Source organism: Cnephaeus nilssonii (assembly GCF_951640355.1).
Source record: "Cnephaeus nilssonii genome assembly, chromosome: X".
Taxonomy (NCBI): domain Eukaryota; kingdom Metazoa; phylum Chordata; class Mammalia; order Chiroptera; family Vespertilionidae; genus Cnephaeus; species Cnephaeus nilssonii.
The window spans coordinates 24,821,761-24,893,849 of record NC_137071.1 but is presented as its reverse complement, the minus strand read 5'-3'; the positions used below and the strand labels follow the sequence as shown (position 1 = coordinate 24,893,849).

The 72,089-nt window shown below is 41.4% G+C and overlaps 1 pseudogene across 1 annotated transcript; it reads right to left on the bottom strand.

Moving 5' to 3' along the window:
- Positions 1-13,205: 13,205 nt before the first annotated feature.
- LOC307096139 (U3 small nucleolar ribonucleoprotein IMP3-like) lies at positions 13,206-23,817 on the bottom strand (annotated as a pseudogene). The gene is made up of 2 exons: positions 23,642-23,817; positions 13,206-13,754 (listed from the first exon to the last, which is right to left on the bottom strand). The product of its transcript is annotated as a U3 small nucleolar ribonucleoprotein IMP3-like (transcript).
- Positions 23,818-72,089: the final 48,272 nt, after the last annotated feature.

Genomic DNA, 72,089 nt, shown 5'->3' with positions numbered 1-72,089 from the left:
AAACGACAAGTGTTGGCGAGGTTGCGGAGAAAAAGGAACAATCATGCACTGCTGGTGATTATGCAGACTGGGGCAGCCACTGTGGAGAACAATATGGAGTTTCCTCAAAAAACTGAAAATCCAACTCCCATTTGACCCAGTAATCCCACTCCTAGGAATATATCCCAAGAAACTAGAAATACCAATCAGAAAGGATATATGCACCCCTATGTTCATAGCAACACAATTTACAATAGCTAAGATTTGGAAACAGCCTAGGTGCCCATCAGCAGATGACTGGATCAGAAAACTATGGTACATGTACACAATGGAATACGATGCTCCCATAAAAAGAAGGACTTTTTACCATTTGCAGCAACCTGGATAGAATTGGAGAACATTATGCTAAGTGAAATAAGCCAGTCCATGAAAGAAAAATACCACATGATCTCACTCATTTATGGATAATAAAGAACATTATAAACTGATGAACAAAAAGGTAGATACAGAGACACTAAAGCATCAAACAGACTGTCAAATTACAGTGGGAAGAATAGGGAGAGGTGGGGGAGATAAGAGATCAACTGAAAGACTTGTATGCATGCAAATAAGCATAACCAATGGATGCAAAACTCTGGGGGGTGAGGGCATGTATGGGAGTGGGGTGGGGGGGCAATGGTAAGATATGTACACATATAATACCTTAATAAAAAACTGGCCTTGTTAAAAATAATAATAATAAATAAAAATAAAATAAAAAGAAATCAACTACAATAAAAACAATGAAAAAAATCAAGCACTTGGAGACTAAATAGCATGCTATTTAAAAATGATTGGGGCTCTAACCAGTTTGGCTCAGTGGATAGAGCATCAGCCTGTGGACTCAAGGGTCCCAGGTTCGATTCTGGTCAAGGGCATGTACCTTGGTTGCGGACACATCCCCAGTGGGGGGTGTGCAGGAGGCAGCTGATCGATGTTTCTGTCTCATCGATGTTTCTAACTCTCTATCCCTCTCCCTTCATCTCTGCAAAAAAAATCAATAAAATATATTTGAGACAATTATTCGGTTACTAAAGAGATCAAAGAAGAAATAAAAAGCATCATGGAAATAAGTAACAATAAAAACACAATAATCCAAAATCTATGGGACACAGTGAAAGGAATCCTGAGAGGAAAGTTCATAGCTCTACAGGACTACTTCAAAAAAACAACAAGAAATATGGTAATTATCTAACCCTGCAACTTAAAGAATTAGAAAAAGAGCAATAAAAAAAGCCCAGAGTGAGCAGAAGGAAGGAATTAATAAAGCCCAGAGCAAAAATAAATGACATAGAGACAAAAAAAATACAAAAGATCAATAAAACCAAGAGCTGGTTCTTTGAAAGGAAAAACAAGATTGATGAACCTCTAGTCAGACTCACCAAGAAACAAAGAGAGAGGACCCAAATAAACAAAATCATAAATGAAAGAGGTGAAGTAACAACCAACCCCACACACATACAAAGGATTGTAAAAAATACTATGAACAACTCTATTCCAACAACTGGACAACTTAGACCAAATGGACATATTCCTAGAAAAATACAATCTTCCAAAACTCAATCAGGAAGAATCATAAAACCTGAATTGGAAGATAACTATGGAGGAAATTGAAGCAGTAAAAAAAAAAAAACGTCTAGCAAACAAAAGCCCTGGGCTGCAGACATCCTTAGTGCTGCCATGGAGGCGGGAGAGGCTCCCACCATCGTTGCTGTGCTCACCAGTTGAGAGCCCAGCTTCTGGCTGAGCAGTGCTCCCGCTGTGGGAGCACACTGACCACGAGGGGGCAGCTCCTGCATTGAGCGTTTGCCCTCTAGTGGTCAGTGCATGTCATAGCAACTGGTCATTCCGCTGTTCAGTCAATTTGCATATTAGCCTTTTATGCCTGCAGGATCGGGCCAAAACCAGTTCTCTGACATCCCCCACGGGGTCCCGAATTGCGAGAGGGTGCAGGCCAGGCTGAGGGACCTCACTGGTACATGATTGGGGCTGGAGAGGGACACGGGAGGTTGGCCAGCCAGGGAGGGACCACGGGAGAGCTCCAGGGCATGTCCAGCCCATCTTGTTCAGTCTCGATTGGCCAGACCCCAGCAGTAAGTTAACCTACCAGTCAGAGCGTCTGCCCCCTGGTGGTCAGTGTACGTCATAGTGACTGGTTGACTGGTCAACTGTCTGTCCCCTGGTGGTCAGTGCACATCATAGCGAGTGGTTGAGCAGCCTTAGCATATCATTAACATATTACGCTTTGATTGGTTGAACAGATGACTGGACAACCAGACACTTAGCATATTAGGCTTTTATTATATAGGATTAAAGATTTCATATGCTTTAATAGCTAGAAAAATATATATATATTGTGGGTAAATTTCATACTATGTTTCAGGGGGTTAAATGACCAATATTCCCTGCTAATTTTCAGTAAATATCACATAAAAAATCAATCACCTGAAAGAATACAGGAATAGAACTTGTTCTTTTTTTTCTGTGATATAAACTCCTTCCAATGGCTATTTATGATCACTGTTCACTCCTTAAGGCAGATCAGTTTACTCCAGGAGACATGACCACAGCCACCCTGCATTCCACCTAATGGTTTGGGGCCTTTCCTATGGTGACCACACTCAGAGCAGGGCCAATTCTCCCTTCCTTTCCCTCAGTGCCCTTCCAGGTTGTGTACAGACATGATGCTCCCTTCCCCACTCCCCCACTCCATGGTAATTCTTTCCCCTTTACTGAAGTGAAAAGCAGGTTTTCTTCTGGAAAAAATCTTGAAAATCCTGTTTTTATGTTTAACTAGTAGCCCATTTGCAGGAAGAATCCTGCAAGTGGCCGCTGCGGCCGCGTGCCCTGCTGCTGCCGCCACCTTTGCGGCCACTGCACCTGCACCCGCTCACTGCTACCGCCCGCCCCGCCCCGCTCCGCCCCGCCCGTTCCGCCCGCTCCGCCCCGCCTCGCCTGGGCTTTCCCTCTGGCAGCCACCTTGCTTTCCGCTTTTCCTCCCTCTTCCTTCGAAGTTGTCTTCAGTCTTCACTCTTCACTCCTCCCTCCCTCAGTGTATTCAAATTAACCGCCATCTTTGTTGGGTAATTTGCATATTTGCCCTGATTGGCTGGTGGGTGTGGCTTTGGCTGGTGAGCATGGCTTGGGCGTAGTGAAGGTGCAGTCAATTTGCATATTACCATTTTATTAGGTAGGATGGTTTTTAAAATAACTCTATTTAGGAAAAAAATGGCTTCCTACACATGTTGTGCATCATACACACACTTAACAGTATCATCCTCTTTCACTTTCCCTTTCTCATAATTTATCTAATGATAGCATCATCTCCTTTGGGAAGCCTCACCTTCTATTCCTGAGGATGAGGCACACAGGGGTTACAAGAATACCTCTTGCAGCTCCATTTGTGCTTCCTCCTGCCAGTCACTGCACCACAAATCAGAATCCCGACTGAGGACAGTCTCCTCGCTTGACTGCCACGCTAGACACACCATCTCAGAGAAACCCATAAAATCAGAACACTCTGGACTACTTGGCCCCTCACTGGTGGCCCCTTCCTTCTAAGTCCAAGTCCCCAGTCATGTGGCTCCTTGCTTTCCCTAGAATGTAAGGACTACACCAAGGAACATTTTCCTCTCTCCTCATGCTAGTTATCTACACATAAGAGTTTATGGGGATCCACACACTAAATTTCCCTTTAAGGATTTGCCTTATGATCCTTTTTATGATCCTTTGTATGTTCGGACCTTTAAGAATAAACATTGGGACTTGTCTTGGTAGTTAGGAACACCATAAAGGAGCAGATAGCCTGTGCTTTCTTGAATGATGGGCTTACTGGAGAGATTTTACACCAATTTGCAAGGCACCAAAGATGTCTTTATTTTGATTTGCTTTTTTTCTTGTTAAATAAAATGAGAACTTGCAAAATATTCATGGTCATTGCACTCCTTAAGAAAGTGTAGTCTGTTGGCAATATTACAATGGATATATGAATAAGAAAAGACAACTTATAATGAAAAATGTGTACTACTTTATTAATGATTACTGTTATCATTCACACTGTCCTGTCATATAATTCTCAATTTTAGTGTTTATGCACATTTTCAGATAAAATTTTAACTCCTCTAAGAAAGAGAAAGCCTTCATCTTGAGTTTTAATTTTATCTAGGATGCCTAACAAATGGTATTTCACATAGTGGGGCTTCCATAGATACATATTATATGTGGATACATGTATATATACTAAATATATTACATATACACTGAGTGGCCAGATTATTATGATCTCTGAATGCATAATAATCTGGCCACTCAGTATATATATATTAGAGGGGCCTGGTGCATGAATTCATGCATGGGTGGGGTCCGGCCAGCCTGGCCAGGGGGAGGGGACATGGGCGGTTGGCCGGCCTGCCTGCTGGTTGAACTCCTGGTCGAGGGGACAATTTGCATATTAGCCTTTTATTATATAGCAGTGATTCTCAACCTTTCTAATTCCATGACCCTTTAATACAATTCCTCATGTTGTGGTGACCTCCAACCATAAAATTATTTTTGTTGCTACTTCATAACTGTAATTTTGCTACTGTTATGAATTGTAATGTAAATATCTGTGTTTTCCGATGGTCTTAGGCGACCCTGATAGCGGTTCTCAACCTGTGGGTCGCGACCCTCAGGTTGAGAACCACTGCTGTAGAGCCTAAGACCATCGGAAAACACAGATATTTACATTATGATTCATTAACAGTAGCAAAATTACAGTTATGAAGTAGCAACAAAAATAATTTTATGGTTGGGGGTCACTACAACATGAGGAACTGTATTAAAGGGTTGTGGCATTAGAAAGGTTGAGAACCACTGTTATATAGGATACACTGAGTGGCCAGATTATTATGCATTCAGCTATCATAATAATCTGGCCACTCAGTTTATAAAACATATACAAGTATCTCATACATATACTATATTTATAATTTTCATACTTGAGCCGCCTTTTTACTCCAGCCCAGAGCCGCCTTTCCACCTTCCCACAGTGCCCAGGGGCCCGGAGCAGCTGGGGCAGTGTGAAATGCACAGGCTATCTGCTCCTTTATGGTGTTCCTAACTACCAAGACACAAGTGTCCTACCCCGCCCCCGGCCGCTCAGCGCCTGCAAATGCAAATTAACCAGACACCTTTTTGGGTTAATTTGCATATTCACTCCTGATTGGCTGGTGGGCATTGGGAAGGTACAGTCAATTTGCATGTTACTCTTTTATTAGTGTAGATATTATACTTTACATCCCTGTGACTATTTTTTAACTGAAAGTTTTTACCTCTTATTCCCCTTCACCTATTTCACCTGCCCCCCTGATTCTCATTTTAACAGACTTAATTACCATATTTTCCGGTGTATAAGACGACTGAGCGTATAGAAGATTTTCCTGGGTTAAAAAGTCATCTTATATGCCGGAAAATATGGTATTTTCTGCTAGGAAGTGAAAGTCAAATAAAAAGATTTATAATCTTAAAGAGACCCACATTACACTTTTAAACATGAATGATGCTATGAATTCCTAAGCTGTGTGCTAACCAAACACGTTGTAAGACGTGTTAATATTCAAATGTTGTGAAAAATACTGGGTGGGAACAAAACCATGGACTCTAGTTTGTAGAAGAGGGAGCCAGAGGCACACTCCTGGGACGGTCAGGTGAAATAAGGACACCAGAGCAGAAGGTGAACTGACATCATTTTGAGAATTCTCCCCGGGACAGGAAACAGATCCTCCCTTTAAAAAGTCTGATGCTGCTAGTGGGGCTCATTTCACTATAACTGGAGAATTCCTCATGATCCCTTCACAGTATGGCAGACACAGCCTCTTAGCAGTTTGAAGTGGCGCTCCTCCGTCTAGACAGGCATGATTTACTTGATGTTGAAAGGTGAAGGGGCAAAACCCAGAAGGCTTCCTCATAAATCCGACAGGCAGGCCTCTCTAACAGAGTTGTTTGCTGGACCTGCCAACTGAAATACGTGGTGAGAAACAAAATCAGCTGTCCAGCAAGAGGCTAGAATGCCCACTTAATAGCAGCCTTTGTCTAGTGAGATCCTGTCTTAATGCAGTGGAAGTAATTCCAGGGGAAAAGATAGAACTGTGGCAACTTGTTTGGATCTAAGACTAGGCTTCAGGTCATGTCCTGAAAGGCTCCATTTGGGATGAGTTTCTTGAAGCCCTGTGTCATGGCCTCTAGGGAATCTGCCTTGGCCTGTGGGGAAGCTGCAGGGGCCTGTGGGGAGCCTGCAGTGGCCTGTGGGGAAGCTGCAGTGGCCTGGGGAATCTGCCTTGGCATGCTGTCTGTGCATTTGCATATTTCCAGTTGTTGTCTTCTCCTCATCCTCAGCTGTAATGACCTCTTTCTTAGCTTACTCTCTAACCAGCATCACATGCAGTGTAATCTGCTTCCTATGGCACATCCTCATCCACCCCATGGGGACTCCTATAGGGAGGATGCTATATTAAGCACACTCAGAGCACCAGAGTTCATTTTCAATCCTTTCAAAGCGGATTCTGGTCGCCTTTCCCTTCCCTCCTCCCTCCTCATTCTAATGGCTTCATCTGTGCAAATATGGTTTACTTATGGCCTAAAACTGCATTCCACAGTACACATTCTGGCTCCTTCTCTATAAAACGTATTATTATCTTTGCCATACTTTCCCCCTTTGGTAAGGGGTAAGAGGATTAGCATAGGGAAACCTTGCAGGACAATAAACCAAATTCTTTTACATGCCTCATTTTCCTAAATGGATTATTAAATGCAAATTGCTAATCACATAATTTTGCTTATGCAAAAGAGAGAGAGTCAAGATATTGCTATCCACTGTTAATTACAGGTGAGAGAGGATTAAGTTGGAAAGAATCTCACTGCACAAAAATGGCAAAGGAAAAATAGCAAGAAGCCTAATATTGTTATTATTCAACAGAGACAACCAGTAAAAAAAAAAAAGAGGAGTTAAAGTTTTTCTTAAAAGGAATTCTAGAGGCAATTTGATAATTTTTTACAATCCAATTAGCTTTTAGTTTGTTTGTTTGTTTTGCAATCAAAAGACATTCTGTACCAAAAGAACATTTTTAAATTAAAAAAACAAAACAAAACATGAAATGGCAAAATCTCCCCAATTTGGAAAAGAAGGAAAGAGGGCCGATAATTTCATAGTAATGAGTTCTTCATGATGAAATCCTTGATTTCTGCCCCATTTTGCTACTTTCTGCATAGTAGTCTCCATTCCCTCATAACATCAAATATTTACATCCAAGCCATCTAAAACAGGCACACTTTTCCAATATGATTTTGAAACTTTATTGGTCATGCTAAATTAATCTTAGCCTACAGTATGGAATGCATGTTCTTGTGCCTCAGAAATGTATTTGTTAGTTTTTAGGTGTTTCAAGGAATAAATTACTTTGCTGCATAATGCAACATAATTCCACGCCTCATTGTGTTCTTTATACTGATTGAACTCGTCTGCTAAGAGAGAAGTTTGGAAAGTTAACAGCTTAAATCTCCAAACCCAGTGAATTTATATTACCTATCAAACAAATATGGTGTGACCTACAGAACTGACTAGGGAAAACTTGGGCCAATTGCTGAAAAGAAATAGCTAACATTTCAATTTCTCTAAGTCTCCATCATTAAGAAATAAAATGATTCCTATTTTCACTTGAGCTAACAGTTTGTTTTATATACATATAGTTATTGATTTCAGAAAGAAAGGAGAGAGAGAGATAGAAACATCAATGATGAGAGAAAATCATTGATCGGCTGCCAACTGCACACCCCACACTGGAGATTGAGCCCACAACCCAGGCATGTGCCCTGACCGGGAATGGAACCATGACCTCCTGGTTCATAGGTCGATGCTTAATCCCTGAGCCATATTGGCTGGACATGACTTAACAGGTTTGTTTTTTTAAAAATATATTTTACTGATCTTTTTACAGAGAGGAAGGGAGAGGGATAGAGAGCCAGAAACATCGATGAGAAACATCGATCAGCTGCCTCCTGCACACCCCCCACGGGGGATGTGCCCGCAACCAAGGCACATGCCCCTGACCAGAATCGAACCTGGGACCCTTCAGTCCACAAGCTGATGCTCCATCCACTGAGCCAAACCGGCTAGGGCTGACTTAACAGTTTTAAAGTGGGATAATATATAAACATTTTCTTACAAACTTTGAAATTATATTGGCACACCTCATGGTTTACTTGATTCATGTCCTATAATGTATAATGTGGCTAGTATCAGGAGCTTCCATTATTCCTCAATAAAATAGTGAACTATAACTAATTATCAATATTTACAAAAATAGGAGTATTATTTCTTTAGAGAATTTATGATGAGCTGAGTTTTGTGTGAAAACAAGCAGAGCAAGCTGAAAGCTACGGTGATGTTATTTTGTAAGCTAATGCAGACAAATCTGCCCCTAATAAAGCCGGGGGGTTACTGCAAAGTGCCTTTGCAGAGAAAAGCTGATTATGATGTAAATGATGTGACTTCAGCTCATAGGGGAAGCATAGAGAATTGGAATCTTTACATCATCTCCACACTTTAGTTTGGATATTCATCTCTACCTTTTTCCTAAATAAATATTGCACCCCATCTATTGCATTGAAACTTTACAATATAAATCTAGTAGTAAAAGATCCACTGGGCTTAATTTTTTTAGAATTGGTGAGTCATTCCATCATTTGTTCCCAAAATAATTATTGAGCATCTACTACATGTGCTACAGGGTTAGGCCTGTGATGAGACCCTCACAGCCTGAGCCAGAACAGAGGTGACAGCTCAGCTGGTTTGAGTTTGCACATTTCTCTATCCACGGCTGATGGCCATCCCAGTCTCCTTTGACTAACAGCTGCCTCTGTACTAGAGGTGTGGTCTGAGGCTGTGGCACAGAATTTTCTCTTTTAAAAGACACCTCATTGGGGGTTACCCTGCCAATGCTGCCAGCATCTCTATCCCCACAAACAAATGACAGAGCAGATCAACCTGGGCAACTTGGGATCCAAGTACCACAGTTTGAGCTTCATTTTCTCAAGTTGGTTTGCACATCAGGAGAAGGTGCTAATATTCTGGGGAAAACCAAAACACCTTTTCACTCCATCTCTTTTCATTCCATCCCCTTTCATTCCAGCCAGCCATGCCTTCCTCCCCCACTGCTCTGCTGCCGGGTGTGATGAGTAGGACACCAAAGAAAGAACATAGAGGCACTGTTTTCTGTCTGTGCTATCTTGAACATATTATGTAGCATTCCATTCTTTTTACAGCTTTAATGAGGCATAATTGGCATAAACTAAAATGCATGTTTTAAAAACATTCAGTTTGATAAGTTTGGGCATATGTGTGTATCTGTAATACCATTATCACAGTCCAAGTCAATAACCTCAAAAATGATTCTTTACATCCATTTGGTATTTAGCATTTTAAACCCCAGATTCATCTGTAAAACCAGTATGAACATAGCAACCTTATAATGTATTCACAGAACCAGCTCAAAATGGTCCTATCTGGTTTCTAACAGGATACTGAGTTGTTTTTCAGAGACAACAGACCAAAATAGACCAAGTCATGCAGCCGAAGCACGTGCAGAGGAAAGATCTTTGATTTTCAGCTCTACACGGAACCAAAATCTTGCCCCTCAACCCTCACAGAACCAAAGGACATAATAGGAACTTAAACACCAGAACCTCTTTCAGAGGCGAAGAGTCCATTGTCCAGGAAGATCTGGTGCTGAGGGCCATTATAAATGGCCAAGCTCCAAGGCCCTTCAATTAAAACTCGCCCCACCAGTGCTTTCCCATACCTGTTCTTCCCTAACCTTTTAAAAACCTACCTCAAATTGGATAGGAAAGGCAGATTCGAGCTTTTTCCCTGTCTCCTCATTGAGCTGCCTCTTGAAATAAACGTTTTCCTTGTTTCATACTCAGTGCTATAGTGATTGGTCTTACTGTGTATTATGCTTCAATGGGGAAAAGGGGGGAACATCTGTAATACTTTCAACAATGAAAATAAATTTTAAAAACTTGGGTTCAATTACAATAATGTAGTAAACATTTCTAAAATACGGGTAAAGATTATACTATGTAGCAGGAGACAAGTCTGTACACTTTGCATTTAGTGAATATTCATGAGCAATCAAGGTCTAACTGATTCTACCATTTTTATGCTTCCCATTTTTACCCCAATAAGTCAAATCTTTTCTCAAGCTTACAACCAGAAATACAAGATTCCTATGTAAGCTCTTCACAACTTTACTGAGTTATCTGTAGAGGAGAGAGAGCTGGGCATTTTGAACTATCCAGGAAATGGATGGTAACTACAGATACAAGCCCTAGTGTTGGCTGACAGCTGAGTAAACAGTTGTGCCTGTGTGTGGAAGGGAGGGGGATGAATGAAGGGCATAAATAGCACTATATAAAGGGAGTTTGACCTTTCCTCAACAGCTGACACCAGGGAATGAGGATTCACAAAATTATGTCAGCAAGGAAGCCACTATCTGATTGAATAAGATAGCAGAGAGGAAAACTTAGCTCCCAGGAGGAAACTGTGCTTACCTGAGTCCACATGGAATTAGTTGGGGTTCAACAATGCAGATGTTCAAAGTAGAATGGCTGAGATGTGGTAGTTCCTTAAGAATAGATTGTTTGCATGTGCCTGTGAAGGAAAAAGGGAAGAAACTGATGGGGAGCAGAATTTGCTACCCAAAATATGCCTCTTTGACATAAGGATAATTTTAAGCTGACTAGTTTTAAGGAACAGCAGACATAGGAGAAGCTCCGAAAACTGAGAAGTTACCTTTTTTGTAAGAGACATTTAATTTATAAGGAAAATCTCCATTTATAAGGGTGTCTTTTTCTCTGTACCTGGAAGAGAAGAATGACTAAATTTCTAAGAACTGTTATACATTGAGAAGGCAAGGACTTAAATATAACAACCATACCCTTGGTTACTGTGCTTTCCTGGTAGCCTCCAATAACTGACTCCCTACTCTAACATCTTTTGTCTTTGCCTGGAGATGGTATTTGAGGTAGTGGCTTAGGCCATTTCAGGAATTAGTAAGTTATCCTAAATCTCTTCCATGTATACAGGAGGTATACATGTTATTAAACTTCCGTTTGTGTTTTTTTTCCTGTTAATCTGTTTGTTTTTATTACAGAGGGTTCTCAGCCCAGAACATAAAATGGAGGAGGAAAAGCTATTGCCTCCCCCACAAAACTATCTTAAGGAATCCTCTTTAGTATTTGAAAAGGAATGGATGGGATTAGATCACATTTTACAGAGTTAGAAGGAAATCCTTGTCTGAATGTGAACCATTCTTTAATTTTAAAACCGCCATTTAGTTAGTTAGGTTGTTTTGAATTGAATCTTGCTCATTTCCTAGCTGTTAAAATGTATGTGTTTAAATAATATTCAAGCACCAGATGATTCAAAGCAATACAAGGTTGTCAAAGTAGAATTTGGGGAAACAGCACAATATGTTAATAAATGATTCACACCCTCAACACCTCAAAACACACGGGCCTATAAAATATTTTAATGTATTGTTTTCTGGCTTTGAATATTACATTTTTAGCACTGCCTATTTTTATTGTGCTCTTTAAGGACAGTATGTATATTGGAGATAAAGCTGTAACTATTTTTTAAAGTTTTGAAAACAGATGATATGGTATTAGATTTAATCATATGAAATTGCCACTTCCCAGGTCAAAATCACAAAATCATTCAAATATAGGTGATGATTATGGTTCATCCTAGTTGGGAATCTCTCTCTCTCTCTCTCTCTCTGTCAGGAGCCAAGAGTCAATGACAAATTAATTCTAACATTATTTTAGTAAGCTAATGAAACAGAACCTCATGGAAACTTGGTCCTCACCATTGGCTTACTTCCTCATGCCTGAGGACAAAGCATTCTTCGCATAGCTGCCCTTCAACCGCCCCATCCTTTATCTTTAGTCAACACCCTTTACGACCTTAGCCAAATTATCTAAGTCCACATGATCCGCTCAGCCCCTATCCCTCCTAGACATCTCCCCTTCTAGAACTTCCTCATACCCCCTCCCCTGCCTGCAGCCCCTGCTGGCAAGCACTGATAGGTCCACAGTTCACTCCCCGCGCCCCACCTCCCACTCCCTGACTTGGATATAAGGCACTGCTGTAAGAATAAAAATTTGAGGCTTGATCAGAAACCCATTTGTCTTGCCTCCATTCTCCGCGTCCCTTGTTTGTCTCTTTCTCTTAGGTTCGTCTCTGGTGTCCGTGTTGTTGCCCCGCGGGTCGGGGCAAAATGGCGCCCGATGTCAGGAGCCAAGAGTCAATGACATCTCTCTCTCTCTCTCTCTCTCACACACACACACACACACACACACACACACACACACACACAGCAATTGGACTATTTATTGGCATTGAAAAAGCATTCCTTTAAACAAGGGATGAGATACTGAGCACTAAAAGTCTCACCCCATTTTATGAAATCTTAAGACCAAATTCTCCATGGTCTTACACAGCTTAATCACCAACAGGAGCAAGAATTTGAGTTAAATGAATTAAACCAAACTGTCTTGCTATGAGATAATAAGAGGAAAGGGGGGTGGGGTGGGTCTGGGTGCAAAGTTCTTGCTTTCACACAACCATGTTAAAGGTATAAGAATCTAACAATTCCCAGTGCAGCACAAAACTCTTCCCCATTGTTTCAAGGCAGTCGTTTATCAATAGTCCAAGTGCTAAGAAAATTTCATGGAAAACAGGGCCATACCCTTTGGCTATGAATGTGGCCTGCAGTTGAGGAGCCAAGTTCTTAAGAACCAAGGACTGGCCCATCCTGTGTGGTTCAGTAGTTGAGCCTTGACCTATGATCCAGCAGGTCATGGTTCTATTCCTGGTCAAGGCACATTTTTCCGGGCTCATCCCCAGAAGGGGGCATGCAGGAGGCAACCAATCAATGATTCTCTTACCATTGATGCTTCTATCTCTCTCTTCCTCTCTGAAATCAATAAAAATTAAAAAAAAAAGAACCAAGGACTGATTGACCACTCTTGGGGGAAAGCGCCTTCACAGAATCTCCAGCATATGGTCTCAGCTTCCCAATCTATAAAATGCAGCAGTGGTCGTGATGGTGGGGGTGGGGGGAAGTTTGAGGAGGATGGAAAGACAGCTAGGTTTCCAGATCAAAATCATCACGCTCCTCATTGTTTGATCTTGGACGAGTCAACCCAGGTGGCCAAGTCCTCCACGCTACGTGTGACAAGGAAGGTGGGGTAGGTGACTAGTGGCACTTGGCCCAGCTCCTGGAAGGCCAGGGCAGCTTGGATGTGCTACTCCATGCGCAGCTTAAGGAGCACAGTGGGCACGCTGCAGTGGCTGAAGGACGAGGCCTTGACTACATCGCAGAGCTCGAGAGAGCAAGCTGCACATAAGCACCAGGCCAAGATCATACAGCTTGTCCAACAGCGTGGCCAAGGTATGCGTGTGAAACAGGTTGCACTTGGGCAGATCTTGCAGGAGCCAGGCCAGCTCATGCACTGGACGGCTCAACTGGTTGTAGCACTTGTAGTCCTTGCGCCGCTGCAACCAATAAGGCCACAACACGTGAAGTTTGTGCAGGTTTTGGTCAGTGAACTGCCAGTTCAGGAAGTCCACCTGCTTCAACAGTTTCTGCTTGTGGAAGTTAAGCTTCCGCACTAGGATGGCAGCTGCCAGCTCCCTAGGACCCAAGGCTCTACTTTAGACTCTCTTAAGAGGATCTCAGGACACAGTCTACTTCTAGAAAAGCACAGTTTGTACATTTTGGTTTTTTTGTAAAGCATCTCTGTTGATTATTATTTTTAAATATATTTTATTGATTTTTTTACAGAGAGGAAGGGAGAGAGATAGAGAGTTAGAAACATCGATGAGAGAGAAACATCGACCAGCTGCCTCCTGCACGCTCCCTACTGGGGATGTGCCTGCAACCAACATACGTGCCCCTGACGGGAATCGAACCTGGGACCCTTCAGTCCACAGGCTGACGCTCTATCCACTGAGCCAAACCAGTTTAGGCTCTGTTGATTATTTTTTTTAAAAGCAAGCCCAGTGGTATTTACACTCATTTACAGCTGTGCAACTGTTCTTATATTAATTTTTTAAGCTATTAAAATAGTATTTGCTAATGTTTGTTTTTTCCATAATTTTTAAAAGGCATTATCATTGTTGTTTACTTCTACTTCTATTGAGTGCCATGTCCTAATTATGTTATAACACTCAAGTTGCCCAGAGAGCTTGTTAAATGCAGATTCCTGGAACAATTACTAAACATACTGGGGGCTGTGCTTTGGTTATTATTATTATTATTATTATTATTACTAGTAGCCCGTTTGCACGAAGATTCGTGCAATAAACCTTCATTCACCTGGCTGCCTGCACCAGTTTTCTGCCGGCACCAGGGACTCAGGCCTTGGCTGTGGCCACCGCCTTCTGCCTTTTTCAGGGTCGGGGCTTGGCCCCGGGCAGTGGCCTTGGGCTCGGCCACACCCAACATCCCTGCTAAGGATCGCAGGAGCCGAACCCCAGTGGTTTCCTGCAATCGGTGCAGGCTCCCCGCTGGTGCCCAAGGCCGGGAAAGCCTCCTCCCCGAGGCTTTCCCGGCCTTGGGCTCGGCCACACCCCAACGTCCCTGCAACGGTTTCCTGGTGGGCGTGGTTGGTGGGCGTGGCTCGGTTGGTGGGCGTGGCTCAGTTGGTGGGCGTGGCTTGGGCATAGCGAAGGTGCGGTCAATTTGCATATTTGTCTATTATAAGGTAAGATTATTATTATTGTAAGAGAACATTTATTTGGTAAATCATAGAGGTAAGACAAAGTAATTCCTAGAAGATATGGACTTAGGAAACCAGTTATAGAGGCAAAGGAAGGACCCTTGGAGTTTGGGAGTAAGGAAGCTAATGGTAATGTGCCTGGGGGGGAAGGGGAAGGGAAGGGAGCTGGGGACCAGAGGAAAGGCTCTGGAGTGCTCCCCAGAGGGAGAGCCTGTTCTTTGGTTATTTTGAGTTGCTAAAACAAAATACCATAGACTGTGTGTCTTAAACAACAGCAGTTTGTTTTTTTCTCACATTTTTGGAGGCTGGGAAATCCAAGATCCAGGTCCTGGAAGATTCAGTGCCGGTTGAGAGCCCACTTCCTAGCTTGTAGACAATGCTTTTTCACTATGTGCTCACATGACCTTTCTTTGGCAAGTATTCTCTCTCTCTTTCTTTCTTCTTATAAGGGCATTAATTACATGATGAAGTTCCCACCTTCATGACCTAATGTAAAACAAATTTCTTCCTAAAGGCCCTCTCTTCAAAAGCCACATATCAATTTGGGTGGACACAAATATTCAGTCTATAACAGGGTGAGATCAAGGAATTGCACTTTAAACAAATTTCCTGAAATTTCAAAAGTTAAAGGCATAATTTTTGAGACCATGTTATATACTTTTTACGTATCTTCCTAATTTAAATCTTATAGCAATTGTACATGGTGCATTTTATAACTGGTATTTTTTAAAGGAGGACTGAAAATTCAGCAAGACTAAAGAATTTGCCAAGGTCTGACAGCTACAAAGTTTAGATTGATTTCAAATACGGGCTTTCCCACCATGTTTCAAAGCTCTCTGTATGCCTATTAGTTTTTATCCTTCTGGAATCATTTGTACATTAGTCTAAGTCAAATAACAGTAGCTTTACTGTATTAAGGCTAGAAAAATATTGGCTGTCTGAAAAGAACAGCTGTGTTCTGAGAAAAATAGATGTGGTTGGTAATTCTAAGTATGAGTCAGAAGTATTATAGTAAGAAGTTATCCAAAGAAAATAAAGAGAGCCATCTGGAAATCTATTCTTCATCACAATACTTTGTCAATAAGGCATTGGCTGATGATAGAAAGACAGTAGCTCTAAGGCATGATAGAAAGAAGTTGGGGAAAAGATCCCAGTAAGTGGAGTAAGGGTGTGGGGGCTAACATCCTCTCTCCAGAGCACCCACTTCTGGGCATGATCAAAGGGGAACAGTTAATTGCAGGAATTTCCTGAGGTGGTCCTGGAAATCACAACAACAAGGCCCCCTCCCAACCAGAGTCAGAATTTGGCTCCACAAAGCTTGGAGACAAACCACACACCCCCCCACACACACACATACACACACAACTTGGAAACACATAAAACCCCAAACACTAACTGACCATGCGTGCAACTCACCTCTTACATTGGCCCACATCCACTCACTTACTTTTTGCTTCTTTCATAGTGGCGCCCACGACCTGGCCTCTTTCTTTTCCACTACCTGAATAAAACTTGCTTTGTTCTCACTTAGATTCTTCCTTGAAATTTTTCCTCAGCGAGTCAAGGACCTGGAGGTCACCTGAAACATGAAAGGTCAGGGACTGTGCTGGGGTAGGGCCAGTCCACAGTGTGGAAGTGGTCTGGTAGCAGTTCCTGTATTTACAAAGACTGAAAAGCCTGAACCTGGGTTTAATGACATATAATTTAGTGGAATCACATTTATAACCAAAGTATGAAACACATATGCTTCTGTAAGTCAGAGGGACATGACAAGATCTTTTGCCATTGAGTCCTTTCCTTCCTCAGACACCAGGGCCCTGCTCACCACATAATCGATGCACCTGGGAAACATCCTGTCATAATCCCCCCCAGTGATGCCAGCTGCTGCTCTGGGAACAGGAAGCCTTCTGCCTCAGCTACTGAGCTGGGAAATCCTTACTGTCCTTCTCTAACTGCACCTCCAGTGAAGACCCATTTCCTCTTTGGGATCTTGAATACCATCATGGGAGAACACTCTTGTTTAAAGCTTGGCTGAAGACAAATTTTCTTATTGATGACACACAGCAGCTACAGGGGAAAACCTGTAGGATCCAGCATGCTGAGAAATAACCAGCACACCAGATAAAATAGATTCAGCATAAATGAAAATTCTTGGGGAAAATATATGTCTGCTGTGAAATAGTCCCATGAGATATCAATAAATTGTATAACAAAAATATCAGTTTATTAGTTTGAAATGGAAAATGTGCTCTAACATTGAACTAAGTTAAGATGTTTCCTGAATATTCTTAACAACCATGAAATATGAATTTAATGTACAGAAGGGGCAGAGAAGGATTGCCAATAAAAAATAGTCATCATAGATAAAAATTTGAATTTCAAAGGTTTAAAGCATCATTATTGCTATATACATTACAATTTACCCAACAGCAGAATATATCTTTTTCTCAAGTACACTTGGTACATTCTCAAGGACAGACAATGCCATAGCCCAAAAGACTATAATTGTAAAAGATTGAAATCATACAAACATTTTTCTGACCACAGTTAAATGGAACAAGAAATCATTAACAGAAAGACAACTGGAAAATTCATAAATATATGAAAATTAAACAGCATACTCTTGAACAACCAATAAGTAAAAAAGAAATAAGATAAATTGCAAAATACCTTGAGATAAATGAAAATGAAAACAAAATATACAAAAGTTTATGAAATGCAGTGAAAGCATTTCTAAGAGGGAAATTTACAGCTACAAACACATAATGGAAGAAGGAGCTCAAATCAACAACTAACCCTAAATCTTTTGAAAGTAGAAAAGGAAAAGAAAACTAAACCCAAAAGTAGCATAAGGGAAGAAATAATTAAGATTAGAGGTGAGATAAATAAAATGGAAAATAGAGAAAATAAAAATATGTATGGCAATTTTCAAAGATCTAGAGCAACTAATTCTGACATTTGTATGGCACCACAAAAGACCCCAAATGTACAAATAAATCTTGAAAAAGAATAACAAAATTGGAGGTATCATATACATCTAATGATTCTGAACTATACTACAAAGCTATAGTAATTTAAATGGTATGGTAATGGCACAAAAACAGGTACATAGATCAATGAAACAAAATAGTAAGCCCAGAAATAAACCAATAGTTATATGCTCCATTAATCTATGACAAAGGAAACAAGAATATACAATGAAAAAATGACAGTGTCTTCAATAAATGGTATTTGGAAAACTGGACAACTACATGCAAAAAGTGAAACTAGACTAACTTACATACACCATGTACAAAAATAAACCCAAATGGGTTAAACCTTAAATGTAAGACCAGAATCCATAAAACTCCTAGGGGGAAAAAACATAGGCAGTGAACCCTTTGACATTGGTCTTAAAAATATTTTTTTGGCTATGTCTCTTCAGGCAAGGACAACAGAAGCAAAAAGAAACAAATGGGATTATGTCCAATTAAAAAGCTTTTGCACAGTGAAGAAAACCATCAACAAAACAAACAGGCAATCCACTAAATGGGAGAGGATATTTGAAAATGATATATCTGATGCATGATTAATATCTAAGACATATAAAGAACTGACAATCCAGTTTTTAAAAAAAAAATGGGCAGAGGACCTGGATAGTATAGCCACTATGGAAAAAAGTGTGGAGAGTCCTCAAAAAATAAAAAGTGGAACTGCCTTATGACTCAGTGATTCCACTTCTGGGTATATATCCAAAGAAACCCAGAACACTAATTCAATAGATTATATACTCCTCTATATTCCTTGCAATGTTATCTACAATAGCCAAGATATGGAAGTAACTCAAGTACCCATTAATAGACGAGTGGATAAAAAAGTTATGGTACATATATGCAAGGGAATTTTATTTGGCCATAAAAAAAGAATGAAATCTTACAATTTGTGACAGCATGGAAGGATCTAGGGGATATTTTGCTAAGTGAAATAAATCAGGCAGATAAAGACAGGCATCATATAATTCTACTTATATGTCTAATCTAAAGAACAAAATAAACAAAATAGAAACAGACTCATAGATACAGATAACAGACTGATGGCTGTCAGAGGAGAGGGTTGGGGGGGGGGCTGGGTGCAAAAGGTGAAGGGATAAAAAAAAAAACAAGATGGCGGTAAAAGGTATACACCTGTACGTGCTGCCTGTCACAACCACACCAAAACTACAACTAAAAGACAAAATGACTATCACCCAGAACCACGGGAAAGCTGGCTGAGTAGAAGTTCTACAACTAGAAGGAAAGAAAAAAAGCTCATTGAGACTGTGTAGGAGGTGCAGAGCCGCAGAAAAGCAGAGGTACAGAGGCGTGCAAATCAGGCTGGTGACTGGGTGCGCTGTTTTTTTCAATTGGAAGGGAGATACAAGCTCCCGACTGCTCTGAACTCCAGTTTCCGGCGAGACTCTGGGGACCCAGACTCCTATGGGGAGAAACTGGACTGTTTGGCATCGGGTCGGAAAGTGAGGGTGGCTTTTTCTCAAAGGTGCTCGCAAGAATCATTGTTTACTGCACTGGGGTGCTGGACTCCAGACGCGGAAACATGGAGACTTGGAAACGCAGAGATGCGGAAACGCGGAGACATGGAGACGCAGAGACGTGGAGACATGGAGACATGGAGACACGGAGACGCAGAGACGGCTGACTGGCAGGTATCACTGGTTGCCACGCCCTAGTGATTCCCTGAGACCTCGCCCCACCCAATTTACAAACCCACCGGAGCTGTGTGCAGTGGCTTTTGCATATGAATGGCCTGCCCTTTCGCAGCTTAACCTAACAAATTGCAGCTGGGTAAGACAGCTCCAAAACTTCCAAACCCCAAACAAAGAGGAGAAATCTGCAGATCTTGCTGTAGTTCCTGCTGGGTGGCCTCAGACAATAGCTGACTTGCACCTCCTTGAAGATCCATGAGTCAGTGTACCTAGTGGTCAGAGTGAGACGACACCAGATTTCAACTCCTCACATACATAAGTGACACACTCAGGAGGCAGACTCAGTGAGCACCAAAGCCCCACTGAAGCAAGTCCTGCCCCATAAGGGTTTCTCCAGCACAGCAATTCTTCCATTATAGACATAGCTGATCCTCCCAGCCAATTGGCCTGGAGGTCAATTCCTCCCAGTGTACCAACAGCAATCAAGGCTTAACTACAACAACACGGTGCACCCAGCCCACAAAGGGGTGCACCAAGAGTGTCCACCTCAGGTTGTTGGGAAGGCTGAGCCACTAGGGCCTATAGGTCACCTATCACACAAAGCGACTCCATCAACACAGGGAAGCAGCCAAAATGTGGAGACAAAGAAACAGGTCACAAATGAAAGAAATGGAGGAAAGCAAACTACTGGATATAGAGTTAAAAACCACAATTATAAGGTTACTCAAGAATCTTCTAGAAACTGCCAAGGAATTTAGTGAGACCTTCAAGGATCTTAATGAGAATGCCAAAAAAATGGAAAAGGACCAGTCAGAAATTAAGCATACACTGTCTGAAATAAAGAATAATATACAGAAATCCAACAGTAGACTAGAGGACCCCAAGAATCAAACCAAAGATTTGAAATATGAGGAAGCAAAAAATACCCAACCAGAAAAACAAAAAGAAAAAAGAATAAAAAAATATGAAGATAGTGTAAGGAGCCTCTGGGACAACTTCAAGCATACCAACATCCGAATTATGGGGGTGCCAGAAGAAGAGAGAGAGCAAAATATTGAAAACATATTAGAAGAATTAATGACAGAAAACTTTCCCTACTTGGTGAAAGAAATAGACTTACAAGTCCAGGAAGCACAGAGAACCCCAAACAAAAGGAATCCAAGGAGGACCACAACAAGACACATCATAATTAAAATGCCAAGGGCAAAAGACGAAGAGAGAATCTTGAAAGCAGCAAGAGAAAAGCAAAGCAGTTAGTTAACTACAAGGGAGTACCCATACAACTGTCAGCTGATTTCTCAACAGAAACTATGCAGGCCAGAAGGGAGTGGCAAGAAATATTCAAAGTGATGAACACAAGAACCTACAACCAAGATTACTCTACCCAGCAAAGCTATCATTTAGAATTGAAGGTCAGCTAAAGAGCTTCACAGACAAGAAAAAGCTAAAGGAGTTCATCACCACCAAAACAGGACTATATGAAATGCTGAAGGGTATTCTTTAAGAAAAGGAAGAAGAAGAAAAAGGTAAAGATAAAAATTATGAACAACAAAGTGACAACAAATACGTATCTATCAACAAGTGAATCTCAAAATCAGTCAATAAAAAATCTGATGAACAGAATAAACTTGTGAATATAATAGAATCAGTGGCATAGAAAGGAAGTGGACTGACAATTCTCGGGGGGAAGGGGGCATGAGGGGTGCAGGAAGTGATTGGACAAAAATCTTACACCTATGGATGAGGACAGTGGCAGGGATAAGGGTATGGGGTGGGGGGGAAATCAGGTGGAGGGGAGCTATTGGGGAAAAAAAGAGGAACATCTGTAATAATCTGAACAATAAAGATTTATGTTAAAAAAGATGAAGGGGTGCCCTGACCAATTTGGCTCAGTGGATAGAGCGTTAGCGTGCAGACTGAGGGGTCCCAGGTTTGATTCCAGTCAAGGGCATGTACCTTGGTTGCAGGCACATCCCCAGTAGGAGGTTTGCACGAGGCAGCTGATTGATGTTTCTCTTTCATCGATGTTTCTAACTTTCTATCCCTCTTCCTTCTTCTCTGTAAAAAGTCAATAAAATATATTTTTTAAAAAAGGTGAAGGGATAAAGAACTACAAATTCTTAGTCACAAAAATAGTGACGGGGATGTATAGTACAGCATAGGGAATATAGTCAATAATATTGGAATAACTATGTATGGTGCCAGGTGGGTACTGGAAGTATCATGTGGGAGGGGAGAGCACTGTATAAAATATTTGATTGTCTAACCATTATGCTATATACCTGAAACTAATACAAAATAATATTAAATGTAAACTGTAATTAAAAAAGAAAATCAATAAAAAATTAAAGAAATTAAAGAAAATACAAATAAATATATCAGGCATGGGGATGTAATGTACAGCATGGTGACTATAGTTACTAATACTGTATTGTGTATTTGAAAGTTGCTAAGAGTAAATCTTAAAATTCTTATCACAAGACAAAAGATTTTATAACTATACTAGAGGCCCGGTGCACAAAATTTGTGCACTGGGGGTGGGTGGCCCTCAGCCCAGCCTGCACCCTCTCCAATCTGGGACCCCTCAGGGGATGTCTGACTGCTGGATGTACAACTGCCTGTGGGATCAGGCCTAAACCAGCAGTCGGACATCCCAATCCAGGACTGCTGGCTCCTAACCATTCGCCTGCCTGCCTGCCTGATTACCCCTAACTGCCTCTGCCTGCCAGCCTGATTACGCCCTAACCACTCCCCTGCCAGCCTGATCGATGCCTAACTGCACCCCTGCTGGCCCGATTGCCACCAACTGCCCTCCCCTGCCGACCTGGTCCCTCCTAACTGCCTTCCCCAGCCAGCCTGGTCACCCCCAACTGCCCTCCCCTGCCAGCCTGGTCACCCCCAACTGCCCTCCCCTGCAGGCCTGGTCCCCCCCAACTGCCCTATCCTGCAGGCCTGGTCATCCCCAACTGCCCTCCCCTGACAGCCTGGTCACTCCCAACTGCCCTCCCCTACAGGCCTGGTTCCCCCCAATTGCTCTCTCCTGCTGGCCTGATTGCCCCCAACTGCCCTCCCCTGCTAGCCTGGACACCTCCAACTGCCCTCCCCTGCTGGCCTGGTCACCCCTAATTGCTCTCCCCTGCTGGCCTGATCGCCCACAACTGCCCTCCCCTGCCGGCCATCTTGTGGTGGCCATCTTGTGACCACATAGGGGTGGCCCTCTTGTGTCCACATGGGGGCGGCCATCCTGGTGAGGTCGTGATGGTCAATTTGCATATTACCTCTTTATTATATAGGATGTTATGGCAGATGTTAACTAGATGTATTGTGGTGATCATTTTGTAATATATAGACACTAGAGGCCCAGTGCATGGCATTCATGCACTGGGGGATGTGGGGAGTCCCTCAGCCTGGCCTGCACCCTCTCGCAGTCCAGGACCCCTCGGGAGATGTCTGCCTGCCAGCTTAGGCCCACACCCCGCAGACATCCCCTGAGGAGTCCTTAGCACTGCCACCAAGGCTGGAGAGGCTCCCACCACCACCACTGTGCTCACCAGCCTGAGCCTGGTTTCTAGATGAGTGAAACTCCCTCTGTGGGAGTGCACTGACCACCAGGGGGCAGCTCCTGCATTGAGCGTCTGCCCCCTGGTGGTCAGTACACATCCTAGTGACCAGTCAATCGATTTGCGTATTAGCCTTTTATTATATAGGAGGATATCCATTTTATAAATGAACCACAGCTTATTTCTGAAGTTGGTTACACTATCCCATGAAAAAGTACTGTACAGCTTTATCATTATCATCTTATTTTTTCTCTAGGGCCTCTGGCCTTTTAATGGGGGGAAGGGGAAGGAAAGGGGCAGGAGGCACAAGGAGCAGGGCAGCCCTGAAACCAGTCCCAGGCCCTGTTCTCCATGCTGGTCACAGTCATAGAAGTAGCAGCAGCATGCCCAGCACCAGGCAGGTGGTGGCCCCTGCCTTCAGGCTGCCTGCAGGGGTGGGGGCCCTGTTACACAGTTCGCCATTGCGGCAGGTGGAGATAAGGCTGTAAGTGATGCCCTGTTAGGTGACAGCCTCCTCATTGCCACAGGAAGTGGTTTCCATGCAGCCTTTGTTGATGACGGGGCTGAGGCCGGGGCCATCCCTTCGCCCATGAAGCATTCCTCGTCATCGCCACAGGTCATGGGGATGCCAGTGCAGTCCGAGGAGTCGGTCAGATCACAGAAGATGCACTCCTTGGCTCCTGTCGTGACCGAGGGCAGAGCCATCACCAGGAACAGTAGCCAGCCGAGGACCATGATGGCCTGGTGGCGGTGGGCTATCCAGAACTGCTGAACAGAGACTTTTGTCCCTGGTTCTCACCTCCCGGGGTCAGCACTTGGAGTGTCCTTGGTTCCCAATGCTCCGTGTCCCTCTCAGGAGCTTGTTTGAGTCTCAGGGTCTCAGAAGCTTCCCCAGGACATAGACAGCCAGTGGCTGCTGCCCCATGACAGTGTTTGTGGAGCATAAGGGGGTGACCTCACAGACTCCTCAGGGTTCCACTGGCCACTCTGGGAGTGAGGTCATGGGTGGGGGAGGTCATGGGTGTCTCAATATGAAGGGTAGGTTGGCCCGCTGACCTGCCAGGGAGCAGAGTCATTGCCACTCCATTGCTCCACCTAACACTTGGCATCCTGGCCACTAAGTCTTAGGCTCTGCTGGGTGCTGGGTACTGTGCCTGCTCAGTGTCCATGGTGAGCCCTTTTCTCAGATGGGGAAACCAAGGCTCAAGAGGAGAAAGTGACATGTCCAAGGCCCTAGAGCTAGGATTAGAGCCCAGGTTTATTGAATTCCAAAGAGGGCATTTATTGAACACCTGCTGTGTGCAAGACCAGTGAAAGATCCTTTAAATAGCAACCACTGTGATGATGAGAGCATCATCAGTGTTTCGGGTTTCATTGGCTATATCCCCAGTAGTGGAATCACTGGGTTGTAAGGCAGTTCCAGTTTTAGTTTTTGAGGTATGTAATCATAATATTGTACACCTGAAACCTCCAATGTTATACATTGATTATACCGCAATAAAAAAATAAGTAAAGATATAGAAAAAGAAATACCATGCCAGCACTAATCGAATAAAAGTAAAAGTAGGCATAATAATTTCAGATAGAGCAGACTTCAGAGGAAAGAAAGTTATAAATAGAGGCACTACCTACTGATAAGCAGGTCAATTATCAAAAAAGGCTTAACAGTTCCTAATATGTATGCACCTAACAACAGAACATTAAAATATAATATGGGAGGGGGGATAATGGAATTACAAAGAAAAATAGATGAATCCAAATTTATAGTTGGAGACTTTAACATCCCTTTATTAGAAATGAACAGTTCAGTAGGCAGCTTTTAGTAAGGATATAGGTGAACTCAAGAACACTATCAATAAAATGAGTATAATTGACATATGTAGATTGACTATTTAGCCAACAACAGCAGAATTCACATCCTTCTCATGCTCACATGGAACATTTACCAAGATAGATCATATCCCGGGCAAAAAGCACACTTTAACAAATTTAAAGGAATTTTAAAATTACCCAATGTCTGGTCTCAGACCACAAAGAATTAAAATGGAAAGCAATAATGGAAAGACAACTGGAAAATTCCTAACACTTGGATATTAACACGTTTCTAAATAACACATGGGTCAAACAAGAAATCTCAATAGAAATAAATAATATTTTGAACTAAATTAAAATGCAAAAAATTTGGGGATATCGAGAAAGCAATGCTTAGAGGGAAATTTATAGCATTGAATTTATGTATCAAAAAAGTATGACATCAAATTAATAATCTGAGTTTCCATTTTAGGACACTAGGAAAGGAATAGCAAATTAAAGCCAAAGTAATCAGAAGAAAAGAAATACTAAAACCTAGAGCAGACGTCAATGATATTTAATAGAAGAAATTAATAGCGAAAATCGATGAAACCTAAATCTGATCATTGAAAAGATCAATAGAATTGATGTTTCTAGACAGAGTGACTAAGAAAAAAAGAGAGAGGACACAAATTATTAATATCAGAGATGAAATAAAGTCCACTCAGAAATCCAGGATACTTCTTTAGCTATAAGGGACATTGAGCCTGGCATTTTCATAGAAACATTCCTGGGTTAATGCTCTTATGTAACTAGTTAGACAGAAATTTAATAAAGGTTACATGACAAAACAAAAAGCCCAACTCTGAATGCTGAATAACCTTATTTTTTAATTCTTTATTGTTTAAAGTATTACATATGTCTCCTTTTTCCTCCATTGACCTCTCCCCGGTCGTCCCCCTCTCCCAGAACATGCACTCACCCCCCCTATTGTCTGTGTCCATGGGTTATGCTCATATGCATGCATACAAGTCCTTTGGTTGATTTAATCTCAGAGAGCATCCCACACAAATTGAAAGCAACAGTAATTTATTATAGTCTCACCACACAAAAAATGTAGGTAGTCCTTGAGCATCAATTATCACAGAGCACAATTACTTTTATTTATCCAGGGTGATTTTTTCCTATTAACAGTGGAACTTGTGGGGTGACTATTCATCCAACAACAGCAGAATTCCATTTATGTAGTGTCTCTTACTATTAGAAGATTGCCTGGTTCATCAGCTCTTCTATGAGGATGGAAGATCTCATAGAAATGTTTAATGTATTGTGGATTTTAGAACCCCAAAGGGCAGCGGAATTAGTTCAGCTTGCAGTGGTATATGCCACCATTTCTATGCAGGGAGACATTTTCAAGATGGATACTTGATTGGTAACAGTATGATTCCTCAAGTTACTATCTCAAGCGAACAGGATTAATAGACCCCTGGCAAAAACTTTTTTTTTTTTTTTTGCACACTAGGCAAACATTATAGTTTAAACAAATGCCATTTGAATGTTTTGGATCTCCTGTTTGTTTTAGAATGGCATGACCTTCTTTGACTTTAGAAATGATCATTTTCTTTTCTACCTCTGCTGTCATTATTCATACCAATCTTGTCTTCCAGCTCAGAAAGACATATAGTATCAGGGGCTGTAAAATCCATTGTAAAATAGAGTAATAAGGCTTAAACATTTTATAAAGTGTTTCCTTTCTCCATCCCCTCCTTGCAGGATCTATCTCTTTTACCAGCCTGTCTTAATTGTGCAACAGCTACCCTTTGGGTAGACAGCCCTGTGAAAGTGAACAATATACAGAGACTGGCATAAAGCAGGGGCCCAATAAATATTTACTGAATGGAATGTTTTTAAAATGGCAACACTCTTAAGCATGTTAGTTTGAATTAAGTGTTGAGTTCAAAATCATAAAGAAAAATCCAGTGAGGATGGGACTTAACACAGAAGACTATGGGTAAACTGGGGCAGGATGCAGAACAGGAAGTATGGGAACACTGAGGACTATGAGTACCTGCTAGAACTAAGTTTCAAAAATGGGGAAACCTCAATAAATATAATTTTAAAACAATAATAAAACCAACAAAACTAAAAAAAGTGGGGTAGAACCTTGGCTTACCTCCTCAAAGATAACTAGTGCCAGAAACAGTGCATGGCAACCTACAAAACATTTAATAAGTATTTTCAGTATAAGGGAATGAAGGCAAAATTCACTCACATCAAAAATTTTCTTGAAATTAGATATTACTTTGCTTTGTTTAATTAACAAGCTTTTACTTTCCAGATCTAGAATTGTTGACCAACAAATGTTTCATATATACCATACCCTCTCTTGTGAACAACTTACTGATAATCCTTAGAAAAAAGGCAGCCAATCAATCCCTAGCATATTGATTCTCTGATGCTTCTAGAGAAGCCAGTATAATACCCTAGAAAAAGTTTAGTATTCAATATATTTAATATCCATTAGAAAAAAAGAGACAAAATATCCTAGATGAAGAATAGATTTTAAAATATATAGGCAATTCATGACAGAATAAATGCAAATGTCTAATCAGTAGATGAAGATATATTCAGATTTACTTATAAAGCATGGCAGAGTAACATAACAATAGAATAGATTTGCATATAACATTGAAAGTATTTTATTGTTCCCTTTTGGTGGGTGATGAATGAGATAGATGATGAACCATCTTATTTGCTGATCATTGGTGCAAACTATCTGAAAGACAATTCAACAATGTAATATCAAAAGACTTATATATGGGCCCTTTGATTAAGAAATTTAAAATCTGGGAATGTAGTCTCAGTAGATAATGAATGTGTACAAACTTTAGTTACATGGTTGTTCATCATAATAACATTTATTAAAGTAAAACAACCATAAACTAAGTATTCAACAATATGTGGTTGGCTAGATAAGAATAAATAAATTTACTTAATGTAAAACCAAACCTGTATTATAGAAAAATAACAAAAAGTATCACATGTGATGTCAAATAGTGTGTGTGTGTGTGTGTGTGTGTGTGTGTGTGTAGTACAATGAATGAAATGACTACAGAGACTGACAATTAGAGAATGCTCCAAAAATTGGAGAATGGTCAAAGGGTTCAGCAAGAAATTAATTCCTTTCTGTTAAGAAAAATAAAGGATAGAAATGGACCAAATAGTCTGTAACTGAAGAAAAAAGAAAGTGAATAGTGAGAGAAGGCAATTAAGATTTTCTTTCTATTGTCTTCTAAGGCCTCAGGTCATCCCTTGAATAGTCAGTTTGTTGGCTGTGTTGTGGAGCACTTTCATGTATTACCTCACTTAATCCTAACAACAATTATAAATTTACATCTATTATCATCTTTATTTTATGAATGAGGAAACAAAGACATTGAAGTTCACACAGCTAATAAAGGTTAGAGCTGAGATATTAGGTTTCAGAATTTTGGAGGAGGTTGAACACAGAATAGAGACATGAAATACTTGTTTGTAAATACGATCTGGGAATGGTGATCCTGAGTCTAGTAAGGTAGATGAGACTGGCCCATGAACTTCAGGTGGTGCTTTGGCTATGAGACACAGATACCCTGTGTCCTCAGCACTAACAATGCAGAGAGGCAGATGTTTTATAAGAGACTAGAGGCCCAGTGCACTAATTCGTGCACAGGTTGGGTATGGCCTGCTGGGGGGAGGGGACACGGGAGGTTGGACAGCCAGCCCTGCCCCTGATTGGGGTGGAGGGGAGATTGGGGATGGGGACAGGCAGGGGAAGGGCTGTGGGCAGTTGGCTTGCCAGCCCCACCCCCTGGTCGAACTCCTGGTCAAGGAGACAATTTGCATATTAGACTTTTATTATATAGGACTAGAGGCCCAGTGCACGGATTCATGCACCGGTGGGGTCCCTTGGCCTGGCATGCAGGGATTGGGCCAAAACTGGCTCTCCAACATCCCCTGAGAGGTTCTGGATTGTAAGAGGGTGCAGGCCAGGCCGAGGGTCCCCACTGGTGCATGATTGGGGCCAAGGAGGGACCATGTGAGGGCTCTAGGGCATGTCTGGCCTGTGTCGCCCAGTCCCGATCAGGGCCAATTGGGGCCAATTGGGGCCATATCTCCCAGTCCCAATCAGCTGGGGAGGTTATCACAGGAGGTTGGCTGGCCAGCGAGGGACTGTTGGAGGGCTCCAGAGTGTGTCTGGCCCATCTCACCCAGTCCCGATTGGCAGGACCCCAGCAGCAAGCTAACCTACCAGTTGGAGCATCTGCCCCATGGTGGTCAGTGTGCATCATAGCTACTGGTCAAACAGTTAAGCAGAGGGACAATTAGCATATTAGGCTTTTATATAGATATAGACTAGAGGCCTGGTGCACAAAATTTGTGCATGGGGAGCGGTATCCCTCAACCCAGTCCACACCTTCTCCAATCTGGGACCCTTCGGGGGATGTCCAACTGTGGGACCGGGCCTAAACGGACAGTCAGATATCCCTCTCACAATCCAGGACTGCTGCTCCTAACCACTTGCCTGCCTGCCTACCTGATTGCCCCTAATCACTCTGCCTGCCAGCCTGATAGCCCCCTAACTGCTCCCCTGCTGGCCTGATTGACATCTAACTGCTCCCCTGCTGGCATGATTGACACCTAACTGCTCCCCTGCCAGCCTGATCACCCCCAACTGCCCTCCCCTGCAGGCCTGGTTGCGCCCAACTTCCCTCCCCTGCTGGCCATCTTGTGACAATGTGGGGTGGCCATCTTGTGATAACGTGGGGGTGGCCATCTTATGACACCGTAGGGGCGGCCACCTTGTGACGACATGGGGGTGGTCATCTTGTGGTGGCCATCTTGTGACAATGTGAGGCAGCCATCTTGTGATGACGTGGGGTGGCCATCTTGTGGCAGCCATCTTGTGATGACATGGGGATGGCAATCTTGTGACGCGAGGGTATGAGGGTCAATTTGCACATTACCTCTTTATTATATAGGATTGGCATTTGGGTAAGACAAAGTCATGGAGAGGGTTTAAGCTTTCATATATCAGTGCTATCTTCATGTTGGTTATATATTATTTTCTGAAAATTAAAAATTTTAAATCTATTTCTAACAGTGCTCACTAAGTAATGGTATCTGTGGGGTGGCAGAGTAGGAACAACATAATGAAAATAAGACAATCTATGGGGAGACACAAATATTCCTAGGAAGAAGCCCCTGTGTATCAAACTATGCATAGTTTATTTAATTAATCCTCAAAAATAAAAACAAAAATATAGACAAAATTAAAAAGGAACACTTATGAAATAAGTATTAGTATCATTGAGAGTTAAAAAGATTTATTTTGTCTCATAAACATTAAGATATTTTCCCGCCAAAACCGGTTTGGCTCAGTGGATAGAGCGTCGGCCTGTGGACTGGAGGGTCCCAGGTTCGATTTCGGTCAAGGGCATGTACCTTGGTTGCTGGCACATCCCCAGTAGGGGGTGTGCAGGAGGCAGCTTATAGATGTTTCTCTCTCATCGATGTTTCTAACTCTCTATCCCTCTCCCTTCCTCTCTGTAAAAAAATCAATAAAATATATTTTTTAAAAAAGAAGATATTTTCCCAATGTCAAAGTGCTAATAGATTGTGGAGACAGAATTTCTCTCTGAAAAATAACATCAGAATGAATGACAGAACCCAAACTTCCATCAACTGATGAATGGATAAACAAAATGTTTCATATTCATATAATGGAATATTATTTGACAATTAAAAGGAATGAAGTACTGACATATACTAAAATATGAATGAACCTTTAAAACACTATGCTAAATGAAAGAAGCCAGTCACACAACATACAACATATTTTATTACTCTGTTAATATGAAATGTCCAGAATAAAGAAATCTATAGACACAGAAAGTATATCCATGGTTTCCAGGGGCCGTGAGAAGGGGGCATGTGGGTAGCTGTTAATGAGTATAGAATTTCTCATTGGGGTAATGAAAATGCTCTGGAATTAGATGTTGGTAATGATTGCGGAACCTTTTAGTATGCTTTGAATATACTAAAAAATACTCAATTGTATACTTTAAAATGATGAATTTGATGGCATATGAATATATCTCAATAATTTTAAAAAATGAATTCCAATAGGTTGGTTTGGGTTGGGTGATTATGAATTTTATATTTTTATCCTTTTCCAAATTTTCTGTAATATGATTAACTAACTTTCAAAGTAAAAAAATAAAAAATTAGACATAGATCCAAAATGAATCAGCAGCACCGATGGCAACCACATCATAACAAATTGCTGGATTTGTTCCCAAATAAAATTCACAAGGAGGGATCATTGCAACACAGGGAATAGGCTTTTGAGCAGCTCCTCTCTGTTACCATGGCAACTCAGAGGTCTTGCCCTCCCTGAGATGCAGTACCAAGTAAAATCTACCAAATCCATCTACCATATGCCTTCAAGCATTCCCTCTGTAAAAGACTCATAGTCAACAGGCCTATTCTCCCTGGGAGGTACGTCCCTTACCCCTCTGATAAAGCTGAGAAAGATGATAAGAGTAAGGTGAGACACACTTTTGATTTAGCAAGCAGGCAATAATAGAGCTGTGGAACTTTAAATGTTATCTTTACCTACCACTGACTATAGGTAGGACCATGGACAATTTATCTGACTTCTCTGCACCTCAGTTTTTTCACCTGTTACCGGTCACACTAGCATGCAAAGTGCTTAGCACTGTTCCAGACCCCCAGTGAGAACTTAATAAATCCATCTGGTCCTATTATGGACTATTTCATTTCTTCCATTCCTCTAACAAATGTGTATTGATTGCCAACTCTATGTCAGGCACTCTTCTAAATATCAGGAATACAGCAGAAAACGAAACAGATAAAAATTATGGTAAGGAGACACACAAATTAAGATTTAAAAATAATACATGTAGACTATTAGGTAGTGATAAGTGCTAAAGAGAAGAAAATAAAAGAGGGAGGGATGAAGTGTAAGTATGGAGAGTTGACTTTTAGTCTGCATGGCCAGTGAAGGCCTCACTGAGAAGGGACTTCTGAGGAAGGACTTGCAAGAACTGACTGAGGAGCCAGGCTGGAAACTGGCCGAGGAGCGTTTCAGGAAAAGCAAACAGCAAAAGCAAAGGCCCTGAGTCAGGAGCTTGCCCAGCATGTTTGAGGATAACAAGGAAGCTGCCTTATTGAGATGAGCCTGAAACGGGCAGATAAGTGGAGAGCTGTGTCAGGGACAGGAATTCAGACCAGAGATGAGAGAGCTGAGACTAGGCTGGTGAGGGTAGAGATGCTGAGCACTGATCAGATTCCCAACATCTTCTTCAAGTAGAGCTGACAGGGTATGTGATGGAACATAATCCAGAGAGACTTAAAGGTCTCTATGCTGGTTTACACCCTGTCAGAAACAGCAAGAGCACTGCTGGAGCACTGTTGCTCTGAGTCCATATATTCTTCTGAACCCTGCTCACTGTGCCAACTGTCAGGACAGGTTCCTTCTTAAACCCTGCCCATTTCACTAACTGTTGGGTCCAAGCCCCTCTGCCAGGGACTGGACCTTCTTGGATGCCAGGTCTTAGATGGAAAAGCCATGAGAAGTTGTGGGTGTATAAGAATGAGTCTTTATTGCAGAAGCCAATGGCCTTATAGCCATCAAATAAAACAGTTCTTTACAACAGTCCTATACAGGTAGCCACACATTGGCTGTTGAACAAAATACATCTTTCTCACAAAGCAGCATCAGTCTCTGTACCCATAGTTATTATCTAAGGAGCTGCATACTGCCCCTAGTCTCACCACCTCATATAGTCGTGGAACCTGAACTCTCTGCCTCAAAACTTCTCCAACTTCTCTAGCTTTTCATAGTAGCTACATCCTTTGAGTCTGCCTCAGCTTCTCTCCAGCTTCCCCAGCCTTTACCTAGTTTCTCCAGCACACTAGCTAGTCAGCACCATATATTATACCACTTAGACAAAAGAGGCCTCTAGCCAACAATGACATCAGTCATTTGGGTTATAGGAGGGCACAGTGTACCATGAGATCGCTGTGGCCTTGCAGCTACTTAAGGTATCACAGCTTTGAACATTCTGATTAAGATTCCTATGTTCAGAGTGGCCTTGGCCATTCCAGTGTACTAACAACAAGGCCTTTCATAGTCTGAGTTGCCTTGACTGTCCGGCAACTCTGGCATGGTTCCCACAGTGAGTTCTCACATACCCACTACAAGGCTGGAAATAATGGCCCACTAGAGGAGGGCGTCAGAAATATTTAACATTCTCAGAGTTGGAAGATCACTTACCACCTGCTAGTTAAACCATCTTGTTAGTCCTTGATTTTCTCATAGCTGCTATCTGGATTTAACTAAACTACACTTCAACAAATCAAGAGGAAAGCACTACTTCTAGGGCAAAGAATTCTATCTTTAAATAGTTCTTATCCTGAGTATAACCTATCTCTCTGTAGCATTAAAAAATAAATGCAGAGGGACCCATAGCTAATCAGTGAACCACTTCACTTCAGAAATGTCTGTAACTATCTCTCCTAGGCAGAGATTACCCTTGTATCCGGACAACTCCAGAAGTGCAGAGTTCACTAATATATTTTTACCTTAATTCTTAAACTAATGCACATAAAAATGAACACAAACGAATGTTAAGTGCTATGCTAAACGCTTTATGTGAATCATTTATTTTAGTTCTCCTAACAACTTTGATGGAAAGTAATTATTATTAACCTCATTTAGCAAAAAGAAGAAATAAGACCCAAACAGGTTATGTAACTTGCCCATTATGCATCAACAAAATGGCAGACCAGGGAGGATCTGATCTTAGGTCTCTATATCTCCAAAGTATGTGCTCTTTTTTAAATAATTACTTTTATTTTTTCAATTTTAACTGACATACAATATTATATTAATTTCTGGTATACAATATAGTAATTAGATATGTATATACCTTATGAAGTGATCACTCCGATAAGTCTAGTAAAAGTATGCACTGTTACACTATATCCACCCTTCTGCATTTTCCCCTCTCCCAGGTCCCAGCTGTCAGTTGCAACTTGCTTCAGAGGTATCTGGCTTTCAATTGCATTCTTGGTCTCAATATTTTGTAGGTCTAGGCTGGTGTGACTGCATCTTATGGCCTGACATAGATTTATAAAATTCATTCTTATAGGTCAATGATGGGGATCTGAGGGAATTTGCAACTACCTCACAAAGAGGATTGTTCAGATGAACTATTGCCTTCTGAAGCCCTTCAAGAGCATTTCTTAAGTCAAAAAGCTTACTCCAATACATAGTTCAACCATAAAGTGCCTCCAAGCAGTCACTAACCTTGCCTTCATGTCTTCTGTTTCAATCTTCAGAGATTGCCTAAGAATGCAAGATTCCTTTCCAAACACTGATCATTGTTATTTCTCACCAAGTTGTTGTGAGAATAAATGAGATACATATAAAACCTGGCCCAGAGTAAATGTTCTATAAATTTTATTTCATAGTTGAGAAAGCAGGTTGAAAGCCACACAGCTGAGATGTAACAGACTGTGCGTGTTGGTGCCATATTCTGAGTTCTTCCTACCACACAAATGCCTCTATTACCTGCTACAGAAGTTGATGTGTTAGGGGAACATTTGCGTGGCAGTAAATATTTTCAAAATGACCACAAGATGCACTCTTTAAAGTTGTTTTACCCCCATTATGCATTTTTTAAGTGATTGTGCAAAAACATGGACAAAAGCTGATGTGTGAACCCAAATCTCTTTGGCTACTAGTGAAATTTTCCCCCTATATCTTTTCCTAGACATGCCCACCCAGTGCTTTACTAAAATTTCTGTCATATGTCCTTAAAAAGAAAGTTCCTAGAGTTCAGAATCTGCCATTTATTTAATGCACACACATCATCTTCTCATACACAAGTACATGCACACACACATGCAACACAAGTACATGCACACACACATGCATGCACGTGCACACACACACACCATCATGTGCTGTCACATTACACAATACTAGCACATAGGGGCTATATAATAACTGTATAACTAGACTTATTAGGGTGATCACTTTGTAAGGTAAGTAAGTGTCTAATCACTATGTTGCATACCTGAAACTAATATAATACTAGTGGCCCATTTTGCAGGAAGATTCCTGCAAGACTTCAGGCGGGCTTCCCTCCCGCCACCGACACTTCTCCCGCTCCCCAACCTCTCCCGCCCCCCAACCTCTCCCGCTGTGGCGGGCATGTACACCTGCCCGCCCCGCGGCGCCCACGGCCACCACTGCTGTAGCCTCCACGGCCCCACGTGCCACTGCCTTTGCTACCACCAGCTGCGCACCCCACCCACCACCCCACCACGCCCGCCGCCACCGCCGCTGCACGCCCCGACCCACCCCGCCTGCTGCCACCGCCCACCGCCCGCTGCTGCCTGCCTCTGCGGCCGCACGCGCCTCCCACGCTTTCCCTCCAGCAGCAGCCTTGCTTTCCACTTTACCTCCCTCTTCCTTCTATGCTGTCTTAGGTCTTCACTCCTCCCTCCCTCAGCATATGCAAATTAACCGCCATCTTGGCTGGGTTAATTTGCATAGTCACCATTATTGGCTGGTGGGCGTGGCTTGGGCATAGCGAAGGTGCGGTCAATTTGCATATTACTCTTTTATTAGGTAGGATTGCATGTCAACTGTAATTGGAAAATAAGTTAATTTTTAATGAATAAATGCAAATATGAGTATTTATAGGTCCATTTCACCTTTCCAACTACCAAGGTTTTTTTATATTTCTAGTCTGTCATTGAACATAGGTGATCTAATACCAATTATTATGTGTACCATAGAAGAAAGAAACCTTTTAAGACTTCACCCAAAGTACTGACATAAATGATGAGGATAGGGCTAAAGATAGTGGCCTATGGAAGTGGTCCCATGGTAGATATCTACTACAGCCATACCACATCATTTATAAGCTGTTAGCCACAATAAACCAACCAGTTAGAAAATCACCTAAATATATAATAATTCAGCTATGGTTTTCCTATTCTTTTTTCCCCTAGAAGGGTAATAGGACATTCTAATGCATTTTTGAAATACAGATGTATTATATCTTCTACATTTGATTGGTTTCCTTTTTTAAAATTAATTTGACTTGTCATAATTTAAGCTTAAGGAATCTATATAAGATCCTTGTGATTAGGGCTCAATTTTAAAAGTACAGTATTTAAAAATCTTATTATCTATCCATAATAATGGCTGGCTTTCTGCTGATACTATTCCAACAGGACTGTAGATGATATCATTTATTCTCTTTCCCAAACTGAAAAGCGGAAATATATGTATACATATCCAAAATTCTGGAAAATGTCCACTTCCTTCTGATTCTTCAGAAAATATGAAAACTTTTCTGATAACCTTATTATATATTACTAGAGGCCCAGTGCACAAAATTCTGCATGCGGGGGGGGGGGAGGGGTGCGGTTCCTCAGTCCAGCCTGCACTCTCTCACAATTCGGGACCCCTCAGGGTATGTCCTACTGCCAGTTTAGGCTCAATGGGACATCCCTCTCGCAATCCTGGACCACTAGCTCCTAACTGCTCTTCTGCCTGCCTGCCTGATCACCCCTAACCGCTCTCCTTCTTGCCTGATTGCCCCTAACCACCTCTGCCTTGGGCCCCCATAGCCACAACTTTGTCTGGAAGGATGTCCAGGATGATGTCTGGAAGACCATTCAGCTGTCTTGTCTAATTAACATATTACACTTTTATTATTATAGACTCCCCATAGAACAAAACATTCTATAACTTTGATTTTTTAAATCAAGCCTTTGGGTGCATTTTGAATCTGACAACTTGGCAAAACACAGGGAGAGGAAAGGACAGGTTGTCCACCAGATTTGACTTGACATCAAAAGTAACTATATCTGGAAAGAGCCATCAAGTACTCTAAAAAACACATTCCTCCTCAACTAGAAACTGCTCTCCTTCAAACAGTTCATCAACTGGTGGTCTGGAATTTCTCTTAAATTCATATGTTTGTTCATAAATGTTCTTTTAAAAATTATTCTACTTGATGGACAAAATCCCTTAAGTAACACAAGATGGGCTGTTTCTTTCTGTGGTCTATTATAATGTCATCTCATCTCATTTATTATTCTACTTACTGCAAATATAATTCAGAAGTGATTTATTCTTATTCACATTTCTTTCACAAGCCTATGCTTATTATAGATTTTAACTGTCCTGATGTTACTCTTATGGTTTTACTCATTTCTATTTGCTCTCTCAGTTATATTTTCTATGAATAATCTTGAGTATATGAGTCTTCTTTTATATAACAACTAGAGGCCCAGTGCATGAAATTCGTGCACGGAGGGGGGATTCCCTAAACTCAGCCTGCACCCTCTCTAATTGGGGACCCCTTGTGGGATGTCTGACTGCCATTTTAGGCCCGATCCCTTTCACAATCTGGGACCACTGGCTCCTAACTGCTCACCTGCCTGCCTTCCTAATTGCTCCTAACTGCTTCTACCTGCCAGCCTGATAATCCCTAACTGCCCTCTCAAAAACCAATGAGATTTGGTTCTCATTGGTCAGTTTCAATGCCAGTCAGTGTCAAAAGTTCCACCTCTTAGGCAGCCATTGGCTCCCCACAGCACCCAGATTTGGTTCTGATTGGTTGGTTCCTATGCCAGTCAGCATCAAAAGCTCTGCCTCCAAGGCAGCCATTGGCTCCCCACAGCACCCACCTTTGGTTCTGATTGGTCAGTTCATATGCCAGTCAGCATCAAAAGGTCCACCTCCTTGGCAGCCATTGGTTCCCCCACAGCACCCACCTTTGGTTCTGATTGATTGGTTCCTATGCCAGTCAGCATCTCCAGGCCTATCTCTGGGCCTGATCAAAGAGGCGGGGCTTAACAGCAGCCCCCAAGGAGGCCGGGAGAGAAAGAAAAGCCTGGTTGCTGGTGAAGATCAGAAAGAAAGAGGGAGAGAAAGAGAGAGGTAAGTACACTGATCAACAGCTTCCACTGAGGCTGCAGATCAGACCCTGACTCACTCTCTGGGTCTCAGCCACCTGAGCAGTCAGTGTTGGGTTGCCAGGCTGCAGCTGGGCAACCCAGCACTGACTTCTGGATGGTCTGCGTTTGGTTGCAGGCTCAGCCCCTTCCCAAGCCCCAGGCTTTAGGCTTGGGAAGCCCTCCTCCCCCGCCCCGCCCCTCCAATTGCAGGCTCAGCCCCTACGATGGTTGGCTGGGGGGAACCCAGGTATGCAAATTAACATCCATCTTTGTTGGGTTAATTTGCATACTCACTCTGATTGGCTGTGGGCGTAGCGGAGGTACGGTCAATTTACATGTTTCTCTATTATTAGGTAAGATAATATTTATTTGTAAAAAATTAACACATATAACTTCCTAAGTGATGTAATTTATGAAAAATTTTAGAAGTCATTTATGATGCACATTAAATCTTTCCTTCTGTAATTTTAGGATAGGCATGGAAATGCATATAATCTTTAGAGAGCCAACATTTTGAGATTAAACACCCATTAAATATTAATAACTGATGAAGTCACTTATCAAATCAGGTTCACTATGAAGAAAAATAGTGAAGAGCATGTTTGTGGAAAGGCAGATTAGTGCAGCCACTGTGGAAAACAGTATGGAGTTTCATCAAATAATTAAAAATGGAACTGCCTTATGACACTTCTGGGAATATATCTGAAGAAACCAGAAACATTGTTACAAACAGATATATGCACCTCTATGTTCATTGCAGTGTAATTTACAATAGACAAGATTTGGAAGCAGCCTAAATGCCCATCTGTAGATGAGTGGATAAAAAAAGCTGTGGTATATTTACAGTGGAATACTACTTCACCATAAAAAAAGAAGGAAATTTTATCTTTTATGACAGCATGGATGGACCTAGAAAGTATTATGCTAAGTGAAATAACCCAGTCAAAGAAAGACAAGTACCATATAATTTCACTTATATGTGGAATCCAATGAACAAAATAAGCTAACAAACAAAATAGAAATAGACTCATAGATACCGAGAACAAACTGGCAGATGTTGCGGGGTTTGGGGGTTGAGTAAAAAAAGTGAAGGGATTAAGCAAAAATAACACAACCACTCATAGACACAGATAATAGTATAGTGATTGCCAGAAGGAATTGGGTGTAGGGGCAGGTAGAAGAGGGTAAAGGGTGGATAAATGATGATAGAAGGAGACTTGACTTTGGATGGTGAAGACACAATACAATATACAGATGATTATTATAGAATTATACACCTGAAACCTATATAATTTTACTAACTAATATTAACCCAATAAATTCAATAAAAATGAAAAAAAAAGACAGAAAAATAGGGGAAAACCCAACACTACCTAAAATGGTAGGACACCCACGAAATTGTGTTCTTTATACATGTAAACATCTTTTCTTCTGACATAATATTCCATTTATAAAGCCAGCCACATGTCTAACCCTAAGACCTCATAGCTCCCTCATTGCAGCAGCATCAGTCACACTGGCCCCAGCCATGTTCACATCTTAGGTCTTCCAGCACTAGTCTTCCCCTACACCTCTCTAGTTTGTTTGCTTGTTTGTTTGTTTATTTGTTTGTTTTAGTCTAACTTTTGACTTATATTAAGATCCTTAAACTTCTATCTTTCAATCAGGAACTCTCCCATTTACCACATAGCCAATAATCTACTTCAGACCTTTCTTATTTGAAAACAAAAGGAGTTATAAAGGAAAAGTGAGCCCTAGCCGGGTTTGCTCAGTGGATAGAGCATCGGCCAAGGACTGAAGGGGTTCAATTCTGGTCAAGGGCACATACCTGGGTTGCAGGCTCAATTCCCAGCCCTGGTCAGAGCATGTGCTGGAGGCAACCAATTGATGTGTCTCTCTCACATTAATGTTTCTCTCTCTCTCTCTGGCTCTCCCCCTCCTTTCCACTTTCTCTAAAAATCAATGGGAAAAAATATCCTCAGGTAAAGATTAGAAATACATACATACATACATAAAGGAAAAGTGAGAATGATTGTGCTTTGATTTTGTCTGGCTTCAGGGGATTCTCCTGTTGCCTTTATATGTCATAAGTGGCTTGAAATATAAGTGCTGGGATCTCTCTTCCATCATTACAACCTCTCAGTTAAGTAAAAGACCAATTTTCTCTTTCCATAAAATATATTTCTGAGAGGTTTTAATGGTAGTATCCATAACAAGGAATTTGGATGTGGACCAAAACAAGGCTAAGGAGGTTTTAGGTGAAGTGATGGCTACTGTGAAAGAGAGTCCTCCTCAGATACTTGTTTAGACCCAGATGCCAGGAAATGCAAGGTGCCTTGAAATTAATGGTTTGGCAGTGGGTGCTGATTACTCAATCTCAACATGGTTCTTGTACAATTTCTTAATGCCCAAATATCCTAATCATCTGCTGCGCTATCATTCACTGCTAATAGACAGTCCATTCAAGGGTCTACCTGTTCCTCCAAAGCTCTACTGAACTCTCCTTTCTCTTGACTTTTATTCCATTATTTCATCACCATTTCTGAACGCTGGTCTCTAAAACATATTGGCCAAGAGACATATGAAAAAATGCTTAAAGTAACTAATCATCAAAGAGCTGAAAATTAAAACAATAAGGTATCACCTCACACCTGCCAGAATGGCTACCATCAACAAATCAACAAATGACAAGTGCTGGTGAGGATGTGGAGAAAAGGGAACCTAGTATACTGCCGGTGGGAATGCAGACTGGTGCAGCCATTATGGAGAACAGTATGGAGTTTCCTCAAAAAATTAAATATGGAACTGCCATTTGACCAACCCAGTGATCCCACTTCTAGGAATATATCGTAAGAAACCTGAAACACCAATCAGAAAGAATGAATGTACCCTTATATTACTTAGTACTGCAATTTTTTTAAAATTTCTTTATTGATTAAGGTGTTACATATGTGTCCTTATTCCCCCATTACTCCCCCATCCCCCCCACTCATGCCCTCACCCTCCTGGTATCTGTGTCCATTGGTTAAGCTTATATGCATGCATACAAGTCCTTTGGTTGATCTCTCCCTCTTACCCCCACTCTTCCCTACCTTCCCTCTGAGGTTTGATGGTCTGATCGATGTTCCTCTGTCTCTGGAACTGTTCTTATTCATCAGTTTATATTGTTCATTATATTCCATAAATGAGTGAGATCATGTGATATTTATCTTTCTCTGACTGGCTTATTTCACTTAGCATAATGCTCTCCAGTTCCATCCATGCTGTTGCAAATGGTAAGAACTCCTTCTTTTTTACTGCAGCATAGTATTCCATTGTTTAGATGTACCACAGTTTTTTAATCCACTCATCTGCTGATGGGCACTTAGGCTGTTTATAGCTAAGATCTAGAAACAGCCCAAGTGCCCATCAATAGGTGAGGGGGAATAAAAAAAAGCTGTGCTACATTTATACCATGGAATACTATGCAGCTATAAAAAAGAAGGTTATCTTACTCTATGAGACAGCATGGAGAGACCTGGAGAGTATTATGCTAAGAAAAATAATCCACTCACAGAAAGACAAGTATCACATGATCTCACTCATATGTGGAATCTAATGGGCAAAATAAATGGATGAACAAAATAGATATGGCGACATGAAAGCATGGAACACACTGATGAATCACAGAGGGAAGGGGGAGGGAGAAGAGATTAACCAAAGGACTTATATGCATATACACATAACCCATGGACACAGACAATAGTGCAGGGAAAGGCAGAGGTGTGGGAGCAAGATGGAGAGGGTCAATGAGGGGATAAAAGGGTACATCTGTAATACTTTCAACAATAAACATAAATTTATGAAACATCTTTCCAGTCCACATAGGTCATAATGAAAATATATTCTCAGAATTTTTCAATTATCTCAAAAAATTTACTGAAGCTGTCTTAATTTAAGAAAACACAAATTCTGTATTCCAAATGAATCATGGTTGCTTTACAAAATGGCACACCAGTGGTGCTCAGAACAGACTGTGTAACAGTTTCTGTGAGAACAATGACCTCTTTTCTTTTTAGACAACTGATTCTCAGTCTGTCTGCTCATAGAAAGCACCTGGGGATGTTTAAAAACACTGATTTCTGAGTCTCTTCTCCAGACATATTTAATTTATTTGGAATGAGCCCAGGATTTTGGAATTTCTAAAGCAAGTATGTCAAACTCAAAGGCTAACTCGGGCTAAATAAACAAGGTTTAAGTTTACATGGGCCGCAAAAAAAACAAAGCTTCAATTTTCATAGAAACGTAGATTTATTTCGATAGAGACATGCTGAATACAAAGGGCTGACATAAATGAGTCATCGTTAACATAAAATAATAGAACATTTTAATAAACATTAATATTTTTTCTTGAACATTAACTTACCAGACACTGAATAACTGCACAAATTAATAAGCATAACGCAAATAAACCTATTTTTCTTGTTCTCCGAAAGCAAAATATTTCCTGTTGTGCACACCAAATGAGTCAGTACAAGATTAATGACCTGGCAATCGGCTGCTAAAATATTCACTGATAGTATTAGTGGAGAGAAATGGTGCACCTGCGTGTAAGGTGCATAAGGGAAATGAATGTAACACGATTGTAGTAATCAGACATTAGCAAATGTTGTAGTTCGTTACTAATAATCCTATATACCGTACTTTCCGGCGTATAAGACGACTTTTTAACCCAGGAAAATCTTCTCAAAAGTCTGGGGTCTTATACGCCGGAAAATACGGTAGGTTAGAAAAATCTCTGACAATTTATATCAGATTGCTTAAAACCCAAATACCGTATTTTCCGGCGTATAAGACCCCCGACTTTTGAGATTTTCCTGGGTTAAAAAGTCATCTTATCTGCCAGAAAATACAGTAATAAAGGCTAATCCGCAAATCAACCAAATGGTGGAATGACCAGTCGCTACGATGTGCACTGACCACCAGGGGGCAGACACTCAATGCAGGAGTTGCCCCCTGGTGGTCAATGCACTTCCACAGGGGAGTGCTGCTTAGCCAGAAGCGGGGCTCACTGCTGGCGAGCACAGTGGTGGTGGCAGGAGCCTCTCCCACCTCCGTGGCAATCAGACATCTCCCAAAGGCTCCTGAACTGCAAGAGGGCACAGGCCTGGCTGAGGGCCCCCCCGAGTGCATGAATTTCATGCACCAGGCCTCTAGTTATGTATAAGTATATTGTAAAAATTAAGTTACAAAATTCTTATTAAAACGTGTATTACATACCATTATATTGGCTGGGCTGCAAAAATATTCGTTGTGGGCCACATGCAGCCCACAGGCCACGAGTTTGACATGCTTGCTCTAGTCCATTTTTAACCTAACTCCCTTGAATCATAGAGGGAAAGTACTGTCTCTTAACCTTAGTAGCCTGAATTTTAAGACAAATTTTACCCTATGATACAGCTGCTATTGTTTGATTTCATCATTCCAAACAGAAATTTTTCAATGCCTCTTTGATTTCTTACAATAGATATTCAGAGAAATGCTTGAGGGCATCAGATTTGTCTGAAGAAAATAAAATAGGAGATACATAGCTGCTTCAGCTTTTTTTCCCACTGTGGAACAGAAAGAAGTCAAAATATAGGTATGTCTATTACTTTTATTATGGTGATGATTTCATGGGTATACAGTAAGTCTTCACTTGATGTTGTCTATAGGTTCTTGGAAATGGCAACTTTAAGCAAAATGTAAAATGAAACCAATCTCAGCACAGGCTAATTGATACAAACAATAGTAAGTTTCTATGGCATATTTCTGATAACAGAAACATCACCAAATTCTAAATAAAGACCTAAAACACTTCTAATATTAAACATTTATATAAATGTGAGTTATGCATACAGTTAAGAAAGATTAATAAGAACATGTAAGAAAATACTTTTCTAATTTCTTTATTCCAGTTCAGGGTTGTAAGTGGCCAGAGTTTATCCCAGCAGCTAAGGCTATAGTATTTAGTTAGACATAGATTTGTTTTCTTTTTGGAGAGTAGGAAAAATGGTGGCTGAATAGAGACGTGTTCTAAGACTGGTCCTGGGGCGGAGAGTAAGAACAGCTGTGATTCGCACGGGGAGTGTCTGTTGGCAAGCTAAGGGACAGCTAAACTCCAGGAGAAGGTGGAGGAGTGCTAGGCAGGGTTCCCCTGATCTTGCAGCACCCACAGCGGCTGGGTCCCCTCCCGGAGCAGCGGGCTCAGAGGAGGAAAACTCGCCATCTTTCAAGGAAAGGAGGGTTTTATTGGAGGCCTGACTTTCCGCAACAACGGTGAACACTGAACACCTGTGAGCACTGGAACACCGGCCCCCAATCTGCGCAAACACATGGATTCAAAGGAACTCTTCACTGCACCAAGAAAAGGTCAGATTTCGCGGGGATAAGGTAAGGTTTCTTGTCCTGGCCGCGGGAGAGGGAAACGCGGAACGGCGGAAACTGCAGGACCAGGGAAGTCTGTGCCTAAAAAAATCCGCGGCTGTTGGAGCTGCCGAGATCTGTGAATGTGGAAGAGGGTCCTCTGAGCTGCTAACAGAAGGGTTCTCTAAAAAGCAACCCATTTTGGTCTGACGAGGAGGGTCAGACTGAGAGTTTTTCGAAGGAGTGCAGGCTGTTTAGTCTTGTGCGGAGATCCACTGTCCGCACACTTGGGTTTGTTCTGATTCTGATTACTAAGCCCAATACATAGGAAAACCCAGTTGGGGAATACCCTGAGAGACTGCAGGGGGAAGTTGTTTCTCCGGAACCTGGGAGCAGAGCTGGGAGTGACCATCTGAGAGGCAGCTCTGAGGCGCACACTTCCACAAACCGGTAGTGAGTGCCATAGGGGAAAAAAAAAAGCTAGAGAGGACCGGAAGTCAATCCAGAAACACTGCCACCCAGGGCCTGAAACACAAACTGTCTCTGGTTTAATCAAAAATAATTACGAGAAATTAAGACACCGCCCGCTTAAAAATCAGGACTGGCTTACAATACTGAGGCGAAGGGAACTCCAATACAGCCCGGACCGGGAAACAGGCGTACCAAACAGAACAATAGAGGAAGTGAATGACCGCCACTACTGCACATTTCATTCTTCTTATTTTTTATTTTAATTTTTTTATCTTAATTTTTTATATTTTAATGTTTTATTTTTTATTTTCATTTTTTGCATCTTTTACTTAAGAAACTAAATTTTTTTCCTAACTCGATTTTCACCTTTTTAATTATTACATTTTTATTTTCAATCAGCATTATATTACTATTATTTTACTTTTTTTTTTAAGTGTCATTTAATTTTCTCTTTGTTTTATTTTGGGATTAGTGTCCTACATTCTATTTGCATCTTTCCTTTAACATCGTTTAACCCTATCTCAACGCTAACTTTATGCCATCACTCTCTTCCTAACCTTTTCCCTTTTGGTCTCCTGTTTATTTTAACCCTTTCTGGCTTTAGATTTTCCCTACTCTTTCATTTACCCTCTGCTAAAATTTCACCCTACTCATATATCTAATTTCCAACCCCCTGCTCCAAGTCCATACACACCTCTCTCTACACTACCTTAACTAAAAAAAAAAAAAATTGTTTTTCTCTCTGGCCTTTTGTTGTTGTTTGCTTAAATGTTGATTAGATTGAATTTGTATGCTTTTTTATGAGATTGTTTTGCTTATTCTTTTTTTGTTTGTTTGCTTCTTTTGCTTGCTTTGTTGTTGTTTGTTTTTTACTTCTGTTTTCCCTTGCCTCACTTGATATTAGTTGGTGTTGTAGTTTGTATTAATCTCCAGGTTCGTGTAGCTGGCATTTGCTGGGATTAGTGGTTGTTCTATTGGAGTTTACTCCCCACATTTATAGTTTGTTCCCCTTTTCTCTCTTAGTATAGTTCTTGTCTCTCTTGATTTTTTTTTCTTCTCTTTTCCCAAGTTCATTTTCACACTTCCTTTTTGTTCTTTCTTTTTACTCTTCCCATTCCTTTCCTATCCCCTAATTTGTCTTTCTCTGGGGGACACCTTTATTGGAGGTTATTAATATTGTGAATACAATTCTGTACAGTGTCTTGTGGGTTGTACCTGGTTGTGTTGTATTTTGTACCTTTAATTCAACGCAGGAGAGAGAGAACTATATAACCAGACATCCAGAGAAGAGAGACCATGGGGAGATTAAAAAAACAGTCCCCATAGGAAAGAAAAGCAGGCATCACCAGAAAAGGAAGTAAACAAATACGAGGCAAGCAACCTATCAGAGAAAGAATTCAGAGAAATGGTCATAAGGTGGCTGAAAAGAATGGAAGACAAATTCGACAATATGAGTAAGAACCAAGAGGAAATGAAGAAGAACCAAGAAGAAATGAAAAATGACATCGCTGCTGTAAAGAACTCAATAGAAAGCATCAAGAGTAGCTAGAAGAAGCAGAGGATCGCATAAGAGAGCTAGAAGACAAGATGGAAAAAAATACCCAAATACAACACTTTCTAGAAAAAAAAATTAGGAAGCATGAGGAGAGCTTAAGGGAACTTTGGGACAACATGAAACAAAACAATATCCTAATAATAGGGGTACCAGAAGGAATGGAAACTGAGCAAGGAATAGAAAACCTGTTTGAATAAATAATAACAGAAAACTTCCCTGATATAGGGAAGAAAAAACCCACACAAATCCAAGAAGCTCACAGAGTCCCAAGCAAAATGAACCCCAAAAGACCGACGTCAAGGCACATTATAATTAAATTGGCAAACACCAACAGCAAAATAAGAATCTTAAAAGCGGCCAGAGAGAGACAAAAAGTTACATACAAAGGAACCCCCATCAGACTAAGAACTGATTTCTCAACAGAAACTCATCAGGCCAGAAGGGAATGGAATGAAATATACAAAGTCATGCAAAGGAAGGGTCTGAATCCAAGAATACTGTACCCAGCAAGGCTATCAATCAAAATTGAAGGTGAAATCAGAAGCTTCACAGACAAAAAAAAGACTAAGGAAGTTTATCACCACCAAACCAGCAATGCAAGAAATGCTAAAGGATCTGCTGTAAAAAAAAAAAAAAAAGAAATAGGAAGCAAAGAAGGAACACAGGGATATAGAATAAAAATGGTGACAAACAAGTACCTATCAATAATAACTTTAAATGTAAATGGATTGAATGCCCCAATCAAAAGACACAGGGTAACTGATTGGATAAGAAAACAAAACCCATATATCTGCTGTCTACAGGAAACCCACCTCAGAAAAAAAGACGCATACAGACTGAGAATGAAGGGATGGAAAAAGGTTTTCCAGGCGAATGGAAATGAAAAAAAAAAGCTGGGGTAGCAATACTTATATCCGACAAATTATATCTCAAAGTGAAGGACATAACAAGAGATAATGAAGGCCACTTCATAATACTAAAGGGAGCAATCCAACAAGAAGAAATAACTCTTGTAAACATATACGCACCCAATACAGGAGCACCCAAATGCATAAAAAAACTCCTGGAAGATATCAAAGGAGAGATTGACAGCAATACAATCATAGTAGGAGACTTTAATACCCCAGTATCACCATTGGACAAATCCTCTAAACAAAAAATCAGCAAAGAAACATCACTCCTAAATGACTCACTAGACCAGATGGAATTAATCGACATCTTCAGAACATTTCACCCCAAAGCCACAGAATATGCATTCTTCTCAAGTGCACATGGGTCATTTTCAAAGATAGACCATATGTTAGGACATAGGCAAAGTCTCTCCAAATTTAAGAAGATAGAAATCATATCAAGTATCTTCTCAGATCATAGTGGCATAAAACTGGAAATCAAATACAATAAAAACAATCCAAAGAAATCAAACACATGGAGACTAAACAGCATGCTATTAAACAATGACTGGGTTACCAAAGACATCAAGGAAGAAATAAAAAACATCATGGCAACAAATGACAATGAAAACACAACAATCCAAAATCTATGGGACACAGCAAAAGCAGTCCTGAGAGGGAAGTTCATAGCTCTACAAGCCTACTGCAAAAAAAACAAGAAACAATGGTAATAAATTACCTAACCAAACAACTCAAAGAGTTAGAGAGAGAGCAACAAGAAAATCCCAGTGTAAGCAGAAGGAAGGAAATAATAAAGATCAGAGTGGAGATAATTGACATAGAGACCAAAGAAACAATACAAAAGATCAACAAAACCAAGAGTTGGTTCTTTGAAAGGATAAACAAGATTGATGAACCTCTAGCCAGGCTCACCAAGAAGCAAAGAGAGAGGACCCAAATAAACAAAATTAGAAATGAAAGTGGTGAAATAACAACAGACCCCACCGAAATACAAAGTATTTTTACATAATACTATGAACAACTCTATTCCAACAAACTGGACAACCTGGAGGAAATGGACATATTCCTAGAAAAATATAACCTTCCAAAACTCAATCAGGAAGAATATAAACAGCTCAACAGGCCAATAACAATGGAAGAAATTGAAGCAGTCATCAAAAAGCTTCCGGCAAACAAAAGCCCGGGGCCAGACAGCTTCACAGGAGAGTTTTACCAAACATTCAAGGAAGAACTAAAACCTATCCTCCTCAGACTATTCCAAAAAATTCAAGAGGAAGGAACACTTCCAGGCTCCCTCTATGAAGCCAGCATCACCCTAATACCAAAACCAGATAAAGACAACACAATGAAAGAGAATTATAGACCAATATCCCTCATGAACATAGTTTCAGTTTTATATCCCACATATGAGTGAAATCATATGGTTCTTAGCTTTTTCTGACTATTTTAATCATAAATGGATGTTGTATGTTATCAAATGCTTTTTCTGCATCTATTAGTAAGATCACATGATTTTTATCTTACACTAGAGGCCCGGTGTGCCCCGGCCAGCGGGGTCTTCTAACGGGGGTACCGAGGAGGCGCACCTAAGAGAATGAGAGACAGACAAGGGACACAAAGAATGGAGGCAAGACAAACGGGTTTCTGATCAAGCCTCGAAATTTTATTCTTACAGTGTTCCTTATATGTGGTTTCTAGAAGGGGAGATGCCTAGGAGGGGTGGGGGCTGAACGGGTCATGTGGACTTAGATAATCGGCTAAAGTCGTAAAGGGTGCTGACTATAGATAAAGGGTGTGGTGGTTGAAGGGCGGCTACAGAAGGAATGCTTTGTCCTCAGGGAAGAGGAAGTGGGCCTAGTTTCCGTGAGTTTCTGTTTCAGTAACTAACTGAAGTAAGGTCAGAGTTAATCCTTTGACCAACTCTTGGCTCCTGACACCAGTGCACAAAATTTGTGCATAGGGGGGTCCCCTCAGCTCAGCCTGCACACTCTCCAATCTGGGACATCCCTCTCACAATCCTGGACTGCTGGATTCTAATCACTCACCTGCCTGCCTGCCTGGTCGCCCCTAACTGCCCCCTCCCACTGGCCTGTTCACCCCCAACTGCTCCCCCTGCTGGCCTAATTGCCCCCAACAGCATCCCCCCTGCTGGCCTGGCCACCCCCAACTGCTCCCCCTGTTAGCCTAATTGCCCCCAACTGCCCCCCTGCCAGCCTGGTTGACCCCAACAGCACCCCCCCCCCGCCAGCCTGGTTGCCTCCAACAGCCCCCCTGCCAGCCTGGTCACCCCAACAGCCCCCCTTGCTGGCCTGGTTTCCCGCAAATGCACTCCTGCCAGCCTGGTCGCCCCACACAGCCTGCTGTTCAGTCATTTGGTAGTCCCTTGGGCCAGCCCTGGGTGGCTGGGCAGCCAACATCCGAGGCTTGCCTGCACCTCGGGCCAGCCCTGGGTGGTTGGGGGGCTGAGGGGACTGGGCACCACCACCTTGTGGCTGTGGACACCACCATCTTTGAGAGTGTGGCCATCAATTAGCATATTCCTTCCTTATTGGCTGTGGGCGCCGCCATCTTTGTGAGGGTGTGATGGTCAATTAGCAGATTCCCTCTTTATTAGATAGGATTGATTGATTTGCATATATTGAACCATCCTTGTGTCCCTGGAATGAACCCTACTTGATTGTGATGTATTATTATTTAATGTACTGTTTTATTTGATTTGCTAGTATTTTGCTTAGGATTTTTGCATATCTGTTCATCAGAGATATTTGTCTGTAGTTTAGTGTGTGTGTGTGTGTGTGTGTGTGTGTGTGTGTGTGTGTGTGTGTGTTATAAGAGCCAGGTGTTGGTAGCAGGGTTATATAGGCCTCATTAAATGTGTTAGGAAGTATTTCCACTTCTTCAATTTTTTTTGGAGGAGTTTGAAAGGACAGGTTTAAAGTCTTTGAATGGTTGGTAGAATTCTCTGATGAAGCCATCTGGCCCTGGACTTCTATTTTTTGGGGAGGTTTTTGATGGTTGTTTCAATTTCCTCACTGCAGATTGGGCTATTTAGATTTTCCAATTCTTCACGATTTTGGCTAGGAAAGTTAGATATTTATAGGAACTTATCCATTTCTTTTAGGTTATTGAATTTGGTGGCATATTGTCTTTCATAATAGTCCTGTATTATCCTTTTACTAGAGGCCTGGTGCATGACATTTGTGCACTTGGAGGAGGGGTGGTACCTCAGCCCGGCCTACACCCTCTCACAGTCCAGAAAACCTCAGGGGATGTCTGCCTGCCAGCCAGGAGCAGGTCTATGCCAACCGTTGGACATCCTTAGTTCTGCCGCAAAGGCGGGAGAGGCTCCCGCGACCACCACTGCCCTCGCCAACTGTGAGCCCAGTTTCTGGCTGAGCAGCACTCCCCCTGTGGGAGCGCATTGACCACTGCATTGAGCAGCTGCCCCTGGTGGTCAGTGCATGTCGTTCCACTGTTCGGTCAATTTGCATATTAGCCTTTTATTATATAGGATATCTGTGATCTCTGTGATGACTTATCCTCTTTCAATTATTATTTTGTTTATATAGGTTGTTTCCCTTTTTTCCTTAGTTAGCCTAGCCAGGATTTGTCAATTTTCATAATCTTTTCAAAGAACCCGCTCTTCCTGCTATTAATATTTTGTATAGTCTTTTTGTTCTCTATTTCACTAAATTCTGCTCTAGTTTTTATTATTTCCTTTCTTCTGCTGACATTGGGTTGCTATTGTTCTTCTTCTAGTTCTTTAAGATGTGAATTTAGGGTGTTTAGATAGGATTTCTCTTGTTTCTTGAGATAGGCATGTAATTAAATAAACTTACCTCTCATTACTACTTTTGCTGCATCCCAGAAGTTTTGATATGTTGTATTGTCACTCTCATCTCTCTCTCTCTCTCTCTCTCTCTCTCTCTATATATATATATATATATATATATATATATATATGTATATGTATGAATTTGTATATATATATATGTATTTGTGTATATATATATATATATATATCCTATCTAATAAAAGAGTGATATGCAAATTAACCATCACTCCACTACGCCCACCAGCCATGCCAACCAGCCAATCAGAGTGAGTATGCAAATTAACCCCAACCAAGATGGCTGCGGCCACAGAGAGCAGGAGGGAGGCTTGGGTTTCCCTGGCAATGGAGGAAGCCAAGCTTTCCACACACCCTGGCGGGCCCAGGCCTCCACTCAAGGGTACAAAGTTTCAATTATAGAAGGTAAATAAATTCCAACAGAAATGGCGGCAGCCACGGAGCTAGAAGATCAGGAGGCTAGGGTTGCCCCGGGCAATAGAGGAAGCCAAGCTTCTGCAGCCCTGGCCGGCCTGGGCCTCCAGTCCAGGCTACAAAGTTTCAATTATAGAAGGTAAATAAATTCAAACAGTAATGGCTGCCTCCACGGAGCGAGCAGGAGGCTTGGCTCTGCTCCAGGCTACAAAGTTTCAATTGTAGAAGATAAATAAATTCCCGATACCAGGGCCTCTGCTTGGGTTGCCAGGGGGCGTGGCTGGCCTGCAAACCACCACAGGCCCCTTGCCCAGGCCGCCCCACGCCCCAGGGGAACCCCCACCCTGATCTGGGACACCCTTCAGGGCAAACAAGCTGGCCCCCACCCATGCACCAGGCCTCTATCCTATCTAATAAAAGAGTAATATGCAGATTGACCATCACTCCAACACACAAGATGGTAGCTCCCATGTGGTCAAAGATCCTGCCCCCATGTGGACACAAGATGGCCACCACAAGATGGCCAGCAGGAGAGGGCAGTTGGAAGGGACCAGGCCTGCAAGGGAGGGCAGTTGTGGGTGATCAGGCAAGCAGGGGAGGGCAGTTGGGGGGCACCAGGCCTGCAAGGGAGGGCAGTTGGGGGCGATCAACCCTGCAGGAGAGGGTAGTTAGGGGTGACCAGGCCGGCAGAGGAGGGAAGTTGGGGGCAACAGGCTGGCAGGGGAGCAGTTAGACATCAATCAGGCTGGCATGGAGTGGTTAGGGGGTGATCAGGCTGGCAGGCAGAAATGGTTAGGGGCAATCAGGAAGGCGAACAGTTGGGAGCCAGCAGTCCTGGATTGTGAGAGGGATCCCAGATTTGAGAGGGTGCAGGCTGGGCTGAGGGACACCCACCCCGTGCACGAATTTCATGCATCAGGCCTGTAGTATATATATATATATATATATACACACACATACACACACACACACACACACACACACACACACATACACTGCTGAGTGGCCAGATTATTATGCTTTCAGAGATCATAATAATCTGGCCACTCAGTGTATATACTAGAGGCCTGGTGCATGAAATTCATTCACTAGGGGGGTATCCCTCAGCCCAATCTGCACCCTCTCCAATCTGGGACCCCTCGGGGGATGTGCGACTAGGATTGGGCCTAAACTGGCAGTCGAACATCCCTCTCACATTCAGGGACTGCTGGCTCATAGGTTGATGTTCAACCACTGAGCCACACCGGCCAGGGTCTCTATATATTTTTTATCTTATCTTTTATTTCTTCTTTGACCAAGTCATTTCTTAGTAGTATGTTGTATAATCTCCACATATCTGTGGAGATTTTGTAGTTGATTTTTAATTTTAAGACATCTTGTTCAGAGAATACGCTTGGTATAGTTTCTATGTTCTTAAATTTGTTGATGCTAGTTTTGTGACCCAACACATGGTCTATCCTTGAGAATGTTCCATGGGCCCTAGAAAAGAATATATAACTTGATGTTTGGGGGTGAAAGGTTCTGTAAGTGTCAAAAATGTCCATTTGCTCTAGTATCTCATTTAAGGCCAATATTTCTTTATTGGTTTTGTCTTTGGTTTATGTATCTAGAGCCATCAATGTAATATTAAATTACCCAACTATGATTGTGTTTTGATATATTTCTCCCTTTAATTGTTGAATTGTTGTTGTATATATTTTGGTGCTCCATGTTTGGGGGTATATATATTGAGAAATGATATGTCTTCTTGATATAGTGTTTCCTTTATCATTATAAAGTGTCCATCTTTGTCTCTTTCTATTTTGTACATATAATATGCCTACACCTGTTTTTCTGTGGATGTTATTTGCTTGAGGAATCATTTTCCACCCTTTTTACTTTGAGTCTACCTTTGTCTTTGCAGTTATATGTTACTCATGTAGGCAATATACGTATGTTTTGGTTTTGTTTTTGATCCAGTCTGCTACTCTGTGCCACTTTATTGGTAAATTCAGACTGTTTCCATTTAGGGTAATTATTGATGTATAAGGATCTCCAAAAGCCATTTTAACTTTTGTTTTCTGTTATCTTTGTGCCTCCATTAGGTTTTTTTCTTTGTGTGTCTGTCTGTTGGTCCATATTTCTTTCCTTTATTTCCTCTTTTTTGAGCTATGTGTCCGGGTATGCGGATTTTTGTGTGTGGTTACTATTAGGTTTATAAAAAATGAAGTTTTATACATACCATAGTTTATTTTATTTTGAGTGCATCTGATCTTCATCTTCCATTGTCATTTCAGACCTTTTTCCCCCTCCCCTTTTATGTTCTTGTGACAAATTATCCCTGTTTATGCTATAAGTTCTTGGGTGATCTTTCTTTTTTTTTTTCCCCCTTTGAGTAGTATTGTTCTTACCTCAGGGTGAAATATTTTGTTTTATCTCTGAAGTCATTAGCTTTATATATAATGTATATTTATTTATTTTAACTTTTCCTTGAAAAATATTTTAGTTCTTTTTTTTTCTACCTAGTTTGTTTTGGAATCTGGGCTTCCTATTAGATTCTTCCCTTGAATATGTGGTGATGTATGCTCGTAATTAAGAATGGGAAATTAAAACAGCTGAAAGCTCTGTAGGTGGTGGGTCTTACAAATAGTGAGCCTGCGCTCTGGGTGATAGGGCTGTGTCTGCCTTGGAGTGCTTCCTTTCTGAGAGGCTTCTCGGATCCCCAGAGAAGACTCAGCGGTCTTCTGCCTGAAGAGCATGTGCCTGATGCCACGTGGGGAGTCCAATGGGGGGAGAGGCTGGAGGTCTCAATAGTCAGCGTGTGCGATTTCACTCACTAACCCCTTTCTCGCTGGATCGTGCTGCCTTCACCTGTGCCTGGGGTGCTGCGGCTGAGACCGTGCTTCCCTCTGTCCCAGCCTTTCCTGTAGGGGGGATCCGATCCTGCTAATCACCAGCCTCTTGTGGATCTGATAAGACTGTACTTGTCGGCTTTTCCGGCCTACTAGGGCAGATACTGCTTATATCAACTTTTTAGCTTCCACATTTTTGTGGCTGTTCTGGGTGATCTTTCTTGAAGTAAGGTGACCTTCTGTTCTTTGTTTGAGGTAGAATAACTCCCTTGAGTATTTCCTGCAATGGAGATTTTCTGGTGATAAAATTCCTCAGCTTCTGTATGTCTGGGAACATCTTTATTTCTCCTTCATATTTAAAGAATCATTTTGCTGGATATATTATTGGTGGCTGGTAATTTCTCTCTTTCAGACATTTGAATATTTGGTTCCATTCTCTTCTAGCTGGTAGAGTTTCTGCTGAGAAGTTGGATAACATTCTGATGGTTTTCCTTTGTAGGTCACTGTCTTCTTTTCCCTGGCTGCTTTTAGAATTTTTTTCTTTGTCATTAATTTTGTAGTTTCAATACAAAGTAGCTTGGAGCAGGCATCTTTGGAATGAGGTAATTACTTGTTCTGTTTGCTTCTTGGATTTGAGGATCTAGTTCTTTCCATATGTTTTGGATTTTCTCCTCCGCTATTATTTTGAATAGACTCTCCGTTCCATGCTCCCTCACTTTCTTCTCCGCAATGCCTATAGTTCTAATTTTGCTTTTTCTGATGGAGTCAGATAGTTCTTTTAGAGCTCTGTCATTTTTCTTTATGCTCAGGTCTCTCTCTTCTTCCCTTTGTGTCATTACTAGATTCCTATATTCAAATAACTAATTCTTTGTTCCATCTGGTTGGTTATGTTTTCTATGCTCCGTAGTTTACTCCTAATCTCCTTAATTGCATACTTCATTTCCAGGATTTCTGATTGGTTATTTTTTCAAAGTTTCAATCTTTTTGGTAAAGTACTTGTTTTGTTTTCTGAGTGTACTGAGTTGCCTGTCTGTATTTTTTCGCATCTCATTGAGTATTCTCAAAACTGCAATCTTGAAATCTCTGTCATTTATATTACATATTTCCATGTGTTACAGTTTCTGTTCTGGGAATTTTTCATTTTCTTTCTGATCATCCTGGTTACTGTGGTTATTCATGGTATTTGCTGTTTTCTTTTGTCTAGGCATTTGTATCTGTCTATATTAATACCCTTCTATAGCAGCTTTCTCTGAAGAAGTCTTTCTACTATTTTCCAGTAGATGGGGCTAAATTACAAGATTTTTGACCCCTGTGATCTCCCAGACTTGATCTCCACTGCTTCCATAAGACAGTATAGCCACACTGCCTGGGGGTGGGGTTTGTTTTGCCTTCAACATAATGGGGAACACTGACCTCCATGGGGTCCTGCCTCAAGCACTCCACTTGGGAATCAGTCACAGAGGGCTACAACTGTTCTACCACAATAGCTCTTGGTTTACAGATAATATGCTCCTGGATCCTACTCCAAGGGCAACAGGAGGCGAGTTTTGAGAATCTAAGTGGAAGCAGAGCTCTGTGGTTCCATTTCATTGCCTTAAACACCACTGCCTAGCCCACCAGTGGAGAGATGCATGGCAGAACCCTGTGCTCTATCAGGGATCAGATGGCTCAGCCACCATTTTCTTTGCTCACAATGAAGCTCTCTGTTCCCCCTGTCCAAATGAAGCACCTGCTGCTATCGGCTTTTTCCCCTCCCCTGGCCAAGCCATGAGCTTCCAGCTATACAGCTGTATCTGCAGGCTGTCTGAGCTTTCCTCCCCCCTCATCTCCTCATTTATTCCCGGTTGTCCTCCTTTAGATGTTTCAATGCGAGGATCTGTCTGGTGTGCATCTGTATTGACTAGGGAATTCTTTGTTGAATTATAGTTGGTTAACTTGTTGAAATTCCAGGGGGAGAGGCCAAGGGTACCTCTCATGCTGCCATTCCTCTGACATCAATAGACATTGATTTTTTTAAAAATTATATAGATCTTACTCCATCAGTGCTTCCTAAATGTACCCCATTTATGTTCATATCAAAACTTTAAAAATAAGTTTCATTATTCTATCTTTTTAAAGCTATGAAAACTATGTGACCTTGAATAATTTATTTAATTTTTTATGTCTCAGTTTTCTTATTTGAAGTTAATTAACTGCATTATGATTATGGAATGAAATATCCTTATTCTTATGAAAATGCAGGCAGGAAGTGAACAATGGGTGATTTCATTTCCATAAGACATACTGAGCATCACAATTAAAAAATTTCAAAATTAACATAAATCAGCAAAAATCATCAAAGTGTCGGCTTTCCTAAGATTCACAAATAATAAAATAGTCTAGTGTTCCTGTCATGACAAAATTAACTGTTCTCTCTTTATGAAACAATGCTGAAATAAAATCCATGTTTTTAGAAATTGGAATATTAGTAAAACTGTTGTTAAAATGTCTGTGGATTCCAATTGGAATCCTCAACCTGCTGAGAAAATAAGTTTACATACACTGAAGATGGCCCATATTTGCAGCAGTAATGAAGTATTTTTGTATAAGTCAAATATGTTAATATAACCATTGAGATTCATTTCTTGGGAAAGAGCTAGAACCTATATTACTCAAAGTTCTAACTTTGATGGATAACCAACTTACAAAGACAATAACAATACTGTTGGAAAAGTTTCTCATCTGAGAGACTCAGTAGGGGAGAAAACAACCCTTCTGGCTGTTGACAGATTGAGTTAAGCAGTGGACCATGACACAGAATAACAACCATTTGCTGTGCACAAAGACTATAGTTCAAGAATTGTCACACACTGAAAATTTCCAGTGAGTCTCTCAGATGTCAGTAGGATACTTAAAGAGCAGAAAATTTTCAGGTCTGACAGGCATGGTTCAGTGGTTGAGCATTGAACTATGAATCAGGAGGTCATGGTCTAATTCCTGGTCAGTGCATATGCCCGGTTTGCGGGCTCAATCCCCAGTGTGGCACATACAAGAGGCAGCCAATCAATGATTCTCTCTCATCATTGATATTTCTATCTCTTTCTTCCTCTCCCTTCCTCTCTGAAATAAATAAAAATATATATATTTTTAAAAAGAGCAGAACATTTTTTAAACTGGTTTGTGTCTGTCTTAGAGTGTAGAAATGCCAATATATTCTGCACAAGAATGTATCTGGCCTCCATCTCCATTCTATGTAATCTTTGTCACAGGGAAACACTACTGGCATGCTGAATGGCCTTTCAGAAGAAGAGAGGCTTTTTAAAGATTTCTGTCATAGCAGTCCAGAGTGCTCTAGGTGTGTAATGGAAGTTTGTATGTTCTCAATCCATAAATGATGATGTTAGTGCCCTATCACTCTATACTTGGCATTAAACTCTGTATGCTAAAGGCTACTTATTGAAAATACTTGCTATTGTCTGCCTAAGGGCTAGCTCAGTCTCTCTAGCAGGCAGAACAAAGTACCCAAGAGAGTTACTACCCCAAAAAGCAGCTCTTAACTAATGATGGGCAGGGCAGAAGTCCCTAATAGGACTAAGTTCTAATTGTTCATCGTAGTTATTGTTAATGGCTTTCTCCCTTCCTTGTCTCACTTCACTATCCCTTAAAGAGTTTCTAAGGAATAACTTCCCAAATTACATATTTGTCTCAGCTTGTGCCTTTTAGGGAAACCCATCAACAAAGACTTCCACTGTGGAATTTTTAAAGGGCTGAGATGGGATATAACATCCCTCTAGGGCAGGGGTGAGGAAACTTTATTTTGCCAAGGGCCATTTGGATATTTATAACATCATTCATGGACTATACAAAATTATCAACTTAAAAATTAGCCTGCTAGACTTACAGAACGTGGAACATACAAAGAAGTGGAGAGGACATTTGGGACTAAATTCTGGAGTCTTGCATCAAAAGAGGTCCAAAATTGTGGCAGAATAAATGCAAGCTACACTGATACTCTTCTAGGACCAAACTGAAATTACAACTAAAATACAGAAAAAACATCCTGAATAAGCAACTGAAGATTAGCTGGAGAGAAGCTGATAACAAAAGATAGAAAGGGAGACCACATAGAGACTGGTAGGAAGTGAAGAAGTGAATGGGCTGTCCAGGCTCCCACAGACAGCAGCTGAAGTTGTTCAGCGATATCTCACTGTGAGGTTTCCCACTAAGAACTCTGTGGTCTAAACTCCAAGCTGGCCTACCCAGCCCAGAGCACCAGAACTGAGAAATGTGCCCACATAACATATGGTTGTGAAAAACAGCAGGGTTGCTGTCTCCCAGAGAGAGATGGCTGGAAATGCAGGCATCCTCTTAAAGGGCCAATGCATAACATTTCATGTGCAGCCACTCACCTTGGGGTCTGGCAGAGGGAGAGCAAGTGGACTAGAGCAGAATCCAGGATTAGGGACTCTGAGGTGAGTGTTTAAAGGCAGCCGCCCTGGTTTCATGTTCTGAGTTATTCCCTCATAAGGCAGAGAATATCTTTCTCAGGCAAACATTTGTCATATAGGCAGCTTTTGAGTGGGGAAGAAACAATTATCCCACCCTTTTGGGAAATCTTTCGCCCCACCCTGTGGAGTCTATGCCTTGCTGTGGTCTATAGCCTGAGGCAAATTAAGACTCTGAGCATAATTATCAGATGGCAGGCAGAGGCATATCTCTGTAGGCTTTGAGTCTTTCTTATCTCCTTGTGTATCTTGGGCTAGGAATAGCAGAACTTGGTGCACATCTTGGTCTTTTCCAAAAGCACATAGCCCCAGAGCCACAAGTTATGGACTGCTGGTAGCTCCAATTAGGGCCAACCACAACCAGCTTCTGAAATTGTCCTGCACCAGATACTGGGAGTCATAACAGATCTACCTAATACATAGACATAAACCAAACAGGCAGCCAAAATGGAGAGATCAAAAAACGAACGAACAAACAAAACAAGCCCCAAATGAAAGAATAAGAGAATTCTCTAGTAGAAGAACTAAATGAAATGGAGACAAGAAATTTAGCATATATAGAGTTCAGATTAATGATTACAAGGATGCTCAACAGGATGAGAAAAGATATAGAAACTATGAAAAATGACTAGTCAGAAATGAAAAATGACATAGCACTGATAATGACCAGTCGGAAATTAAAAATGACATAGCACTAGTAAAGAACACATTGGAAGGAATACACAACAGATGAAGGGAAGCCTAGGATTGGATCAGTGTATTAGAAGACAGGGTAAAAAGATCACTCAATCAGAGAACCAGAAACAAAAAAATTACAGGAGGACAGCTTAAGGGACCTGTGGGATAACATGTAATAATATTCGCATCATAGGAGTATCAGAAGGAGAAGAAAGTGAGCAAGGGATAGAGAACATTTTTGAAAAAACAATGCAGAAAACTTCCCAAACGTTGTGAAGGAAAAAGTCACACAAGTTCAGGAGGCACAGAGAGTCCCAAGCAAGAATATTCCAAATAGGCCCACACCCAGACACATCATAATTAAAATGCCAAAAATTAAAGACAATGAGAGAATCTTAAAGGCAGCGAGAGAAAAGCAATTTGTTACCTACAAAGGAGATCATGTAAGGCTGTCAGCTGACTTTTCATCAGAAACTCTATATTCCAGAAGAGAATTGCATGATGTATTCAAGGTGATAAAAGCCAGGATCTATAAACAAGATTACTATATCCAGCAAGGCTTTCATTCAAAAAAGAAGCAGAAATAAAGAGCTCCCCAGACAAAAAAAGGTTAAAGTTGTTTATCACCACCAAACCAACATTGCAAGAAATGTTAAAGGGACTGTTGTAATGAGAGGAAAAAATAGAGAGAAACATAGGCATAAAGAATTAAAATGGCAGTAAATGAAATTACCTATCAATAATTTCCTTAAATGTAAATGGATTAAATTCTACAATCAAAAGACATATGGTAACTCAATGGATAAGAAAACATGGCCCAAATATATGCTGTCTAAAAGAGGCACACCTCAGAACAAAAGACTTACACAGAATGAGAGTGAAGGAATGGAAAATATGTTGCATGCAAATGGAAATGAAGAAAATCTGGGTGGCAATACTCATATTTGACAAGATAGAATTCAAAAGGAAGACCATAAAAAGAGACAATAAAGGTCACTACAAAATACTAAAGGGATCAATCCAAAAAGAGGATATAACCTTGGTAAACATATATGCACTCAATATAGAAACACTTAAGTATATTAAAAAGAAAAAAAGAAAAAAACATCTGGAGGACTTTAAGGAAGAGATCAACAGCAATACAGTCATAGTAGGGGACTTCACTGGATAGGTCTTCCAGACAAAAAATCAACAAGGAAAGAGTGACTCTAAATGACACATTAGATCAGATGGTTTTAATTGACATTTACAGAACATTTCACAACAAAACTGCAAAATATACATTCTTCTCAAGTGCACATGGGTCATTCTCAAAGACTGACCACACTAGGATACAAAAAAAGTCTCTACAAGTTCAAGAACATTGAAATCATATCAATCATCATCTCTCATCACAATGGAATGAAATTTAAAATCAACTGCAATAAAAACAATCAAAAGCACTCAAACACATGGAGGCTAAATAGCATATTATTAAACAATGAATGGGTTACCAATGGGATCAAGAAAGAAATAAGAAAAAATTTCCTGGAACAAACGAAAATGAATACATAATAATCCAAAATCTTTGGGCACAGTGAAACAATTCCTGAAAGGGATATTCATAGCACTACAGGCCTACCTTAAAAAACAAGAAAATTTTTAATAAACTATCTAAACCTACAACTTAATTAGAAAGAGAGAAACAAGAAAAGCCAAGAGTTAGTAGAAGGAAGGAAATAATAAAGATCAGAGCAGAAATAATTGACATAGAGATGTAAAAAAATACAAAAGATCAATGAAACCAAAAGCTGATTCTATGAAAAGATAAACAAGATTGATGAACCTTTAGCCAGTCTTATCAAGAAACAAAGAGGACCCAAATAAATATAATCAGAAATGAAAGTTGTAAAGTAACATTTGACTCCAAAGTAACACAAAGTATTGTAAGAAAATACTATGAACAACTATATGCCAACAAGCTGGACAATGTGGATGAAATGGACAAATTCCTTGAAAAATGAAATGTTCCAAAACGGCATCAGGAAGAATCAGAAAACTTGAATATGCCAATAACAACTGATGAAATTGAAGCAACAGTCAAATAACTCCCAGTAAACAAAAGCCCTGGTTTGGACAGCTTCACAGGGTGGCTGGGCAGCTGACATCTTAGGCTTGCCTGTGCCTTGAGTGTCAGCTGGGCAGCCACCATCAGAGGCTTGCCTGCGCCTTGGGCCGGCCTTGGGCAGCTGGGGGACTGAAGGGACTGGGGGACTTTGGAGGTGGGTGGGCACAGCCTTGCCCCACACCTGCCGCCATGGTGGGGCTGAGGGGACTGAGCACTGCCATCTTGTGGCTATGGGTGCTTCCACCTTTGAGGGCGGAGCAGTCAATTAGCATATTCACTACTTATTGTCTGTGGGCACTGCCATCTTTGAGGGTGGGGCAGCCAATTAGCATGTTCCCTCCTTATTGGCTCTGGGTGCTGCCATATTTAAGGGTGGGGCAGTCAATTAGCATATTCCATCCTTATTGGCTGTGGGTACCGCCATCTTCACAACAGTGTGAGGGTCAATTAGTATATTCCCTCTTTATTAGATAGAGAGCTTTTTTTTCCTTTCTTTTAATATTCTTTTATTTAAATTTATTTATTAAATTTATTGGGATGAGAGTGGTTAATAAGATCATATAGGTTTCAAGTGTAAATTTCTATTCTATTTCATTGGGTGCCTACCACCCAAAGTCAAATCATCTTCTGTCACCATATATTGGGCCTTCTTTAACCTTTACTAGCACCCCTACCCTGTTCCCTCTGGTAAGATTTTCTATTTAAATAATTCTAGTCATACTCATATTATTTGGTATACCTAGATGACTTCTTAACAGTTAACATAAAGATAAGCATTTAAAAATGAGAAATTGTGTTAGCAACTTGTCCAGGATTTATTCCTGTTGAAAAAAAAAACTTAAATATATTTTTTAAAAATTTTAATTCTGTGAAAAAAGCCATTGGAATTTTGATAGGGATTACATTGAATCTGTAGATCAATTTAGGTAGTATAGTCATTTTAACAATATTAATCCTTCCAACCCAAAAACTCAGGATATCTTTTCATTTATTTGTGTTTTCTTTAAGATTCTTTCATTAATATTTTATAGTTTTCAGGGTGTTAGTCTTTCATCAACTTAGTTAAATTTATTCCTAAGCATCCTATATAATAAAAGCCCAGCAACTGAAACAGCGGAATGACCAGAACGATCAGAGACCAGAATGACCACAGCCCCTCATCCCAGCCAGCTGCCCCCCAGCTAGCAGTTAGGGGTGATCAGGCAGGCAGGCAAGCAGTTAGGGGAAATCAGGCAGGCAGGCGATCAGTTAGGGGTGATCAGGCAGGCAGAGGCAGTTAGGGGCAATCAGGCAGGCAGAGTGCTTAGGAGTGATCAGGCAGCCAGAGGCAGTTAGAGGCGATCAGGCAGGAAGGCAGAGTGCTTAGGTGTGGGAAGCCACCACTTGCTAATACTGTTAGTGCACAAAGACACAAAGAAGGCTGATGGACCTTGGGCATTAGCAGGGTTGATGCTAAGCACCTCATCTGTTGAGATAGTGGTGGCTCAAGGCAAATTCACTAACCTGATAATCCTTTTACTGTTTACCAAACTTTACCTTTGATATGCCTGTATGCATTGCTAAAGGGTAAATGTGTATACAAGTAAATAAAAAGCAGACCAGCCAGAGGTTAGTGTGCTCTTCATGAAAGAGACACCACCTGGCCCACACCCCTTAGTAATTCATATTTCTTATCTAGTGTTTTCATTTGTGCATCGGCCTCTCCTTCGGATCTTGAACCCAGCAGTGCAGGTCGCAGCACTTAGGGGCGATCAGGCAGGCAGAGTGGTTAGGTGTGATCAGGCAGGCAGGCAGAGATGGTTAGGGGTGATCAGGCAGGCAGGCGAGTGGTTAGGGGCAATTAGGTAGGCAGGCAGAGTGGTTAGGGGCCAGTAATCCCAGATTGCGAGAGGGATGTCCGATTGTGGATCGGGCCTAAACTGGCAATCAGAAATCCCCCAAGGGGTCCCAGATCTCTAGAGGGTGCAGGCTGGGCTGAGGAACCCCACCCCCTCACATGAATTTAATGCACCAGGCCTCTAGTTTTATTATATTTGGTACTATTGTAAATGGGATTGCTTTCTTAATTTCTGTTTCAGATAGTTTCTTTTTAAAGTATAAAAATGCAGCTGATTTCTGTATGTTGATTTTGTATCCTGTAAGTTTACTGAATTACTTTATCAGTTCTTCTTTTTTTAAAAAAAATCTTTATTGTTCAGATTATTACAATTGTTTCTCCTTTTTTCCCCCCATATCTCCCCACCACCCGATTCCCACCACCCCCTGCCCTTACCTCCCCCCCCCCGCTGTCCTTATCCATAGGTGTATGATTTTTGTCCAGTCTCTTCCCGTAACCCCCACACAGACACCCCTTTCCCCCTGAGAATTATCAATCTACTCCCATTCTATGCCTCTGATTCTATTATGTTCACCAGTTTATTCTGTTCCTCAGATTTTTAATTCACTTGATTTTTAGGATCACTTGATAGATATGTATTTGTTGTTCATAATTTTTATCTTTACCTTTTTATTCTTTTTCCTCTTTTTAAAGAATACCTTTCACCATTTCATATAATATTGGTTTGGTGGTGATGAACTCCTTTAGCTTTTTCTTATCTATGAAGCTCTTTATCTGCCCTTCAATTCTGAATGATAACTTTGCTGGGTAGAGTAGTCTTGGTTGTAGGTTCTTGCTATTCATCACTTTGAATATTTCTTGCCATTCCCGTCTGGCCTGCATAGTTTCTGTTGAGAAATCAGCTGACAGTCGTATGGGTGCTCCCTTGTACATAACTAACTGTTTTTCTCTTGCTGCTTGTAAGATTCTCTCTTTGTCTTTTGCCCTTGGCATTTTAATTATGATGTGTCTTGGTATGGTCCTCTTTGGATTCCTCTTGTTTGGGGTTCTGTGCGCATCCTGAACTTGTAAGTCTATTTCTTTCACAAGATGGGGGGACTTTTCTGTCATTATTTCTTCAAATAGGTTTTCAGTATCTTGCTCTCTCTCTTCTTCTGGCACCCCAAAAATTAGGATATTGGTACGCTTAAAGCCATTTCAACTTATCTTTTCAAAACTTTGGGAATCAAGTTGTTTTAAAAAGAAATTAATTTTATATAAAAAGGTTAAATAATATATTAAATAGATTTCCTTTTGCTTATGAAGCCCAGTATGCATCTTCATCCTTTCTAAACTACAGAGATAATGTTAACAAGTGCCTTAGACAGAACTTTCCAAACTGCAATGTGCATAAAAACTCCCTGGGTATCTTGTTAACATGCAGATTCTGATTCAAGGGTTCTGTGAAGGTAGCCAGGCATTTTGCAATTCTCACAGGCTCCCATGTGATGTCAGACAAAACCAAGGGTAAGTCATTTTTATGAGCTTTGCACAAAATTTGGGCTACTTCTTCTTATGGCTTGAATTGCCACATTTAGCTTTCTGAATTTAGCTTGCTTTGAATTGCTCCATACCATTGTACTTTCTATCATCTCCCTTTCTTGCTCCTAGACCTACTAAAACCTTAAATATCTACATCCAGCATGACTGCCATACATTCTTTTGAAAACCCTATAGGGCACACACACAAGGAGACACTAACTGCAAAAATGTATTTGAGGCCTGTTATCTGCCTTCCTTCAGCTCATCCTTGTTTGATTTCTTTCAACACTTGCACAGGGGAGCTTAGCCTTTTTTGATCACTGTAATCCCAAAGATATTCTACTGGAAAAGTTAGCAACTTACCCTACAATGGCCATTCACTCTGACCAGGATCTTTCTGTTGCTCATTGCCATTTGCAATACTCAGCAATGGTGAGCATGACAGTATTTTGATTAGTTGTAGCAAAGAAAACAAAACCCAAAAAGGGATGTAGCAGTTTCTACAGCAGGAAAGCTGCTAAGATTTCCCCCCATTACCACAAGAAAGAAAGCCATTTCATAAAATCTGAGTTGATAATGCTTAGAATGCTTTCTCATTCTAAGCCAAGCTGGTAGTTAACAGATTAAGGGACCAGTAGCACATGATTTTAGGAAGAGATGAGGAGGAAAAAGAGAAGGGGGATACTGTTCACAAAGGCTTCTACTAGAATGGTTCTAATTAACTTAGCACTAATATCTTACAGGCCTCCTCTGTGTACTCTGCAAGGGATGTCATGAGGAATGGTGCTTTGAGGTGATATAAACTTCAGGATATACACTGCCCATAGCAGTAGATTGCTATTAGGAAATGGTATTCTTAATAATGTCAAAGGAAAATGCAAGAACATTTTCACTTCCTGGGCATTATTAGTGTGAACCTAACAATTATTGACAGCTAATCACAACATTGTGTTTTTTGCTCTCTGGGCATCTCCTAATTATGAATAGTAATTCCCTTAATCAGGTACTTGAAACAAGTAAATTATCCAGCAGAACATCACAATCAGTTACATCAAAGAGCTTTCCAGGAAGCCCCCCTGTGGCTTTGTGTTAGCCTCCCCATTTTCAGCTCTCCAGGGTACTTTCAGGAAGTCAGCAGTCAGCAGCTGTCTCTTAGTGCTGAGAGGTATCCATCAGTGAACACCTTTGAAATGAAGCCACGTCCTTTGAAACAACTGATTGTTACTCACTTATTTGGATTTCATGGTAGCCCTATCACTTGTCAGACTGACCTTGATCTATTGCAAAGGACTGATCCTTCCTGGGCAGCTACTAAAGGTTCCTGACATCCAAGCTACAAGCTGGACCTCTCAATGTATTTATATGTCCCCATCCTGGAAAAAAAATAATTCTCAGTCCACTGACAAAATTGTTATTAAATTTATTCAGAGGAGCTTCCCAAACTTCAAATTTTGGTGAAGAATTATTTTGTATAACCTGCCTTCTTTCCTCCCTTTCTAAATGTGTGCTGACATATGAATACTTGGATCCCTCAATCTTTAGCAAATTTGAAGTTTGGAAGGCTGGAAAAAAAGATTACCTTTCTGGGGATGTCATTGGAGTAGCAAAGGTTCCGGAAAATGGTAGTTCAATTTTCTTTTTAATATTGCATTTTTTCTTTTCAGTATTTCTTTTATTATCCCTTACTATTGGGGATTTTAATCTTCCTTTTATAAAGAAGAAAAGTTACAAAATGAATTGCATTCAAAACCAGAGTCAGAAACAACAATAGCTTAAGGACACAAAGACTATTTGCACTGACAATGAAGGGAAGGGAAGAAAGTAAAACATTCTATTATCAGTCATTCTATTAAACACAACACTTACTGTGACCCTCCTAGGCAGCAGGTAGTACTGGCTCATGAAACAGTTCAACATGCATGTTGGTTAGGTGGCCTTTGATGGAATAATATAGGGAGCAGGCTCATCTTTCTGGTAGCACAGCTACCTCATAGGACCTTAGATCTCCTGCTGGCTTTTATTTTTCTGTGTGTCAGAAAGTGGAGGAGAGTACAAGAGCTATTTTAATGGAAGTGGAAGTGGTGTTTAATGGACCTGGAAGTGGTGTTTATAATATTCATCCACATCACACCACCTGCTGCAAAGGAAGTAAGAAAAGGTACATGTGAATAAAAGGCAATGCATTTGGTAAACAACCAGCCAGTGTCCATGACGCATGCAGTTATAAGCATAATAGACTGAACCTGAAACCTTCCTATGATAAAATAACTCAAACACCATGGGACAGCTTTGGTATTAGTGACTATATGCTAATGGTAAAATAACAGGTTATAATGTTAGAAAGTGTAGACTATGGTGGTATGTGGGATCCACAGCAGACTATGACAGTGGGAGGAGAGTGTTTTATGTCTACACTGCCTCATACTCTCCCCCCACAAATAACCACAATAATAGAAAACAAAAGAAAACCTAAGAACTTATACCTGGCCATCAAAGATATCAGTAAACAAGAATGGCATAGGCTGTTGTAACCATGTGGTTTTTAACTGTGAGGTAAGAGAAGGGTGGAGTCAAATCTGCTCTGTGGGTTCTACTGATGGTGAGTCACCTTGACAGGGAAAGTAGAGGTTTGGGAATGGTCTCCCCAGGTTTCTGTGCATGGGTGTTAGTATCCGGTTTCACTGTGAGCTGTCTGGCATCGGCCTCCAGTGGTGGATGCAGAATTCCTCAATTTATATTTGTGTTTCAACTCCAGATGTGTGGTAGTTCCCACAGAATACACCAGTCCAGTAGAGTGGTCTTTGACCATAAACCAGGAGTAGGAAGATGCTGGGGATGAGCCCTGCTGGTGGAGGGTTGTGTAGTCTTGCAGTGCTGATATGAGAACTTACACAAATGCTGACATAAATATTAAAATCATTGTGACATTATCTGCATGTCTAGCATGTAATTAGGGCTTTATCAGTTACAGTTAGAATTAGAAAACATTTTATTACTGCCTGCTATGGAAAGAATGAAACTGATCATCATAAAACATACCCAGATTTTGCCAGCAGAGTGACAGCTGTGTGCCATCACAGTTTGCATGTCCCCTGAAGCAGCACATAGATATCTATCTGCAGGGGTGTCTTTCCTTTATTCAGAAACTGACTTTGAACATTACCATCATCTGGCAAAGTAATGATCCCATTTCCTATCAAAATAAGCTATCCATTTGCTCCAAAAATATTTGTTGTAGAAGAGAAAAAAAAAGGTTAAAAATGCCCCAAACCAAGAAGGCTTGAGTTCACAAATAGCATGGTTTGTTACTTGAGTGCAGGAAGCATTGTTTCATGCCAGTCCCTTTTGTTTCTGCTATCTCACAAGGCTGCAAGGCAATGTAGTAGAAGAGTGGTGTGCCAGTGTGCTCCTGAAATAAGTCTAGTAAAGGTCACTTTTTATTTGTATATCCTGCTTTTCATTTTCATTACATTTCCTGCTTTTGTCATTTCACAGTGATCAGGCACACTGAGCTATTTGTGCTCAGTGTGCCTGAAAAAAAGCCTCTTTCAAGAGAGGCTCCTTCTATAAAGGAAATTCGGGGTGGCAGCCTAGGTTTATGCCCAGTCAAACCTGCATTCCATGCATATGCATACAAGCCTATAATTAAGCCCCAACCCCCTTTCTGCTTGTGTCCTAGCTAGCCTTGCAAAACCTGTTTCCCTGAATGCTTACAATAACAGAAGCTATAAACCACACACAGCCCCACAATGTGGTCTGACTGCTGGCACCAGACAGGGTCTTGGTCGCTATCTCACTTCCCCGCTTACAACCAGCACAGGGCTGCAAAAGTCTGTGAAAAGTCCAGTCCAGAAGCCTAGTACATATTTGGGAGACAACGAAACTAGGGGGATAAAAGGGAAAGCCCTGCCACATTTGGAACTCAGTTGGGGGAACTGAATCCCCTGAGTCACAGCACCAGTGCTCCTGCAATAAAAGTGCATTTTCTGGGAGGAGGAACCAAGATGGCGGGAAAGTTAAGCAACTAAACTGCCGCCTTGCACAACAATTTCAAAAATACAACTAAAAGACAAAACGTCTACCACCCAGAACCACAGGAAAGCTGGCTGAGTGGAAGATTTACAACTAAGAAGAGAAAGGAGCACAAATGCTGAAAATCTGAGGTACGGAGGCACGTGAATCGGGCTGGTGGAAGGCAACTGGGCTCGCGGCTTTTCTTCAACCTGAAGGGAGACAAGCTACCCATCACTCTGAAATCCAGTTTCTGGGGACATGCAGGGGACCCAGACACCTACGGGGAGAAGCTGGACTCTCCACCATCGGGTCGAAAAGTGAGAGTGACTTTTTTGCAGAGGTGCACCCAGCAATCATTGTTTTCTGCACTGGAGTGTGGGACACAGGGACTTGGAAACACGGAAAGGCAGAGACGGCTGAAGGCAGCCATCGCCATTTGCCACGCCCTAGCCTAGTGACGCCCTGAGACCCCGCCCCGCCCTGAGACACCACCCCACACATTCTACAAACCTGCCCAGGCTCCACACGGTGGCTTTTGCATATAAATGGCCTGTTCTGTGGCAGCTTAACCAAATTAACTGCAGCTCCAGTCAGACTGCTCCAAAACTGCCCAAGCAAAGAGGAGAGAACTGTAGTTCTTGCTGTAGCTCCTGCTGGGGGACCTCAGACAGTAGCTGACCTGCACACCATTGGAGATCCATACACTAGTGTATCTAGTGGTCAGTGTGAGACACCAGATTTCAACCACTCTCATAAGGGACACATTCAAGAGGCAGACTCAGTGAGCAACAAAGCCCTACTGGAACAAGTCCTGCCCCATAAAAGTGTCTCCATCATAGCAATTCTTCCATTATAGACACAGTGGGTCCTCACAGCCAATTGGCCTGGAGGACAATTCCTCCCAGTGACACCAACAACAATCAAGATTTAACTACAACAAGGCTGTACACACAGTCCACAAAGGGGTACACCAAGAGTATCCACCTCAGGTAACTGGGAGGCTGACCCGTTGAACCAATAGGACACCTAGTACACAAAGCTACCCAACCAACTCAGGGAAGCAGAGAAAATGAGGAGGCAAGGAAACAGATCCCAAATGAAAGACATGGAGGAGAACAAACGAATGGACATAGAGTTCAAAACCACGGTTATAAGGTTTTTCAAGAATTTCATGGAAAAGGCCGATAAATTTAATGAGACCCTTGAGGATATGAAAAAGGACCAACTAAAAATTAAACATACACTGACTGAAATAAATAATATTATACAGAGACCCAACAGCAGACAAGAGGAACGCAAGAATCAACTCAAAGATTTGGAATACAAAGAGGCAAAGGACACTCCTCCAGAGAAGCAAGAAGAGAAGAGAATTCAGAAAGTTGAAGATAGTGTAAGAAGCCTCTGGGACAACTTCAAGCGTACCAACATCAGAATTATGCGGGTGCCAGAAGAAGAGAGAGAGCAAGACGCTGAAAACCTATTTGAAGAAATAATGACAGAAAACTTCCCCCACCGAGTGAAAGAAATAGACTTACAAGTCCAGGAAGCGCACAGAACCCCAAACAAAAGGAATCCAAAGAGGACCACACCAAGACATATCATAATTAAAATGCCAAGGGCAAAAGACAAAGAGAGAATCTTACAAGCAGCAAGAGAAAAACAGTTAGTTACCTACAAGGGAGCACCCATACGACTGTCAGCTGATTTCTCAACAGAAACTATGCAGGCCAGACGGGAGTGGCAAGAAATATTCAAAGTGATGAATAGCAAGAACCTACAACCAAGACTACTCTACCCAGCAAAGTTATCATTCAGAATTGAAGGGCAGATAAAGAGCTTCACAGATAAGAAAAAGCTAAAGTAGTTCATCACCACCAAACCAGTATTATATGAAATGCTGAAAGGTATTCTTCAAGAAGAGGAAGAAGAAGAAAAAGGTAAAGATAAAAATTATGAACAACAAATACATATCTATCAACAAGTGATCCTAAAAATCAAGTGAATTAAAAATCTGAGGAACAGAATAAACTGGTGAACGTAATAGAATCAGAGGCATAGAAGGGGAATGGATTGATAATTCTCAGGGGGAAAGGGGTGTCTGTGTGGGGGTTACGGGAAGAGACTGGACAAAAATCATACACCTATGGATAAGGACAGCGGGGGGGAGGTAAGAGCAGAGGGGGGTGGGAACCGGGTGGTGGGGAGATATGGGGGAAAAGGAGAAACAATCATAATAATCCTATCTAATAATAGAGTAATATGCAAATAACCATCACTCTGCTACGCCCACGATTGGGCAGCGGGAAACTGGGGGGCAGGACTCGGAGTGGCCTATCCAGCCATTGAGAGGTGCAGGGGGCAACCTCAGGGTGGGCCTGGGGGTGGGTCCAGTGGCGCAGCTTGACAGCAGACAGCAGGGCCTGCTTGGCTGTTGCCGTGGTGACCCGGGAGCAGACAAGTGCAGCTGCAGGCAGCACCCAGCAGGGCTTGCTTGCCCATCGCAAGCAAGCCCTGCAGAGAGCAGAGAACCACAGGGAGCGGGCCTAAGCCGTCAGCAGGATATGCCCTGAGGGCTCTCAGATTGGAAAGGGTACAGGTCGGGCTGAGGGACCTCCCCGTGCATGAATTTCATGCACCGGACCTCTAGTCTGAACAATAAAGATTTATTAAATTTAAAAATAAATAAATAAATAAAACATAAAAAATAAAAAAAATAAAGTGCATTTTCTGAATCTTCCAAGTGCTGGTTCTGTCTCACCGCCGCTTGGAAATTTGCCATAACACTTCAACTCTGATGTTCATGTCTTAGGGTGGAGGTTCTGTAATATAGATCTTATAGATCCTACCTTCCCCCAACTGATGGATGGAGTATGATGTAAACTCCACCTGCAGCTGGACATTCCTGAACACCTTATATGGACTGTACATTGAACTCGCTGATTGAACCACCAATCAGCACCTGCCAAATACCCTAAATCCCCGATTCCTAAGTCCCCAGGTCCCTAATCATATGCCTTACATGAAATCACCAATCAGCGAGTGCTGAGTACCCTAAGCCCCATCCCCTCCTTTCCTCCCCTCAAAAGGCGCCTTCACCCCCGGCACGCCC